This window comes from Mustela nigripes, chromosome 8, assembly GCF_022355385.1.
Source record: "Mustela nigripes isolate SB6536 chromosome 8, MUSNIG.SB6536, whole genome shotgun sequence".
NCBI lineage: Eukaryota > Metazoa > Chordata > Mammalia > Carnivora > Mustelidae > Mustela > Mustela nigripes.
The window spans coordinates 54,937,923-55,009,631 of NC_081564.1; the positions used below are offsets into that span (position 1 = coordinate 54,937,923).

Genomic DNA, 71,709 nt, shown 5'->3' on the forward strand with positions numbered 1-71,709 from the left:
GCTTGCAGACAGCTATCTTCTCACTATGCCCTCACATAGATTTCCCTCCATGTGTATTCTGAGAGAGAGCGAGCTCTCTGGTGTCTGTTTATTGACTGATTGATTGAAAGAGTGCATGTGAGTAGGGGAGGGACAAAGGGAGAAGGAGAATCTCAAATAGGCTCCAGGCCCAGTGCAGGGCCCCACCACTCAGGGCTCGATCTCATGACCCCAAGACCACAATCCAAGACAAAATCAAGAGTTGGACACTCAATTGACAGAACCACCCAGGCACCCTTCTGGTGTCTCCTCATATAAAGGCGGTAATCCTGTGGAATCTGAGCCCCACCCTTGTGACCTCATGTAACCTTACTTACCTCCTCATAGGCCCCATCTCCACATACACTCACATGGGGGCTTAGAGAGAGCTGGACAGGAAGAAGGAATGGACCATGATGCCCTGTATATAGCCCTCTAGCCTGCCTATGAGAAGGCCAGGCCTCCTCTCCCCACCTCCCTCCCCCAGGCAGTGGGGAGAATACAGTGAATGCTGTGCGCCGGCTGGGCTGTGTGGCATTCTCATGAGCTCACACGTGTGGAGCCTTAACAAGTAGAGAGAAGAGCTATCGGGGGCAGGGGCAGGAGATTAATCTCCTCATTTTTTCATGGTGCCCCTGGAAGCCAGCCCCTGAATTAACAGCCCTAGCTGCCATCTCTCTCTGACATGATGCCTCTCTAGTATCTGTTTCTAAACCTAGACTCTGAAAGAGCCACCATGTGCCTGTGGACAAAAATTAGGGACATGCTCCCTTGTGGCTGGTGAATGAAGAACAATCTAGAATGTGGCCTGGAGTGCAGGGCAGCTTGGTGGACCTAGCAGCTGTACAGACCAGAAAGAGAGCTGCCTGCCTGAGGAAAGAGGGTATGTGTGTGTGTGTGTGTGTGGGTGCGCGCACGCGCGCGCGCACACGTGCGAGTGTGTACACACATGTGTGCACACACGTGTGCAAGTCATTGCCGTGAGCCCTAGCAATTAGCTATGACACTGAGAGGCTGGAAACATGACCCAAGCTGACTGCACGATTCAGCACCTTGGGTCACAGGGTTCCCAAAAGCCTGTAGTCCTGGCCTGGCACAAGGACCCGAAGAGACTGGGGAGCCCAGTGGGGGAGACATGCATTATGGCAGATGTTTGAGCAGTGTGTCCTCAGAAACCACGGCCATCTGTAGAAGTGTGTGTGTGAGTATGTGTGAGGGAGGGGTTAGTTGGTGTGTATCACTGATCCCTACTCTTTCCTACCCCCTTGAGAAGAGATAACCCAAGAAGCTGCTGAAGCAGAGATGTGACCCTCACATGGGGTGGGGAGGGCAACTCGGCCCTTCTGCAGCCAGCGCTCTGAGCTGGGTAGCTAGGGACATAGATATCTGTACCCTTGGCAAAAAAGAGGTAAGAGGACCCAAGCTTTTAGAAAAGGTAATGATATTTTAAAAGAAGATTGAAATTACTTAACTGGCAGCCACTAATGGGTGTCAATGGGTGTCAGAATTCTCACATACAGTGTTGACAGCCAGCCCTAACTTGAGTCGTACAGTGTCTGCTAGCCCCTCAGTTACCTGAATTGGTCATGGAATACGTTCCCCTCTATGGGACACCTATGCAGCAGGTTTCTGGCATTCCCCGGGCATTCTAGGCCAGTACAGCTCTAGAGATATAGCAGGCCAGACACAGTCCCATTCCATGGAGCTTGCCCTTAAGCGGGAGGAGACGATGAGCCACAAACAGAGTAAATCAGTAAATTTCACTGTGTACCAGAAGTCAGGTGCCACAGAAAAAGAAAAGTCAGAAAAATAAAAAGAAGAGAGGTGGGTAGTGATAGGGGAGGCAGAAGAGTTACAACTGTGCTCTGAGAAAGGCCTCTAGGGAGGGTGATATTTGAGAAAAGATGGAACAGGAGTGACCCAAGTGGGTATGTGGAGGAAGAACCTTCCAACTAGAAGGAGTCAGTGCAAAAGCCCTGAGGCAAATAAGGGAGAGTTCATGAGTAAGGTTTACATGGGCCCAGTATGGAAGAGTGGAAAGAGGTTGGTGTCCACATAAATCAGGGCCCTCCTCCATGTAAAACTCAAAAAGTCCCCTCACCTCCTGACTCTCTGAGTCACAGCCTTTTCCAGGCCATGAGGCCAGCCCCTCATGAAGAAAGACTTTATCTCACTGAGCACATCCCACAGTCTCGACTTCATTCCAAATTTCTAACTTCAGCCATTGGGACTCCCATTTCCCAGCGGCTCCTTGCCTCACCTTCCCCTGTGTTGGGTGAGCTTTCTTTGTGCCTGCTTTACCTTTCGCTCCTCTGATCATGGTTCATACTCCTCAAGGTACACCCTGCTTGGCTACCTTCAACCCCACTGACTCCTGTCTCAGTCCTGCTCTTGGAATCTTTTACTTCAGAATCTATAAAATACACTCCCACCCCCAGGTTCTCCTGGGCCCAGAGTTATGGTCAGGACCAGTTAGCCCTTACAGGGCATTAGATGAAATGATTCATTAGATCTTTCCTGGATCCCAAGAGAAATCTTAAAAAATGTAATACATTCCTCAATGCCTTAGAAGCCAAGGCAATGAACACATTTCACCCTTCCTGCAACACGCAGTTGTGATTACAGTACTACAGAATCTTAACACATTTAGCTGGCTCCTTGGGAACATTTATTGCCCTCTTCTTTAGATGCAAAGAGAGACACCCCAGGGAAGACCCTGCCACGTACGTGCTTGCAGAAGCACATGCTTTCAGCTGGTTTTCTTCGTTTTTGCTTTTGTTATTGGACTTGCCCTCATCAAAGTAGAATGAAGACCTCAGCTCTGCCCTCTCTGAGAGCAACATTTAGCAAAATTCCTTTCTGATTGAGAGATGCTGTTTTCTGTCAGCAAGTTTCCTCCCTGCAGTAACTCCTGTTCAGCATTACCAGACCCTCTGAGGTATGCTTCATTCTACACCTTATATTCATGTCCGGGCTTCCTGCCTGCACAAGCTCTCCCTCCAATTAGATGGTGCTCTTTCTGAGAGAAGGAGCAGAACATGTAAACCTCTGCAGGTATTGTCTTGGCCACTGAGGAGCCATAACATACCAGGCCCTCAGCAGACCTGCTGAAGTAGCTCTAAACTGCTTCTGAGGTTCCTGTCAGAACAGCCCAATGTCTCATCACTTCTAGGGGCCTGATCTCTCCGGCTCCATGGAGAAGTGTCTTCAGGCCCCACAGCAAAATTGTACACAGTAAAGTTCTTATGTGGGATTTGTACCCCCATGTAGCTGTGCTGTAAAAGCAAACCTTTCCAAAATCGCCATAATTTAAAAGGACAATGTTTTATTTCTTACTCATGCTCCAAGTCCGCCACGGGCAGCCGGTGACTCTGCTCCACTGTGTTGCTCACTCAGGAATGCCCGCTGACAATCTCCACAAAGGGGAGCGCGCTGTTGTTGTGATGGAGTGTATTAGTTTCCTAGTGCTCCTATAATGAATCACCACAAACTTAAGTGCCTTCAGACAACACAGAGATGCTGACTTAGTTATGGAAGTCCAAGTCTAAAACGGAGGAAAATCAAGATGTTGGCAGGGCTGCTTTTCTTCTGGAGGCTCTAGGGGAGAATCTGCTTCCTTCCTTTTCCAACTTCTACAGGCCACCTGCATTTCTTGGCCCATGGCCCTTTTTCCATCTCCCATCAGAGCAAGCAGTGCAGCATTTTCAAATCTCTGTCTCTTTCTCTCTATGACTTCTGCTACCATAGTCACATCTTCTCTCTCTCTGACTCTTCTGCCTACCTCTTAGGAGGATCCTTGTGATTACACTGGGCCCACCTAGAGAATCAATGATAATCTTATCTCAAGACCCTCAGCATAATCACATTTGCAGTATCCTCTCTCTCCAATGAGGTAACATATTTATGGGTTCCAGAGATTAACATGTGGACATTTTGGGGGGCCATTATGCAGCTTACAACACAGAGTGACAGTGTCTAGTCATACACAAGCATATATGCCAGAAGCATTTTCACTTCACACATTTGGTCAGTCAAGTCACATGGCCACATCTAACTTTATGGGCAGGAAATACAATCTTTCTTATATAGAGAATGAAGAGAATAAGAAGAAACACCTCCAGTTCTTCTTCAGGATTAGGATGAAGAAGAATGCAAAAGGCCTTTGTGACCATAACAGCAACAAAATAAATCTAGATGAACTAAGAATCATACATTTCTATTTGGTGAATGACTTGTAGATACAGGGAAGCCCTAATCAACTGAATTTTAGGTGGAGATGAGCTCCTAATCATTAAGTCAACCTAGCCTGGTGCAGGTAGGTAGAAGAACAGGTCTGCTATAGAAGAAGACATTGTTCCTGGGAGGCAGCCAAAATTTAAATGACAGGTTATGATTAAACAAGAGAAAACAAATATAAACCCACAAACCGAAGAAGCTGAGCAAGTCAAAATGAGAATACATATAAAGGAAATCACACTCAGGCACTTTGTAGTCAAAATGTTGCAATAAGTTTAAAGAAAACTGTTAAAAGAAGGAAGAAGAAAATATACATTATATACTTACAAATTAAAGCTGACACCTCATCAGAAACAATGAAGGCCAGGAGATAATGGAACAAACCCTTTTAAATACTATAAGAAAAACACCTGAAACTTAGGATCAGTACACTACCAAAAATATCTTCTAAATTTTAAGGTAAAATAAGGCATTTTTAGATAAGGGCTGAGAATCATCTCTATGAAACTCACTCTACAAGAAATGTAAAGAAGATCTTTGAAGTTGATAGAAGTTGATTTCACTGAGTAAGTCAACAAGGTAGAAAACACAGATTTCAAACATCAGGATTAAGAGGCAGTTTCACTAGCAGTCCTATAGACATAAAGGATTAATAAAGATTAATAGTTTTTTAAACAATTTTATGCTAAAAAATACTAACAAGTTAGATTTTAAAAATTCCTTGAAAAACAATATTTATTAAAACTGACACAGGAAGAAATAGAAAATCTGAAGCTCTCCATGTTGATTTTTAAGATTGAGTGTGCAACTAAAACACTTTTGTGCTTGAAACTTTTCCAGTCACAGATGGTTTCACTGGTAAATTCTATCAAACTTGTGAGGAAGAAATTACCAATTGTACACAGACTGTTTTTAGAGAATAGAGGAGAAACTATTTCCCAATTTTTAAATTTTTTGGCCAGCCCAACCCTAATACCAAAAGCATACTAAGACATTACCAGAAGAGAAAACCACAGACCAATATCCCTCATGAACAAAGACACAAACATCCTTAACAAAATATTAGCAAATTTAGCCCAGCATTCTTTTTAAAAGGATAATACAACATCAACAAAACCAAGGAAATTTCCCCAGGAATGTAAGGTTGTTTTTAATAGCAATCAATATAATTCATCACATTGTCAGAATAAAAGAAAAATCATATGAACATCTCAATAGATATAGGAAAAACATTTTACAAAATTCAATTAGTTCTTTAGGGTAAAAACTCTCAGCACACTAGAAAAAATAAAGAAACTTCCTTAAAAAAAAAGAAAAAGAAAAAGAAGAAGAAGAAACTTCCTTAACCTTATAGAGCAAACTTCAAAAAACCTACAGCTAACAGCATACATAATGATGAAATATTGGAAGTTTCACCTTAAAATGAAGAGCAAGGCAAAGCTGTCTACTTTTACCACTTCTTCAACATCATACTGGAGACCACTATTCACTGGTCCTGGGACAGTAGAGAAAAAAAAAAAAAAAGGCATAAAGATTGGAAAGAAAGAATTGAAACAGTCTAGAACCAGTAAGTGAATTTAGCAAGGTCTCAGAATACAAAATCAGGATTCAAATGTAAACTGTATTTCTCTGCACTTGTAGCAAACAAGTAAAAATTAAATTTAAAAATACCATTTCACAAAAAGGGCCAGAGGGAACACTTTGGGGTATTGAAATCTCGTTTATGATGGTGGTAACGCACAGTCTGAAAATAAAGAAAGCAATCCCATTAGAAAAGCACGAAAGCAACAACATACTTAGGAATAAGAAGGCAAAAGACTCGTATGATGAAAACTACAAAACATTGCTGAAAGAAATGAAAGTAGACCTAAGTAAGTAGAAAGATATACCATTTTTATGTATTGGAAGACTTAATATTGCTACACGGACAGTGTAGTATTACAGAAGCAATATGTAGAGTCAGCAGACTCCCTATCCAAATCCCAATGGCATTTTTTTTATGGAAATAGAAAAAACTAAAATTTAAATGGAAACTTGACTCCAACTGCCAAAATAAATTTGAAAAGAACAAAATTGAAGGACTCATACTTCTTGATTTCAAATGAACAGAAATTTCTCCAACAAAGATATACAAATGGCCAAAAAAAGCACATACAAAGATGCTGAACATCATTAGTCACCAGAGAAATTAACATCAAAATCATAATAAGATATCCCTTCCTACTCACAAAGATAGCTATAATAACTATTTGAAAAAACAGCAATAGAAAATAAACTCTATTGGAGGGGATATGGAAAAATTGGAATTGTCGTGTATCGCTGGTGGGAATATAAATTGTGTAGCCACTGTGGGAAACAGTTTGACAGTTCCTGAAAAAGTTAAACATAGAATTACCAAATGATTCAGCAATTCTACTGAATATACCAAAAAGAATTGGGAAAAGGTATTCAAGCAAAAACATGGACATGAATGTTCATAGCAGCACTATTCATGATAGCTTAAAGGTGAAACGATCCAAAATGTGGTTAATCCACATACTATGGAGTATTACTCAGCCATACAAAGGACTGAAGTAGGGACACTGATTGAAAATATCGAGAATGAGTAAATCCATAGATACAGAAAGCAGTGTCGTGGTTGCCATGGACTAGGGAGAAGAAGAAAGAGATACTGCTGATGAATATGGCTTTGGGTGTGGCATTATGGAAATGTTCTAAAATTAGATAGGGGTGATGGTTGCACACCATTGTGAGTATACTAGAAACCACCAAACTGTACCCTTTTAAAAGGTTTTTATTGTATATAAATTATATCTCAATTCTTCAAATTCTAAGCGAAATGGAACTGCACACCAAAAAGGTGAATATTACCTCTAGCCACCTATTAGAATGGCCAAAATCCAGAACACCGACAACACCAAACATTGGAAAGGATGAGAAGCAAAAGGAACTCTCATTCATTGCATGTGGGAGTGCAAAATGGTACAGTTACTTTGGAAGAAAGTTTGATGTTTCATACAAAACTAAACCTGCTACGAGATCCAGTGATCATGCTCTCTGGGATTTACAAATCCAAAGCAGGTGAAAACTTATGTCCACACACAAACCTGCACGGGCATGTTTATAGTGGCTATATTCACAGTTGCCAAAACTTGGAAACAACCAAGATGACCTTCAGTAGGTGAACAGATAAATAAACTGTGGTGTATCTAGCCAATGGAATATTCTTCATTACTAAAAAGAAATGAGCATGGGAAAAAAAGGGTGATCAAGTCATGGAAAGAATTGGAGGAAATTTAAATGCATATTCCTAAGTGAAAGAAGCCAATCTGAAAAGGCTGTGTGTAATCCCAGCTATATGACATTCTAGAAGATGCAAAGCTATGGAGACAGTAAAAAGACGAGTGGTTACCAGGGGCCAGGGGGAGAGAAGAGATGAATAGACAGAGCACAGAGGATTTTTATGGCACTGAACATATTCTGTATGATACCATAGTGATGGATACATGTCATCATACATTTATACAAGCCTAACGTCATATTCAAAGTAACTCGTTCAAGATGGATAACGAATTTAAATAGAAAAGGAAAACTAGGGCACCTGGGTGGCTCAATTGGTAAAGCGACTGCCTCTGGCTCAGGTCATGATCCTGGAGTTCCGGGACGGAGTCCCACATCTGGCTCCCTGCTCTGTGAGGAGTCTGCTCCCCCTGACCTCTCTCCTCTCATGCTTGCTCGCTCTCTCAAATAAATAAAAGCTTTTTTTTTTTTTTCTTAAAAAAAAAAAAAAAAGGAAAACTAATGGTTCTAAAAGAAAATATGGGAAAATACCTTCATGACCTTGAGGTCAGTAAAGATTTCTTAGAATACAAGAAACACTGATCATACAAGAAAAATAGTGATCAAAAGAGGGCATCAAAATTAAAACTCAGCTCATCAGAAGATAGCATTCAGAGAATGAAAAGAATGCAGAGCCCAGATGACCGCTACAGCCCCAGCCTCCAGCAGGTTTTACTGGCATCTCAGTCTCCTCCTCCAAATGTAAAAAAGACCGTGTCATGTAAAAGACCGTGTCAACCATCTTTTCTCACTTAGAGTGACAGATGGACAGTTTGTAAAGGATATGTCTGGCCCCGGCCAGTTCAAGAGCTTTCCTGTCTAACTTTAGTTTAGGAATGCAACACAGTGAACCGGCATCTCTCTACATCTCGCTGTGCTCACAAGAGGAGCTACCACCTGTCACCATACGATGCTGTTACAATCCCATTAACTACTTTCCCTGTGCTCTATCTTTTACTCCATGACTTACTCATTCCATAACTGAAAGCCTGTATCCCCCACTCTCCTTCACCCATTTTGCCCAGCCCTCCACCACCCTCCCCTCTGGCAACCATCGGTTTGTTCTCTGTATTTATGGGTCTGTTTCTGCTGTTTTTCGTTTTTTTAGATTCTACATATAAGTAGAGCCATATGGTATTTGTCTTTCTCTGACTTACTTCATTTAGCATCTTTAGGTTCATCCATATTGTCTCAAATGACAGATCTCATCCTTATTCATGCTTGAGTAACATAGTCCATTGTGTATAGGCACCACATCTTCCTTGTCTGTTCATCTGTAGATGGACACTCGGGCTGCTCCCGTGTCTTGGCCTGTTGTCAGCAATGCTGCTGTAAACATGAGGGTGCAGATTTTTTTTCAAATTAGTGTTTCGTTTTTGTTTTCTATGGGTAAATACCCAGTAGTAGAATTACTAGATCATATGATATTTCTGTTCTTAATTTTTTGAGGAACCTTCATGCCGTTTTCCACAGTGGTTGCCACCAGTTTATATCCCCACTGACAGGGTATGAGTGTTCCTGTTTCTCTACATCCTTGTCCACAATTTTAACATTTCGTGTCTTTTTTATTTCAGTCATTCTCCACCGTTTTTGTTTTTGTTTTGTTTTGTTTTAATATTCAAATGGTAGCCAAGTTCAAGAGCAAAAGGCCTTAAGACTCACATTTGAGTACCATAATGAACTTGATAGTTCTGAGACTGCCAGCGTCCTACTTCCGCTTGCTCAGGAAGCCTCTTCTGTAAAATTTGTACCGTGACTACTACGGCACCTCAGATGTGGAGCACCTCACAGAATTCTCCATGAAATTTCACATAAGCTGCACAACGTGCCGGGATTATTACCTTCAGGGTCGGATGAGCACAGGGAGATTTCCCAGCGGCCTTGGAACCCACACTCGGAAGTGCAGGCCTGGAGCTTAAACCCAGCCCCTCGGCCTCCAAACCCAGCCCTTCCACCTCACTGCCAGGCCTGGCCGTGAGATGATGGTGAAAATCTTATCACTAATTCTGCTCGTCAGCGCCGGGGGGCGAATCCGTGTGCAGGCCGCACGCAGCAGAATTTTCAGAATAGCGGGGACCGCGGTCGCTCGTTTTGCCCGTCCCGGCGTGACCAGGTGCAGTACGAGCGGCCGTCACAGGGCCGCGGAGCCTCCCCGGAATCCAGGGTGATGTTTCCCGGCAGCGAGCAGCCCGCGGACCTCCAGGAGGCAGCAGACCCGCCAGGTTTGCTTCACGGGGTCCGGGATCCGTAGCGACCGGCGGAGGAGGAGCGAGCAAACCGCCTCGAGAGCATCTCAGCAGGCCGTCCCTGGGGTGTGGGCCTTCGAGACGCCGGGACACGCGGTTGCCGGCAGCTTTGTGGTTGGCTGATTGATCTGAGCCTTCGAGTCCTGGTTCCGCGGCGAAACACCGAAGCTGTTGCTCGCGGACGAAGCAAACTGAGGAGCGTTTGACAGGGAACGGAACATCCAGAGGGATCGTGCCGCGGCCTGCTGACCCCCTCCCGGCTTTCTGTCCGGACTCCTACACCGGGGAAGCGTGTGCGCTGGGCGGGGAAGAACGGGAAACCAGGCGGAATCTGGCAGAGGGTAAAAGGAGGGGGACAGGCCTGAGGTGGGAGCAGCCCGAGAGGCAAGAGCGCTGCGACGACAGCGGACAAAACCAAACGGTGGGTGTTATAGAGGGCACGGATGGCATGGAGCCCTGGGTGTGGTGAAAAAATAATGAATACGGTTTTTCTGAAAATAAATAAATTGAAAAACAAAACAAAACAACAACAACAACAACAAAAAAAACAACAAAAAACAGAAACGGCCAGATGCTAGCATCGTGGCGGGGGGCCGGGGTGCGGGACGGGGTTGGGGGCATATTTCAGGGTTTCAAAGCCATGGGCCCGCCCGTTATTTTCTTTTCAACCAGAAGCCTCCCGTAACTTGATCAAAGCACAACTGTTTGAGATATTCCTACTGAGAACAAGAAAAGCTTCTCCCCACTTCCCCTTGACAATCTCTCTCCCCTTCCCCAACCCTACCACTCCCCGTTAAACAACAGCTCAGGAAACACACGATGGATACAGCCAGAGTAACACATTTGCAGCCGCACAAATTACTCCAGGGGACAGGGAGCCAGGCTTCGCAGACACCCAGTTAGATGAGGCACCTGCTTATTTGGATTTTGTCACGTCTAGCTGTTATTGGAGATTACTGCTTCCTTATCACCATGGTTCCTACAAGGTGGAATGTGCTGGAGCCCCTGAGCATTCGGAGTCATTTCCAAAAATGCTTTTACAGGAAATTGTGCAAATAATACTATTTCTTAAGGGAGAAACAATTTTGACAACAATTTCCTTTTTTCAAGTCACACCAAGTAACATATTACTTTTTGAATTAGAAAATAATTGAACCAGATTTTTTTTTTTTTTTTTTTTAAGATTTATTTGAGAAAGAGAGGCTAGCAGAAGCAATGGGCAGTTAGAGGAGAAGAGACAATCTTTTAAGCACACACCAACCTGACTGCAGAGCCCATCTTGGGGCTTGATCTCATGACCCTGAGATCAAGACCTAAGCTGAAAACAGTAGCAGGACACTTAAACCCACTATGCCACCCAGGCGCCCCCAAACCAGTATTTTTTAAAGTGAAGGGACTGTAGATTGTATAATAGATATTTAAAACAGCAGTAAAGGAGGCTAAAGTGGGCAAGTTTCACTTAGTAAGTAAATGATATTCTATTGTGCTTGTGGCTTGAAAGGCAGCTTTTAGGGGCACCTGGGTGGCGCAGTGGGTTAAAGCCTCTGCCTTCAGCTCGGGTCATGATCTCAGGGTCCTGGGATTGAGCCTTATATCGGGCTCTCTGCTCAGCAAGGAGCCTGTTTCCCCCGCGCCCCACACTCTGCCTGCCTCTCTGCCTACTTTTGACCTCTGTCTGTAAATAAATAAATAAAATCTTTAAGAAAAAAAAAAGGAAAAGAAAAGAAAGGCAGCATTTAGGATCTATGTATGATTAAATTTTCTTCAATGACATGGGATCCGGCAGTTGCTGTTCCACTGGGGGTTTTTGGATGACTTTTTTTTTTTTCAAGATGTACTTATTTATTTGAGAGAGAGTGGGGGAGGGACAGAGGGAGGAAGAGAGAGGGAGAGAAGCAGACTCCCTGCTGAGCATGGAGCCCCACACAGGGCTCAGTCTCACAACCCAGAGGTCATCACCTGAGCCCAAATCAAGTCAGACACTCAACTGACAGAGCCACCCAGATGACCCTAGGATGATGCTTTTAAAAAGCTTTTATTTTTTAAATAAAATTTTAATTCTAAAACAGTTTTAGATTTACAGGAAAGTTGCAAAGAATGCCACGTAACCCCCCCCCCCCACGCAGTTCCCTCAATTATTAACTTCTTATATTAATATGGTATATTTCCTAGAATTAATGAACCAATACTAATATATTATTATTAACTAAAGCCCATACCTTTCTCAGATTTCCTTAGTTTCTGCTTAATGTTCCTTTTCTGTTCTAGGATCCCATTTAGGTTGCCATATTACATTTGGTCATCATGGCTGTGATGAACCCACAGGCTTTCCTCATTTTTGATGACCTTGACAGTTTTGAGGAGCATTGGTAAGTTCTTTTATAGAATATCACTCAATTGGGATTGTCTAAAATTTTTCTCGTAACTGGTCCGAGCTTATTGGATTTTGGAAGGAAGACCATACAGGTGAAGTGTTATTCTCATTATGTCTCATTAAGAGTGGGTGCTATCAACATGACTTACAATGGTAGACATTAATTGGGTGATGTTTTCCTCACTGAGGAAGCCAGGAGCCCCCTGAAGATGGCCAGAAGCCCAGCTCCCAGGAGAGGTTGTAGGGAGAGAGGTCAGAACTCCACACTCCATGATAGAATTTAAAAAGAGAAGAAACCTGATGAGGCAGGCACCTATGCCTCCCAGGAGGCCCCTGTGATTTACTTTGCTGAGTCACAAGATTGCTTCTAAGGGGGGAGAAGTTGTCCTATGCCCCAGGCCCACCTGGATGCCCAGGAAGGGTTTTTACTACACAAGGAAGCCCAGTGACTGGGGGAGGGTGGGGGTGTGGTTCAGGTGGGAGTAATTTATGAATGTAGATATTTATGCAGACCTTTTTAAAGGAGCATCCCAAGTCAGTCGAGGCACAGGCATGACACAGATATGGCACAAACCAGTCTGGTAGGAGAACAGGTCTGAGGTTGGAGTCTGTGTGTTGGAAGCCACAGAGCCTGAAGCAGCCAGGCTACTCTGAAAAGGGTTCCACGCAACTCATGGAAGGCAGGGCTCTAGAAGGCCAGGGCCAGTCAGGCCTGTAATGAAGCTGTCTGCAGAGTGCACTGGCCCTCAGCCCTGCTTCCTTCCCCATCTCTCCTGTGCTGTGGTGGTGCAGTGTTAGCATTTCCATTCATCTCTCCTTGCTCACACTCAAGGACTCTGCCTGGCAGGCCAGAATTCTCTCAGGCTGTGGGTTTCCACATATGTTCCTTCATGGAAAGTCCCCAGGCTGCTCCAGGATGTCCTCTGCAGGCTCCCATCCTGTCCTCCTGATCACAGCTGCAGGCAACTTGTGCCCCATCCCTCCTGCCTGAGTCACTGCCCAGACCACATGCTGTCTTTCCTCCAGTGTGGCCTAGGGAACAGCTGCTGTCCCAGTCCATCCTGTGACTGGTCCCTTTCTTCTTCAAAAATATTACACATTTTTTTTTTTACTGCCTACATAAAATGGCGATTTAGTACCCAAGGAAAATTTTCCATACTTCAGGGATAATCCCCTTTCCTTTCCTACCTCCTGCTTAAGATCTAGCCCATCCCATCCCTGCTGGACTCCACTCCTAGTTACAACATGATTTCTGTACTTACTTTCCCCTAGTTTTCCTTGACAGTTACAACACCACTTTGGTCAAAAGGGCTAGCCCGGGCGCCTGGGTGGCTCAGTGGGTTAAGCCGCTGCCTTCGGCTCAGGTCATGATCTCAGGGTCCTGGGATCGAGTCCCACATCTGGTTCTCTGCTCAGCAGGGGCCTGCTTCCCTCTCTCTCTGCCTGCCTCTCCATCTACTTGTGATTTCTCTCTGTCAAATAAATAAATAAAATCTTTAAAAAAAAAAAAAAAAGGGCTAGCCCGTCCTTTGAGGGATGGTCCACGTACTCCCCAACCAGCAGTCAGTGCACTTCTGACCTTCTCCTCCTTATCAATGTCTTCTCTCCTTGACCACCTTACTACCCCTCCAATAGCAGGAGGCTTCCATTCCCCGTAGGAATGGGTGGATGAATGAAAATGAACAACTGCAATGATGCCAAATGTCTAAACCAAGTGATGTTTAATTTGTTGCATTGACCAGAAATTTTGAGACCAGATGGATCTTATGTATCTTAAATAATTGGCAGGCCCATCTCCTTGTGGAGGTTGTGCAGCTGGCACGTGAACTCCAGTTGTCCATACAGGCCAGCCAGTTTCTTCTGCATGGCCTCGCACTGAGCTGCCCTTCGACACAGGACTCCGTGCAGTCGCAAGGCGTGTTCATCCTGCTCTTCCAGTGGCTTCTGCAGGCTCCACCTCAGCTGCTGAATCTCACGGTCCAGCTGTGCATTATCCTGCTGCAGAGCCACTTCCCAGGTGTGCAGATGGTGGATGTGTCGGGCCAGCTCTGCGATATCTTGCCTTTCTGCCTCCACGCGTGTGGCTCTGTCTTGCGGATCTGCTTCGGGACTTGGAGGGGACACAGGGAAGCCAGCATCCTCGGTGACAGCCTGCAGATCGAGGGCTGCCTGACAGGCGGGGTGGTCGCCATTCCGGGCTCTGCTCGTGTGCGGGACTCGGCAGGTCCCTGCACCGGCGTCATCTGTTGGGAAGTCAGGTGGGGGTCAGCCTGCAGCCCGGGTCCTGCCCTGTACGGTGACTGGTGGGTTTGATGTTTCAGGACCGCTCCAGCCTTTCTTCCTCCTCCTTTTCCTGCCCTCTCTGCCTCCATCTCGAACCCTGTTGGTTGAGCAGTCCTGGTGGTTCTGGAAAAGGAGTGTTGTCACTGCAGTCCCTCTGTCTTTTCATCCCAAGTTGTTCTCGGTTCTTCTCTGGTGTTCTTATGATGGCGTTTTCTCCAGTGACCTGGGGACGTTGAGGGGGCTGGCTTCTCTGGTCCTTCTTCAGGACGTCGGTAGGGTCCCAAAGGACCAGCCTGTTCAGCTTTTGATTCATGGCTGACAAGCACAAGATTTGTAACGAGGGAGGACTGGCCACCACCCCGGGTGGCTCGCGGGCATCCTGGGCTTGTGTGGTTGGGCCCGTATCCTGGTGGCCTGCTCCGCAGACTTCGGGGCAGGCAGAACACCTTTGTCCCAGAGCCTTCTCTCTTCTTGGAGGGAGTCGTCTCTTCAGCAGGAAAAGCAGCAGCACGGTCCCTAGCAGCACCGCCCAGGGCCACCCGGGGATACGTGTCCAGCTTCTGGAAATCAGCAGCGCATCCCACACGTCCTCTAGGACTACCTGGCAAGTGGATCCGCTGGCCGAAGGAGGGCCCTCCATGGCTGCCTCGGGCTCCACAGCTACACCTCCGAGTGCCAGCATCCTGGGGCCCCAACTGACCACTCAGAACCCTGTGGAGAGTTCCGTGTCTGAGGTCAACCTGTGCATGGCAACTGGGGCAGAGCAGTTGGGCATGGGGGAGGGGAGGCCAGCCAGGTTCTAGGAAACAGTTCCTCCTGACTTTGCTGTCCAGTACAAAGTTGTGTCAACCACACAAGCCCTGGGGGAGGTGGGAAGGACTCATGGCCACCTGGAGCTCAGCACCTCCAGGCCCACCTCGCCCTCCAGTCAACCTAGGCGCTCAAGGCAGGGCTGGGTCCTGTTAGGGTCCGTGATCAAAGGAATGAGACTGATGCAAAGTGAAAGTCAAGCAAAGCTTTATTTCGTGCCAAGCATCGAAAATCTAACTGACTGTAGGGGCCATCTCTTACGAAGAGACGACGACGGCGATGACCCCGACAAGGCCACCCCCAAGGAGGCCGCTCTGGACGAGGCCACTCTGGATGGGGCCGCTCTGCAGACAAGGCCACTCTGGACGATGCCACTCCCAGGACGAGGCCTCTCGCTGACAAGGCCGCTCCCCAGATGAGGCCACTTGAAGAGGTGACTACGATGACCGCGACAAGGCTGCTCCCAAGAAGGCCGCTCTGGACAAGGCCACTCTGGACGAGGCTGCTCCACAGACGAGGCTGCTCCGGACAAGGCTGCTCTGGATGAGGCCGCTCTGGACAAGGCCGCTTCACAGATGAGGCCACTCCGGACAAGGCCACTCCCAGGACGAGGCCGCTCCCCAGACGAGGCCACTCAAAGAGGCCATGATGATGACCCCGACAAGGCCACTCTGGACAAGTCTGCTCGCCCACGGGGCCACTCTGGATGAGCCCGCTCCCAAGACCAGGCCGCTGCCGATAAGGCTGCTCCCCGGAATGAGGCTGCTCCGGGGAGGCCGCTCCCCAGAGGGGGCCGCTCCCTGGACAGGGCCGCTCCCCAGAATGATGCCGCTCTGGTGAGGCCGCTCAAGGCAGCGCCGTGGCTCGGGGCAGTGAGGCTGCTCGTTGGCGAGGCTGCTGGTGGCGAGGCTGTTCGCTGCGGCACCACTGCCTACGACTACGATGACCAGGATGACCACGACGTTCCCAACAACCATGATGACCCCAATGCTCTGACTCTCCCAAAGACTACCCTAACGGCTATCCCAATGGCTATTCTAACTGCTATCCTAACTGATATCCTAACGGCTATTCTAACTCCTCCTACTACTCCAACTACCCCCCAGTCTCACAGACTAACGTTTATATAGGTGATTGAGCCCGGCCCACACACAGGTGGCCAATGAGCCACAATAAATATATGCGCACAGTAAATATATGTGCGCCCCACTGATTGGATGTCTCCATCCGGCCTGGCCTGCCCCTATATCCAGGGTTTACAACTAAGTTTCTCTGGCTAACTAGGCCCTTACAGTTCCCTTTGCTCTGTGCCCACAAGAGAAGTCAGGGCAGACAGAGTGTGAAGGCCTCCTCACTGGCCAAAGCCAGTTCTCCTTGTAAGGGCCTACTTAGCCAGAGGGAGCCATTTTGTTGTTTATGCAGTAAACTTAGATTGACTCTATATAGTAAACTTAGATTGACCCTGCCCCTCCCAGAGGAACTTACTTGCCAAGTCCAGATACAAGGGCGGGTCAGGCCAGGTGGAGACATCCAATCAGTGGGGCGCGCATACTGTCTCCCTAGCTACCAAGGAGAGTGGCCCATGCCTTATGCTAGTTCTGACCAAGGTGATAGGCTAGTTCAAATATCTACTAGGGTGAATTGTAATTCAATTGGCCACCCATGTGTGACCTAGCATGACTGTGCAGTTTTCTCTGTGTATTGTAATCTCATTGGCCACTTGTGTGTAGCCAGGCTCAACCACATGGCCTTTACTCTATAAAAGTTAGTCTGTGAGGCTGAGAGGGGTCGCCTGTTTGTAAGAGTCGGCCCTGACTGGTCAGTTTGATTCTTGATGCTTGGCACAAAATAAAGCTTTGCTTGACCTTCAAAAAAACTAAAATAAAATAATTGGCAGGCCCCTGGAATTGTGTCATATAGCATTTCAAGTTTAAATTACTTATAATACTAAATTTGAGGCTACATTTTGTGCAAATTACTAGATTCTGGAGAAGGAAAAAGAATCCCAGTGGTTTTTAGAAAATTTATGGCAGGAAAACTTAAAAACATTCTCAAAAATAAAAAAATTAAAACATCACATGTACTGTAAGGAATTTCTTTGTGGCCATTGACATTTTACCCAGATATGATGGCAATAGTACCTCAAATGCCCACAGCATTACTTAGGTCAGGGGGTATTTATTCTAAGCACTCTTAAGAACTATCCTATAAATATGGAATGCCCATTATGTATCAGGCAAGAGTACTAGTAATTTCTAGTCATTTTCCCCTATGAAAAGGAAATATTCCCTGGCTTACTCACTTTTACTGGATCTACTGGGGGCCAGACACTACTCAGTGTCAGTATCCCTGGCCTCAAGGATCTCAGCCCAGTGACCATGCCAGGCAACAAACATGGAGCCTGTGCACTGTGGACTTGGGGGAATTCTGGGGCAGGGAAGACAGAGGAAGCCTTGTGAAGGAGGTGACCACTCTGCTAAGTGCTGAGGGGTGAGGGAACTCTCCAAGTGATAGCAGGCCGGGAATGAACTGGCCACGTTGTGGGAAATGAATGTTGCTTCAAACATGACTTATGTGAAAGAACACATAAAGTCAAAAAGTAACTGGGAATGAAGAAGCACTCCTCTAAATCCAGGGGTTGGCCCTGGGGAGAGTGAAGCCAGATGTGAAGCCTCAGTCCCTTCATCAGGATCTGCTCTCCAGGAAGTGGGGACGCTTAGTGAACCCGGATTCTAGAGCAGTGAGGCACACCCTCCCTGATACCTTTCTTCCTCCTGGCTGCCTCGTGACCAGCCTGGACCATGACTCCTGTGCAGCCTTGCATACACTGCCCAACATCCCTGTGCCTCAGCATCCTTTCTGGTTGAAGTGGGAGCAGTGGAGCTGCCCTCCAGGAAGCTGTTTCCCTGGTTCTTCTCCCAGCTCTTGTAAAATGCAAACACTGCTGGGCAAACATGTGAATGAGTTCATGCTGGCCTCAGCAGCATGTCTGGTAGCAAGAGAATGTTTGCCTGTGGGGGTGGGGGGAGTGTGGACAGAATGGGATTGGGCACATCCTTGCAGAAAGGATAGTCCAGGGCCCCTAGGGAGAAGGTGAGAGGCAACTTGAGCTCTTCTTCTGGCCCTGCCAGTCCCCATTTACTCTGATTTAAAAGACAAAAAACAAAATGAACAAACAAACAAAAAACTAGTTTTTGGAATGATGGGTCACAGAATCTTCAGAAAAGGAAGACATCTTACCTCATTGCTCCCACCCTCCCGCCTCTAATCAAGACAATATTTGTTCCTTTCCTTTAGAGTGACTATAAGGGAATAAAATAATAGTTTAAATAAAAATCACATCTGGCAAAGCCATAGGTGGGTGAGTACTCCCAACCCAGAGCAACTAAATGGACTTTTTTACTCTTTTAAATTGACTAAGTGCTCTTCCCCCAAATTCCACAATTTCAGAGAAAAAGTTTAAGTTCCCCTTCTTCATAACTCCTACCCTAAATCCACTCCCCTCTCCAGAGGAGACAATTCACTCCTTGGCATGAATCCTTTCACATCCTTTCTTACTGATGTTTTCATTACTATAAAAATGGGGTTCACCTATGATTTTGTGATTTTTCTCATGCACTTAGCAATATGCCATTCATGGTTTCCGTGTCTGACTCTGACTTTTCATATATCCTGTTTTTTTTTTTTCTATTAAATTAGAGGAAAAAGATGAGGAAAATAAATAAGAACTTCTTATAATTAAAGAAAAACCTTGCCGGAGGCCTGAGAGAGTGTCCACACTGCACAGCCCCCTTCCTTTGAGGAGGGTCCTGGCCCAGGCAGTGTGACTACGAGGGCCTAGAACCAGCATGCACTGGACCTCCCATGGACACGTTCCAGTCCTTGCCTCTCCCTTCTGTTCCTGTGGGCATGTTTGTCTCTGAGCAAAGCTGATGCCCCCCGCCACTCTAGCAGCAGAGACGGCAGTGTCAGATTTGAGGGAAGATAGTACTGAGTGGCACAGATACTTGGGTTATTATTTCTTTGCAAAACCTTCCAGACAGGCAAGCAAGGAGTTTAGGGGGAAGAATGCTCATGTGTACTTCAGGGACACCTTGTTTACACGGTCAGATTGTCTCTAAAGGGACTTTTTCTTTGAAAAGACCAGAAACTCTGTCATCTTTATCTCTAGTTAGCAGCTTCCTCCCCAGTTGTTATGAGGGGAGGTATCAGTCACCAAGGCCTTGGTTAGATCTCTGAAAAAAGCCCTTGCCCTGCCCTTCTGCGGTCATGCTGGAAAGATCCAAGGCTCCAAGTCCCCGGGCTGGTGGAGGTGACTCATCTCTCTGACCCTGAGTGGAAGAGAGTGGCGTGTTTGGGGTGCACGGGACGCCTGTCAGCAGTCAGCAGTCAGCATCCTGTTGGCCAGGAAAGCACTATCTCTTCCCAGGAAAGGCTTTGTCTGCTGCGGAGACAGAAGCCCCACTGAGTCAGAGAAGAAAACCTGGCTGAACCCTGGGCTTCAGCATCTGCAGTGGGAAGAAACCTGCCCCATTTTCACCCAATACCCTGCCACCCAAACAGGGAGGCAACTTGCCCCTTTTCTGTGTTTAAGGATTTGATGGTCCATTATTACAGGGAAACAAATGATGGGAGCCTCCATGATGAATAATACGAAGGGAGGCGTAAAGCAGCAGTGATTTTTCTTTTTTTTGTACGATTTTATTTGTCAGAGAGAAAGAGCACAAGCAGGGGAGTGACAGGCAGAGAGAGAAGCAGACTTCTGCTGAGCAGGAAGCCTGATGCAGGTCTGGATCCCAGAACCCTGGGGTCATGACCTGAGCCGAAGGCAGCCGCTTAACAACTGAGCCTCCCAGGCGCCCCAAGCAGCAATGATTTTGAAGAGGCCCAGTGAGTTGTATCTTTTGGCCCCTCCTCTCCCTGTTATTCCAGGGGCGCTCATTGATCAGAGTCCCCTCCTTCTACCCCTGTGACTCCTTTCTTCCGCTGGCCTCTGTCACAGGTGGCTTATTTATTTAGCTAGGTGTTTACTCCTTCCCTTGCACTGTCAAAAAAAAAAAAAAGAATTGAACCAGCTTATAAAGACACACAGAACAGAAAATGGAATAAATGTCCAAGGTAAGCCATAAAGAAGACAAGGAAACCAGTTGATAGAGCCAGTAGTAAGATGAGCACACAGAAACATCTATCCTATGATGATGTTCTGTTACTACAGGTGGGCTGCAAACATGGATCTAAGAGTCCTAGAAGCCCAAGAAAAGAGAACAAAGAATAAATTTAAAAACAAACAACAGAAAAAAGTTGGGCAGAAGGAGTACATTGGTGAGTTAGGAGAAGAACTGCCGTTCTAAAGCAGAGTCCAGAGGGAGGTGAGTGGTCACAGCTCACGCTTGCCGGCACATGGGCCAGACTCTGAGTTAACTGCTCTTGTGACATTTCCTCATCCGATCCTGGCAATCTTGTGGGGTAGATACAGTTATGATGATCATTTCACAGATTAGAAAACTTGATAGTTTGAGAGTTAGCAATTTGCCCAAGACCTGAGAGTTAGTAAATTACAGAAATGAGATTCAGGCCCAGGCTATCAGGCTCCAAGTATGGGTGCCTCAACAGGAAGTTCACCCTGCAGGTCAGTGGGGTCCCCCAGGGGTATCCCTGCATCACACGCAGTAGCCACTTTTGTAGGCCCGTGTCTCCGGGCCCAAGATCAACTGGTATTTTCTCAGACCATAGTGAGTCATTCTAATGCATCCCAAGCCTGCTCTAGTACCAAATTCTACACAAGAGAAACCTGAAGCTGAGGTCTTCAGTTTCTCCACTCCCTTGCCTACATCAGGAACTACTCTTACAGGGCTCTCGGATCACAGAGCACACTAAAGGACAACTTCACCTGCCCTGTGGCTCTTTTCCTCCCACGCATTTGTGCCAGGCTTTAGGAATTAGGTATTCCCTTTCTTCAAGACCTCATGCCGTTCAGGCAGCAGTTCTCAAACTGCCAGCACCTACAACGCCAAGCTAAAGCAGACCACCAATTTTAGGTAAAAATGTATTTAAATATTTAGTATTAAAAATATCATCTTTTTTCTTTTTTTAAAAAAAGTAGGCTCCATTTCCAACATGGAGCCCAATATGAGGTTTGAACTCAAAACCCTGAGATCAAGACCCGAGCTGAGGTCAAGAGTCAGACACTGAATCATCTGAGCCACCCAGGTGTCCCAAAACATTATATTCTTTAAAAAAGCATTTTATTATGGAGAAAGCAGAATAGTATAAGGAACCTCCGCACACCCATCACTCAGCTTCAACAGTTACTGACTCATGGCCAATCTTATTTCAACACTGCTCCCCTCCACTTCCTCTCTCCTATACATTTCCACAGCAAATCCCAGAGATCATATCCTTCCATCCATAAATATTTCAGTATGCGTCTCTAAAAGACACCAGTCCTTCCTTTTAACATTATAAGACCATTATCACAGCTAACAATATTCATAAGGGTTCCTAAGAATCATCAAATATCAAATGTCCAATTGTCTCAAAAATATTTTTTTTAAAGATTTATTTATTTGACGGAGATCACAGGTAGGCGGAGAGGCAGGCAGAAAGAGAGGAGGAAGCAGGCTCCCTGCTGAGCAGAGAGCCAGATGTGGGGCTCCATCCCAGGATCCTGGGGTCATGACCTGAGCCAAAGGCAGAGGCTTTAACCCACTGAGCCACCCAGGCACCCCAATGTCTCAAAAATATTTTAAGTCTTTTTTGTTTGAATCAGTATCCAAATAAGACCTACACATTCCTATCAGAGAGAACATTATTTTTTTAAAAGATTTTATTTATTTATTTCACAGAGAGATCACAAGTAGGCAGAGAGGCAGGCAGAGAGAGAGAGGGAAGCAGGCTCCCCGCTGAGCAGAGAGCCTGATGTGGGGCTCGATCCCAGGACCCCGAGATCATGATCTGAGCCGAAGGCAGCGGTTTAACCCCCCGAGTCACCCAGGTGCCCCCAGAGAGAACATTATTTTATTTTATTTTTAATATTTTATTTATTTATTTGACAGAGATCACAAGTAGGCAGAGAGGCAGGCAGAGAGAGAGGAGGAAGCAGGCTCCCCACTGAACAGGGAGCCCGATGTGGGGCTCGATTCCAGGACCCTGGGATCATGACCTGAGCCGAAGGCAGAGGCTTTAACCGACTGAGCCACCCAGGCACCCCTATTATTTTAAGTAATAGTATTTCACGCTTTTGGAAGAGGACATCATTCTCAGTCTTTTCCCATGGCACCTGACCTATTTGGGCAAGTTCTTTACTCCCTACTCCAACCATTTCTTTTGTTACCCTTTATTTTTACTAAGTTAAGCACTCCCCACTGAGTTACAGGTCACTGATAGCAGCATTCAGAGTCTGATATCTTTTTAATGGCCATGGATTCAGAAATGAGAGATTTCTCACTGAAGACACTTTGGGGCCAATTATAAAATAAAATTTAAAATCCAAATGGATGTATGCTGTAGCTTGGGAGATAGGAGCAAAATGGGTCCCTCTCATCCACATGAGCCCTGGAGGGCATTTGTCCCAACATTATAAGAGATTCTAATATATATGCAATAAGAGATTCTTCTTAAAGTATCAGACAGACACTGGGAAAGAGTCAAACTCCACTCAGAGCAGACCGGACCTCAGTTTGGTTTTATGAAAACAATCTGATTTCTTAGCTAAACTCTTCTTTTTTAAGGGGCTGAGTGTCTCCTTTGGATACTATAGGCCAAAGCCAGAATTGATAAGTTATATGAGACAAATCAGCTGTGGACATGCCGTGAGGTCAAGTTCTCATCCGAAGTTGAGGAAGGACCCTCTGCCAGCAGAGGGGATAGTGGAGTGATGGGGATCAGACCATTTGAAAGGGCAGTTAGGAGGACACTGAAAATGTCCAGGTAGGAGGTGATATGCTCCTGGAGTCAGGTGGGAATGAGACCAGACAGAGGGGAAGGATCAGTACAGCACAAGAAGGGATATGAGGACGGATGGAGTGGGCAGTAAAGAGGCAGGAGGGAGGAATCTCCAGTGCTGGGTTGGTGTGTGAAATGGAGTCCTACACGCACACGTGTGCACACACATGCACACACATGCACACAGAATCCCCTTCCAAATTGCCCATGGCCCTGCAATGGAAAGAGCCAGCTGATCTGTGGCTTAGAAAACACCCCATGTGAAATATCCACTCTGTAGTTAGAGCAACAAGGGCCCTCAACTCTGGCTGCACATTAGAATCGCCTGGGGTGTTTGAAAATACTGTGCCCAGGCCCCAGCTCAAGGCAGCTGAGCCAGAATCCCTGGGTATTTTTACACCTCTCCCCACCAGCACCCCCATCAGCAACAGAGAAGTGCTGATGTGCAGCCCAGGCTGAGAGGTTCTGGGCCAGGCATGAATAGCATCGGCTCTTTCAGCACAAAATTACCTGCCTGGACCCCTTGTTGGAGGTATCCACAGCTTGAAGCTTAGCTTGGCTCAGTCTGGTTCCCTGTGGCTTGGACTGAACCGACCTGACCTTTGGAACTCAGCCCTCTGTGCAGAGGCCGGCAAGGAAAGCCTGTCAGGGGAACAGGAAAGAAGGGAGCCAGGTGTCTGCACATGTGCTTTCCTCTGCCTGTGGTGGGTGGCGGTTCTCACACTCTGACATGTCACGTTCACAAGGGGATGCCTTGTCCAATGCAGATGCCTGGGTCCTGCTCCCTCATAGGGTCTGAAGTCTAGGGTGTGGCCCAGGAATCTGCTTTTTAATGGGTCCCAGGTAACCCTGACAGAGGGCTCTCAGCACGCATGCGCAGGCCTGCACACACCCCAGAAGGCCCGAGAGGTCTGCGGGACCGATGGTCTGTGGGCCCCCGTGAGGGATGCACACGGGCCAGGGATTCTTCTTCATCCTGGACCCTGGCCAGGACAGTCTGAACAGTTAGGACTGAGGTAGCGCCCAGCAGTAAGTGTTAGGAACGATCACGACTTCCATTTCTAGGAATGGTTGAAGTTGGATAGTGGAGCACTATCCAACTGGGGGCCTTCATGGAAAAGAGGTGGACCTGCTCCCAGTTTTCTTTGTATAATAGGAGGTGGAAGTGAAACAGGAAGGGCCCTTGGCTCACTTACTCCTTATTTCCACCAAAAGGGAAACTGGGGGATTTTCCGAGGCTGACTGTTGGCAGCCAGTGCAGGAGTCAGTGTGGGAGCCCAAGAAGCAGACTCTGGGGTCTCAGGAAACTTCGGTTTCAGGCTTGAGGATTCCTGCACCAGAGCCTCAGATGTTCAGTGTGCATGGGCTTAAGAAAGGTACCCCCCAACCCCGGTCCTCCCTTAGTCCTTTTCCGTGGGAGCGCAGCCACCCTGCACTCCTCCCGCCCTCACCTCCGGTGACTGGGGTGACACAGGGGCGGCCAGGTTCCAGGCAGCTGCCACCTGCTCAGCGGGCTGCTGTCCCAGCTTTTTCTTTCTTCTAAGCCAGGAGAGGTTGCATGAGGGGCGTTCCCTGACCACCTAATCCCCTAAAGCAGAAGCAGCTCAGGCCCACTGCCCTCCCTAGAGAAATACGGGAGTGGGCTCAGAAAGGCCCAGGCCTATCTCCACACTCTCCCCCGCTCTCCCGCTATGAGAAGGGGAAGCCAACACTGCTGTTCCCGAGCAGGCTTCGGTCAAAGGGGCAGCAGCCTATACCAGGACAAGAGCCCTTCTCGGAACAGGTGTCCGTGTTCGCACCCCACACTCCAGAAGTGGGGCTAGGGCTGCTGTTTCAGCCAGCCAAAGCAGCCATACAAAATGCCAGACTGGGCAGCTTATATAACAGACACATATTTCTCTCTGGAGAGTTCTGGAGGCTGGGGAGAGGCTGGCCCGGTGCAGCAGGGAGAGTACTCTGCTCTTTCTTTGCCAGTCCCCAATTTTGGACCTCCTCCAAGTATACTGATAAAAAAAAAAAAAAAATCTAATCTGCTCTAAAGTGGGAGTCACCAGGACCAGGAATAATCTAGCCCTGATGTCAAGATTCATTATAGAGTCTTGAAATGTGTTATAGGAGCATTTATAACATTGAAGCAAAAACTACATGGGTTAAGTTAAAAGCACAATTTTATATTTTCTTGTCAAACAACTTTACTTGAGGCAACAACTGAAATATAATTTAATTCAACAGGAAATATCACAGTTGGAGGGAAAACATAGAAAAGAAAAGAAAAAAAAACCCTGAAATTTAAGCCAAACATTCTTTCCAAGGCACAGCACTGACATTTCCAGATTGACAGCAGAATGAGTTTGTTTCCATGAAACAAAATCATGAGTCCAAAGTTTGCCTTTGAAACAGCTTTCCACCGCCTCCCCATTTCTCCAGGCTCAGGGAACGATGCTTGTGGCCTTCCTCAGGGCCAGGTAGCCAGTGACGACGTCGGAGGGCAGCCTCCGGATGTAGGAAAACTCTTCGATGGTGCTGAACCGCAGCTTGCTCTGGGGGTCAGTGTAGTTGGCCTGGGTGGGAAGCCGGCACAGGGAAAGGCAGAACACTGGTGGTCATGGTGAATGTTTGAAGTTCAAGTTTACAAATTTTTTCTATTTTACCTAAAGTGAAATATCTGCATTTTGTCTTACTCTGTCACGAAGAACACAAACTGCCTACTTTGGCAATGACTTGTTAATCTTCCCAGACTTGAGAAATACTTCAGGGTAGAGATGGGAGGAAGAGGAGTAACCACATCAGACACCAGGACAGGTCAGAACGGTGGACACTGCAAGGGCTCCGAGCAACAGGTCCAAAATGGAATTCCTGATGATCGTCCCTCCCTGGCCCCTGCCTTCAGACTCCCACCTGCTTCCAAGAGAGGTTTTGGCTCTGTCCCCCAAGGCAGGAACAGGGGCTGCCCAGGCACACCCACCCCTCCCTGTTACACCCCTACACCCCACCTGCTCCAAGTGCTCTCTCCGGCTCTATGCCTTCCCCACGCCACTCCGAGGCTCCCTGGGCTACACCGCAGTACTATGGGCCACCCACTCCCACCCTCCCACTGGAAGGGACCGCTGCCCCACAACGGCAACCAAGGTCATTTCCACAACTTGCACTTCTGATTGCGTCTTCCCTTGGCTTGAAAACTCCCAGGAGCTCAAGTCCTCAGCATGGCTTCTCAGACCCCGCAAGCCAGCCCGGGCCCTCCACCTTCCCAAGCCTCTTCCTCAGCCACATGTCCCCACCCTGGTTCCAACTGCCCTGGCTCTCAGTCCCTCCTGGCATTCATGCCCCACTCGCCCTTCCCTGGGGAGGGGCCGCTCTGCTCCCCAGTCGTGGGCTCATCCTTCAGACTCAGCCCCCAGGCATCTCATCAGGGAAGTCTTATCTGCTCCCCCGCTCTCCCACATCTGTCTCCTGTAGAATGCTTCTCTCTCTTGCTTTTCCATTTATTATTGGCCTGACTCTGAGTAAGGTCTAGGCTGTGTGGCTCCACGGGGCAGGAACCCCATGGTTTGCTTATCACGCATCCCTGCTCCGAGTGCAGTGCAGAGTGTGCCCTGGCCTTCAGGGAATGTTTGTGCAATGAGTGAGGAATGAGTAAACGCACAAATGAATGAACCCATGGATAATCAAGACCATCACGGAAAAGAGAACTCACTTCTCACTGACATCAAAATTCTCTTTTGGTCTGGGTTCCCCACGTGCAAAATGGAGAAAATAAACTCATTTACTGTATACCTCAAGTCACATGGCTTCTACAGACTTTGAAACAGAAAACATGAGGGTGAGTCATTTGGAACTCCTTTAAAAAATTATACAAGATGCCATTAAAGTCTAGACGGATAACGTCCAGTTACTGCCTTGCCGACGGCCTGTGTGCGGACCCCGCCTGGTGGCAGTGCTGTGTCACCGAGGAAGGGCGGGGAGGCTGAAGAAGCAACCTTGGAGGGGAACTTAGTTACAGGGTTCTCACACTCTCCAAAGTCCCAATTCTGCCTCAGGGGATCTCCCTACCGTAGTTAACATCTGCCTGGCAGGAAAAGGAGATTAGTCCTCCAGATTAATTAAAACTCTCCATAAAAGGGACGCCTGGGTGGCTCAGTTGGTTGAGCAGCTGCCTTCGGCTCAGGTCATGATCCCAGAGTCCTGGGATCGAGTCCCACATCAGGCTCCTTGCTCAGCGGGGAGCCTGCTTCTCCCTCTGCCTCTGCCTACCATTCTGCCTGCCTGTGCTTGCTCTCTCCCCACCTCTCTCTGATAAATAAATAAAACCTTTAAAAAAAAAAAAAAACTCTCCATAAAATAAAACCTTGATCCTTTGGCTTCATCTAGATCTTGCCTTTCTGTCCACATTTTAATGACAGTAATATTGAGGAAGGCTTCCACAGAAAAATAGCAAGAAGCCCCTCTGGAGGACTGGCCAGGAGGCAGGCAGAGGCATGGACGGGAGGAGAGGCTCCCCTGTGGCCGCAGGGGGAGTGTGAGGGGGCAGGCCGGCGCAGCTGGCTTCCATCATCTGGCCTCTAGAGAAGCACCAGCTCCGGCCTGGCTCCATTTCTGCAGCCACTTCACTCCTACCACCGAACTGCGTGCGCCGAGCCGGCCAGCCCAACTTCGGACCTCCCTGCCAAGAAGGCCGCTGAGTAAATAAGGCACGATACAGAGATGCCCTGGCACCCACAGGAAGGTCACCAACGAAAGCTTGCACAGACCGGACCTGCCCTAGTATTCTGAACAAAAGGAAGGGTGCTAAGGGACAGCCCAGGGTTGAACAAGTGAGAAATTGCACTCCTCCGGTTTGCTCTCCTCTGGCTTCAGTCCCCAGAGCCTGAATGGAACAGAAGCCCCCGTCCAGTAGGGTGGCAGTAAGTGGCTATAAGGCCTCCCCTGCCGCAAGATGACAGGCAGCGCTCACTGCTCTGCCCATCTCACCCAGAGCCACGGCTCTTTCCAGAGCTTTGGAACAAGGACTGCCCACAGGTGTGAACCCTTCCTGCCTTGCCCACGCACAGCGGACAGCTGTTTGGCGCGAACAGGTGTGTCCATGTAAACATGAGTGGGGCTATATTTTTTAATGACGCAACTTTAATTTACCCAAGTCAACAAATGGATATATTCTCCTCTTAAAAAAAAAAAAGAAAGAAAGAAAACATAAGACTCAAGTCCTCTTTTCCAAGCATCTACCATCCCAAAGTCCCTGCCTTTCCCTGAGGAAACCACTGTCCCTGGGCACCCTTCCAGTCCTTGTTTGTATCCACCCTTATATATATAAACACACCAGGGAAATTACCCACTATTTTTTTGTGTGTTGGTTTTTGCTTAAATGGTAGCATGCTGCTTACGCGGCTTTGCACCTTTGAGTAAACGACACATCTAGAAGTTTATTCCTGTTGTTACAAACACATCAAGCTCACAGACCAGTATTAAATCATCTCCACCCCCAAGCCCTGGTTGACTGACCTTTATTGTGTTCCCAATACTGGCTCACAACCCCATTTTCTCATAATTATTTCTGCACGAAACTCCGTGTACACACACCTTCTCTAGGGAGCTGCCTGGAAGGCAAACTGCTAAGTCATAAGCTTTAGCTTTTCTGTCTCAACAGGTGCTGCCAAATATCCTCCCAAGAATCCAGACTAATGTATTCCCACCTCAAAAGGGCCGTGTATTGAGAAGATTTACTTCTCTGTGTTGGTGATGTTTATAATCAAACATCATTTCTCCCCTGCTGGTGAGCCCTTTCCCTAATTATCAGGGAGACTGAATATCTACTGATTGTCTGTATGTCCTCCTTGTAACTGTCTTCACATCCTTCTAGCCAGTCCTGTGGGTCTGCCTTTCCATGATCTGGTAGGGTTCTTTGCAGATCCAAGCAGCCAGAGATTTTAAGTTATGTATGACATGACAAGGCCTTGCCTGTAGCATAAAGGGCCTGGAACAATGCTTCTCAAAGTGATTCTCATGCCTCCAATGTGTGTGAGCCACCGCACTAACAAATGAGCTGCCGAGCGGTGAGGACAAAGCGACCTTCTAAGGGACCACCCACTAGGTCTGCCCCTAAACGCTGGCCTCTCCATGGAGAAATGCCCATCTGGGGCTGGAAAGGAACAGCTGCTCCCACACTAGCTCTCCTGCCATAAACAGTTATTAAAATGGGTCAAATTGATGAGGTGACTATTTTCAGGCAGGAAACAAGAGATCGTGTAAGACCACAACATTGCTCGTGCAGGTGAAGTACCCTCCGAGGTTAGGAGATACGTGCCCTGAATGGATGGCAGAAGAACCCACCACGCATGCACACACACGCGGGCACACACACACACACACACACACATGCACACACATGCCATGTTCCAGCACCTCTATTCTGCCTGTTGTTTTTTACGATCACTGTACTTAAGAGTCTGTGTTAAGAAGTTTGTAGTACGGAGCACCTGGCTGGCTCAGTCGGCTAAGTGTCCGACTCTCAATCTCAGCTCAGGTCTTCATTGCAGGGTCATGGGTTCAAGCCCCATGCTGAGCTCCACACTGGGCATGGAGCCTACTTAAAAAAAAAAAAAAAAAAAGGTTTGTAGTACACGGAGGAATGTGTGCTCTGCGGAGAAGCTACAACATACAACTGATTCAGAGAGAGTAACTAACAGTATTTTCAAAAGTATAAAAGAACTCAACCTCTTTCCCAGCAAAAAACACATATCATTGGTTTAGTCTGTTTGGCATGGAAGTTTGGAGTCATCCATTTTCATAAAAATGTAAAGCATTTAAATGGCATGTATGAGTTTTAAAAAGTGAAGTGCCCTATTTTAGTTTAACTACATTTTTAAAAGTACAATCATCTCCAAAATATGAGAAATTTTTTAAATTTCAGCAGTTAAAAAAGAAATTGTTTCTTTCATGTTATCTCATGTGTTAACAAGCAGAGGAAGGGGAGGGGAGAGCCGGGTCTCCAGCTTTCTGGAGCAGTCTTCCCTCCTGCATGGAGGCCCCAGGCTGCAGCCACTCGGAGATCAGTGTGTGAGCTCTACAGCACAAACCCAGGACCTGTCGAAGTGCGCAGGCTCTTGGCAGGGTCAGGGGCAGCCCCATCAACACTTCCTTCGACAGTATTATGAAATCTCCCGTCCAGCTCAATGCTATGAGACCCCGAGATGGATTTATACTCACAAGAAGACCTGAAACATCAGAATACTTCTTAGCTGGTTTAAAGGAGGGAGGAGCATCAATACTGAAGTCTGGGGGGGAAAAAAAAGAAAGAAGATAACTAAGCTGGCTTTAAGATATTCAGATCCCTCTCCTTCTTTCTCTGAAAGTGCTGTCTCATGATATTTCTGAAATTTTGATGCGGTAATTAAGTCCTCAGACACTTCTCCGGGGGAGTGATGCACTACGTCACAGACCAGGCACAGGCTCTGGATCGAGCTCTACCCTGTCCCTGGGGCCCCTCTGCTCTGGCGGAACCCCCGGAATGCTCCTCTGCCCACAGGCCACTCTCACCGTCACAGGCTACACAGGCTGTGGGCGAAACCCAACAACCCTCTAATGGGATCAGAGCATCCGGACACTGGAGTGTCCACACCCAGACCCTGACTAGCTCACTGGTCACCCATCTGAGTCACCCCATGAAAGATGTGCTGTGGGACAGGAGGTGAGGGAAACTTTGACTGTACTTTGCAGGGAGGACGAACAGAACACAGAACAGTGCTTTACACAGATGTGAAAACACCGCAGCAGAAAGCACTCACTCTAACAATGGCACAGAGTAAAATAGAGTTAGCCTTTAAGATGGTGGTTAGAAACCCTCTGAAATCTTGGGAAACACTGTTCTAGAAACACATTTTAAGAGCAGATTCCTGAAAAGAAGTTTGTCTGACACAAACACCAGGATTAGCACATCAGGACCGACTTCTCCAGACTGAAATGTCACAGCACCACGAACAAGCACACACCCCTGTTGCACAGAAGGGCTCAGCGACCAGCTCCATGCACGGCGTCTCCCGAGGCTGACGCACCTCGCCAACCCCGGAGCTACGGGTCGCTTCCTATACTAACATAAACACGCAGGTTTGTTACACGTTCCTACTCTGAGCATCATCGACACACAGAGGCTCTAGACAGCTCACAGTTGGGATCGTTCAGTTGCCACGGCAATGCCCTTTCAGAGGCGAGGATCTGTTTCAGGTTCTTCCAGGTTCTGTTCTTCTTGCCGGCGACTGCGCCACCGTGGCCAGAGTGCTGGAGTGAAGATGGGGGTGGAAGCGACAGGAATCAGCAGAGGCCATCATTTCAGGATCAGAATGACGCGCATCCCTAACAGTAACACGCCCCTCGTTCTGTCAGCTCATTTGTACCCCGAAGGGCTGGGTTGGTTTGTTTTTAAGTATTATACTGTACACGTTAATCTTACTGATAAAAACACAAAGCTTTTGGATTATCAAAACCCATGAAGTAGTTGGTCATGGAGTAGAAATTTTAAATGAGTTTTTTTGTTGTCATTGTCTGTTTTTATATGCTCATAGAAAAATCACATCCTTTTGGGGACTAACTTTAGAGAATTCACTCATGAATCCTCCCTTACTTTAAAATAAATTTATTACAAAGTCAGCTTTAAACTCATGACCACATCTCTCAACTCCCTTCTGAGGGCAGGTCACTCACTGCCTGGCAAGTCACTGGAGATGCTGGAAAACCCAAGAAAGCCTCAATCATGGCATGGCAAGCCCTCTGGAAATTTGTTTTCTTTCTTGTTCTATAAATATGATAAAATAAAATGGAAAAAAAAAAACCAAAATCTGCTGTAGGCACTGGTAATACTGTATTTTTTTTTAAAGATTTTATTTATTTATTTGACAGAGATCACAGTAGGCAGAGAGGCAGGCAGAGAGAGAAGGAAGGGAAGCAGGGCCCCTGCTGAGCAGAGAGCCCGATGCGGGACTCGATCCCAGGACCCTGAGATCATGACCTGAGCTGAAGGCAGCGGCTTAACCCACTGAGCCACCCAGGCACCCTATACTGTATTTTTAAAACTAATGAAAAACAGGGATGCCTGGGTGGCTCAGTTGGTTAAGCAGCTACCTTCGGCTCAGGTCATGATCCCAGCATCCTGGGATCTAGTCCCACATCGGGCTCCTTGCTCAGCAGGAAGCCTGCTTCTCCCTCTGCCTCTGCCTGCCACTCTGTCTGCCTATGCTCACTGTCTCTGACCAAAAAAAAAAAAAAATAAAAAATAAAAAAAATCTACTGAAAAACAAACTTATAATGATATCATCTCAATTTCTGCAATTATAGCTCTCAAGAATCAAAGGAAGAGTAGACTATTCCTACTTTACAGCAACATAAGTTAGATTTACTTAAACTAACAAGGAGAACTCCTCTTTTAGTTAGTTGTTTTCAACGAAAACTTATATAAGCCCAGTGAAAAGGGATGGTGAACAATCATGGAAATGACCCACCCTCAGAAGAGTACCCTTTAATCAGTTCCACGAGGAGCACCTAAATCCTGGGGAACCAGCCCACAGGTTGAGGAATGGGTAGGGTCTTCCTCCTGCCACCACCCTCTCCTAAGAGCCCCTGGCAAAGAAGGTGGTGACTTGAACTGATGGAGAAAGGGCCACCAGGGCCACCCGGACAGCTGGCCTAGCAGGATCAGAGGCTGGCATGTGGCTGTTTGTTTTTGCTTTATGCTTTTGGTTTTTTTTTTTTTTTTTTTTCATTTCTAAAATACCTTAGAAGCTTACCACAAAGTTTGGATCCTTAAATGGCAATGGCTTGGCAGCTTTTTCCATAGGTCCCGTGCTGAAGTCAGAGGGCACCATCTTATTCTCGCTCATGGCTTCCATGCTGATACCCTTAAAACATAATGATAGACTGAGGTCCGTTTTTTTCTTGGTGAGATCCCTAACTCTGCTCCTAACAAGACCAAAGATGACGCCACGGGGATGTGAAGGAAGACAGTGCCCCAGAGCCCTAGCAGGTGGCCTGCACCAGAGAAGAGCATGCCAGATTGGGAGCAACACCTGTTGTGTGGAAGCCATGGGAAGGAGAGCCAGGACCCCAGCTGCCAGGCTTCCTGGATCCCCCATGTGCCAAGTAGGAGGGATGGTTGTCCCCCATGAGCCGGCTCACTGAACTCTGACAACTGCTGTTATCCCCAGTTTTCAGAAGAGAAAACTGAGGCTCAGGGGTATGGGTTCAAGACCACACAGTGATTACCTCTGGATCCAAACCCAGGTGGAGCCGATTCCAAAGCCCTCACCATCTCCACAACACCACAGTGTCCCTACTCCTATTGATCTTGTCACACTGTGCCTTAAAACATTGAGACAAAAAAGGGCCAGCCCCTGTAAGGGTGTCATCAGTCAGAGAACCCAGGCTACAACTCTTCTGCGCCAGCCGAGCAAGGGGATAACAGACATTCTGAAGGAGGAGAGCAGAGGAAGAGGGGGCTGGGTAGCCACAGGTCAGCTGCCTGCCGCCAGAACGCCCCCAATAGCAGGCTAAACTCTTTAAAACAAAATAACCTTTCAAGCTCACCATCACCAAGAAAAAACAAGCCAAAGTAAGAAATGGCTTCTGATGTTTAACGCAATTTCCAGTATTCCCAAACTGCAATTAATTATTTTTAATTGATATATAATTTACATACAGTGAAATGCACAGATCTTAAGTATAGATTTCGTGAGTTTTGCCAAATCTTTACACTTGTTTACTCCATGTCCCTATGGATTACAGAACATTTCCATCATCCCAGAAAGTTCCCTCATTCCCTTCCTAGGTAGTACCTTCCACCTTCGGGGCAGTCGCTATTGTGGTTACTCCCACCCCACTTTTGCCCCTTTTACAACTTCATATAAAGGGAATCTGACAACATGTACTCATGTTTGGCTTCTTTAGTGCAGCAGAGTTTTGAAGACCTCTCCGTGTTGCCGTAGAGGTCAGTAATTCGTTTCGCTGTATCTGTGTATGTTCAGCAGAGCGGCATCCCCCGTATGGATGTACCACAATGTGTTTATCCACTCGCTGCTGATGAACGTGAGGGCCATTTTCAGGCTTCAGCTAGTATAAATAACGCTGCTGTGAACAGTCCATACCAGGCTTTGGGTGGACCTGCGTTTACACTTCTCTAGGGTAAACACCTAGGAGCGGAATGGCTGCATGACAGGGTAAGTGTATTTAACACTGAAAGAAGCTGCCAATTCATTTTCCTCAACAGTGGCCCGATTTGACACTCCCAGCAGCAGTGTATGAGCGTGCTGGATGTGTGTGTGTGTGTGTGTGTGTGTGTGTGCGCGTGTGGTCTATCACCCCCATCCCCAACCCTGCAGTGACATTTGTTGGGGGCGCAGGGGGCACCCACTCTGATGCGTAGTTCTCCAAATGGTCTCCTCTCAGACACCTTCCCAGAGGCTTTGCCAGTCTCTGCACATGGCCTGGGCGCCTCCTTGGTCCACACCACCTCTTTTGTCTGACATGCCCCTCAACTCACCGCCCCCATGATCTTTACAAAGCCCAGCTCGATGCTGACCCTGTAAGAAGTAAGAGGCCTCCAGTTTCTCAACCTTTTCCCACCAGCCACAGCCACAGTGTTCTTGCGTCTCTCTCTCCTCTCGCACTCCTCCCCCAGCCATCCTTCCCACAGTCCTCCCTTACCTGGCACCTTCCTCAGCCTGCCCCTCAGAGGAGGGGCTCTGCGGTGCACACCTTGCCCACTCCCTTCTCTCCAGCACAGTCAGTGAGGCCCTCTTAAATGCAAGCTTGATGGGGCTCCCCTCCTCTCCAGCAGGCCGGTGGGCCCCACGGACTTTGGGGTGAGAAACACATCTGGCCTCCTCTCCAGCCTTACCTTTCATTATCCCTCCTTACCGCACTTCGTATTTTCTGGTACAAATCCACTGAGTCATTTTCTATATGGCACAAATAGTTTCCAATTTTCCCATTTTTATTTATACTTTCCTAAGATTATTTTCATCAGGATTAATTCATGTCAGCTTTAATTTTATAACAAAGATTAGATCTAGCATTTTGTACATAACTAACTTTTACTGCCCTTGTAATTTTTCCTTCCTGGCATGGCATTTCTGCCAGGTACATGTATCCTAGAAGGCCCAATTTGATGAGGGAAATTTGATTTTCCCATCACATTTAATCAATAGCCAACATTACCGTGTATAGTTTTAGTCAGCTGTCAATGTTTTTTTTTTTAAAGATTTTATTTATTTTATTTGACAGACAGAGATTACAAGTAGGCAGAGAGGCAGGCAGAGAGAGAGAGAGAGAGGAGGAAGCAGGCTCCCTGCTGAGCAGAGAGCCTGATACGGGACTCGATCCCAGGACCCTGAGATCATGACCCGAGCCGAAGGCAGTGGCTTAACCCACTGAGCCACCCAGGCACCCCCTGTCAATGTTATTTTGGGTTGACTAGTACCTATTATAAATTAGATATATGATGGATAGTTTATATTTATGTCTTAGTCAAGGAAAAAAAACAGCAGCTTTATGAAACAGGGAACCACAGACCAGAAGAAGGAGAGATGACCAGACAAGCAAAGAGAGCATCTCCAAGCAGGTGCACACTCTGCCCCACAGTGTGGCTCAGCCTTCTGTTCCCCACATTTAACTGGATCAGAAATAGTGTATATGTGTCCTGAAGAGGGGCTTGGAAGGACCAAGGGGAGGCTAGAGCGAAGCCTGTGCTACTGGACTGAAATCGAAGGTCCGCAGTGTGTACTCAAGGCTTTAATAAAGCTCAGGCAGAGAAACAGAGAAACCGATGCAGAGCGTATGGGAAGGGTGGTACACACCCCCCATCTTTCCTAGCTCTCTCCACAGAGGCAGCTGGAAACAACAGGTACACCTGGGCTCAGATCCTGGTTTCTAAATGTGATTCTCCAAGAACACTGATCCTTAAAAAAGTAACTGGTTCCAGGGCTGGGGCAGAAAAGTACAGGATGAGCCTTGTGGTTCAGAAAGTAAGAAAATAGCTGTATTGGTTGGCTAGGGCTGTCCAGACAAAACACCACAGACTGGGTGGGTTAAACAACAGACACGCATTTTCTCACAGCTCTGGAAACTACAAGTCCAGATCAAGTTATCAGCGGGGTTGGTTTCTCCTGATGCCTGGGTCATTGGCTTGTAGATGGCTGTCGTCTTGCTGTGTCCTCACAGGGCCTCTCCTCTGTACACTCCCCTCCTTGATGTCTCTTCCTCTCACATGAATAACAGTCCTATTGGATTAGGGCTCCACCTTTATTGACCTCCTTTAACCCTAATTACCTCTGTAACAGCCCTATCTCCAAACACAGTAATGTTCTGAGGTGTAGGGGGCGGTGGGCGGGGGGGGGGGGGGCACACTAGGACTTCATATGGATCTTGAAAAGAAACAATTCAGTTCACCACAGTACGCAATAGCACTGAGAAAATGACGGGGGTCTATTAAAACACAAAGAAGCGGTTTGAAGAGGTTCCAACTAGCAGAGGACAATTTGAGCATCAAAATAAATAACACTACTCCAGAACATATAAAGGATTGTTATCACTCAACAACAACAACAACACAAATTCCACTGTAAAAAGGGCAAAGGATGCCAATCAACATTTCCTTTTTTATGGCCAGCAGAAAAGCTGTTCGGCATCCTCAAAACTGCACTGAGCTATCATGTCACAGCCACGGGGATGGCCACGATTGAAGACACTGACTAAAGCGCCAGGGAGGGTGCAGAGCGACTGCAACCCTCACGCATGGCTGGTAAGAAAGGAAAAGAGTGTGGTCACTTCGAAAAACAGTTGGTGTTTCCTCAAAATGTTAAACGGAATTATCTTGTGACCCAATAATTCGACTCCTAATATATACCCAAGAGAATTAAAAAAAAAAAAAAAAAACAACCGGTCTGTAAAAACATGTGCATACTCATAGAAGTATTTCCCATGAAAGCTAAGATGTACAAACAGCCTACATGGCCATCAACTGAAGAATACACAGATGTGGTATATCCGTACAATGGAGTGGCATTCAACGACAGAAGGGAATAAAGTATAATCCATGCAACCACATGGATAAGCCTTGAAAATACTACGCTAACCAACAGGCACCTGGGTGGCGCAGTCAGTTAAGCGTCCAGCTCTTGTTTTCAGCTCAGGTCATGATCTCAGGGTCATGAGATCAAGCCCCTGCACTGGACTCCATGCTCAGAGCAGAGTCAACTTGAGTTTCTCTCCCTTTCCTCCTGCTCCTCCTCACGCGCTCTCTCTCTCTCAAATAAATAAGTCTTTTTAAGAAAGGAAAGAAAATATTATGGTAATTGAATGCAGACAGAAAAGGCCACATATTCTATGATTCCATTCACATGAGGTAACTACAGCAGTCAAAGATCAGAGGCGTCACAGGCTCAGAGGAAGGGTTAATGGGAGTAACTGCTAATAGGTAGAGGGTTTCTTTTTGGGATCATGGAAATATTCTAAAATTAGATGGTAGGGGTGGTTACACAACTCAGAATATATTACAAACCACAGAAGCGCACATTTTAAGAGGGTGGATTTTACGAGATGTGAATTATAACTCAATAAAGCAGTTCCAAACAAACACATTTATGGATGAATGAATAAAGATAGTCTTAAAGTATCCCCCCACAGGATTCTTTAATACGAACAGGAAAATAATAACTTCACAGTGGAGAGACCTGGCAGACACCACCTTACTAAGTGCTCAAAGGGAACACTGTTGGTAGCAGAACACAGGCCACCAAGTGCTATGATATGACACACAGAGAAGGGGACAGCATCACTTCTGTCCTCTTGCCAAGAATGTATTACCCATATCTGATCATAGGAAATATCAGACAAGCCCAAGTTCAGGAACACTCTATAAAATAAGGGACCAGTACTCTTCAAGAGCGTCTGGTCGTGAAAGATAAAGATCAGAGAACTGTCCTATAGAAAAGGAAGCTAAAGACATATGATAAAACAAACCTGTGATCCTGGCCTGAATCCTGGGCTCGACCAAAGATAAGAACGACATCTGTGGTTAGGGGTCAGTGCTGGTTCAGTGTTAATCCCTAAATCTGACGGCTGTACTGTTGTTATGTAGGAGAATGACTTTGATTTTAGGAAATTCACACTGAAATGTTTAGAGCATTAAAAAAATAAATAACAGTGGCCAAGAGAAACCTCTCCCCTAGGGTTCGCCCAGCTGCTAACCTGCTAACCAGGTTGCTCCACGGCCCCCAAGAGGCAGGCAGGTCAGGAAGAGTGACCGCCACCTGCTCTCCCGAGAGGCTGTAGTTCAGGGGTGGAGGAGGAAGCCTTGCTCACTGGCTGGAAGGCACACGAGATGAACAGGTCCAAGGAAACTGGCCAGTGTAAGAGGCAGCAAAGTGGTCTCTTCCCCAAGGAATCTAGGGATTCGTCAGGGCGGCCCTGGGACTACTCCGCGAGGACGGGCCCATGGGCAAAGGCAGTGGGAAGGCTGGCCTACGTATGTGGCCTCCAGTACATGAGAGAGAGAAAAGAGCCTGAGAACTACACAGGGAGCACCGTGTTGGGACAGAAAAGCCAGACCGCTAGGGACAGCTCAGGGGAAATAGGCAGAAAGGGAGAGGTTTCCCAGGGCCACACACATTTAAGTGGCAACTTCACTGTTGCAGCTTTTTATAAAGAAAATGACTGCTTATGTAATGTTCCCATCTGGGAGAAAATAAGCAAACGAAACTGCTAACAACGCAAGGGGAAGATCCCAGCGGGGAATGGGGGAAGCAGGCCTCCAGGCCCAACAGCACGTAGGGGATGCACCCCACTGGCAGCCACCATCCTCAAATGAGGGTCTCAGCTTTTCTTCTTGTGCAGGAAGGCCAGAGAGACTGCATCTCTCCCCTTCTCCAGAGGCCCCGTCCCTGATGCCTAGTGGGTGAGCTCCCAGTGCGCACAGTGAAATCCTGGGAAGGAACCCGGGTGCTCTTTGATGTAGGCCGTTCCCAGGCCCCAGGAAGACATGGGAAAACCCTGGCAGGTGGCAAGGGCTGGCGGAGACTGGGGAGGCGGTGCTGCCCCAGAGGCTGCCGAAAGAAGCAGGTACCTCGGCCAGTGTGTGTGGGCTGGGAGGTCTAGGCCCTCTGCCAGGGGAGAGGACGCACTGTCAGACAGGTGCATCTGCTGGGAGGAAGGGGAAGGTGTGGGAGAGAGTGCCAGAAGTCTGCACCGCCACTCCTGGCAGCGTGCCAGAGAAGAGGCAGCAAGGGGACGGAGAGGATGTGCTCCAGCACTGAGATTCAAAGCGGACCCCTCCTGCTCATTTGGTCCCTCCATCCTCTGTCCTTCCCCTGTCAGCAGGGCCGGTGAGGAGCCATGCTTGCTAAAGAAGGGGCAGAGGAAGGAAGGCATCCCAACAAGGACTGAGCCCCATCATTCCAGAGCTGCCTCCTGCCTGTGAAAACACTGAGGACTCTCTTCCCTCCCAGACCAGGATCCAAGATCCTGGGCCCAGAACCGGGTGTTGTGCCATTCCTTCCTCCTGAACCCTACCCTGCATGATCCCGCACCCTGGGCTTCAGCCATGCTGAGACTCTGCTGCCTATTAGCGACGGGATGAGAGGGAGCGGCTCTCAGTGAAAGGGAGGATCAAGTCTGTGAGGCTGGAACGCAAGAAAATAAAATTGTAAATGACGTACAGTTTCCACATTACTCAGCCACTGTTAACATTGAGACGTTCCGAGATGAACCAGCCCATCCCTGAGACACGAATACCCTATGAAGAGGAGAAAAGTAATGCTCAGCATTCAGGGCTGTCCTCTCTTTGCAGCTCGAGAAGAGACGACACAAGTCCCAGGGAGCAGAAACCTGGCCCTATCAAAGCAGCCCGGGCCTGCCTCTAACAGAGACTGCTGTCAGCAAGACCTCCACCCGCCAAATAGCTTCGCATCTCCAGACGGCAACCTGCACAACTGACTCAGACGTGAGGACAGTGGGGTCACGAAGAAGGGAGACAAAGTCTTTGTCTCATCACTGGAAAACCGAATGCCCAGTTACATCGATCTGACAGTATTCTAGGATAAAGTCGCTGAGCCTGATCTAGAACTGCAGTGTTGTAGTAGGGTGACTTAAGATAGAATTGCGAGAAGCAAAATATTCGATAAAGTCAATTAAATAAGAGCACTCAATTTCTTGGGAAGCCAGTCAACATAGGGAGATCCATGAAATGACGCTGAGTGAAAAGCAGTGCACACAATGTGTGCATCAAGGACAGTAATGAGGGGCGCCTGGGTGGCTCAGTGGGTTAAGCCGCTGCCTTCGGCTCAGGTCATGATCTCAGGGTCCTGGGATCGAGTCCCACATCGGGCTCTCTGCTCAGCGGGGAGCCTGCTTCCTTCTCTCTCTCTCTCTGCCTGCCTCTCACTGTACTTGTAATTTCTCTCTGTCAAATAAATAAATAAAATCTTTAAAAAAAAAAAAAAGGACAGTAATGAAAAACTATCTCCACATGGAAAAGACAAATCATAACACTTGTGGGGGGAGAAGTGGATGATTCTTATGTCCATTTTAAAAATAGAAAAAAGGTGGGGAGCACCTGGGTGGCTCAGTTTGGTTGAGTCAGACTCTTGATTTCAGCTCAGGTCACGATTCCAGGGTCATGAGAATGAGCCCCCCATCAGCTGTGTGCTCAGAGGGGAGTCAGCTTGAGATTCTTTCCCTCTGCCCCTCCCCCACTCTCTCTCTCAAAATAAATTTTCTTTTGAAAAACAGAACAAAGGAACTTCTAAAACTAACATTATCATATTTTTTTTAAAAGCTAGGGTAGGGACACCTGGGTAGCTCAGTCGATTAAGGATCTGACTCTTGATTTTCCCTGAGGTCCTGATCCCGGGGTCCTGGTACCAAGTCCTGCAACCAGCTCTGCACTCATTCTCTCTCTCTCTCCTTTTGCCCCTCCCCCCACTTGTGTGTGCTCTTTCTCTCTCTCTCTCAATCAAATAAATCTTTAAAAACAAAGCAAAACACAGAGGTTTATTTTAAGAATTAAATGACATAAGGGTGGGACACCTGGGAGGCTCAGTGCTTTAAGCCTCTGCCTTCAGCTGGAGTCATGATCGCAGGGTTCTGCGATCCAGCCCTGCCTAGGGCTCCCTGCTTAGCAGGGAGCCTGCCTCTCCCTTTTCTTCTGCCCCTCCCACTCATGCTCTTTCAGTCTCTCACTAATAAATAAATAAAATCTTAAAAATAAATAATGAATGGAGGTGCCTGGGTGGCTCAGTGGGTTTGGCTCAGGTCATGATCTCAGGGTCCTGGGATCAAGCCCCACATCGGGCTCTCTGCCCTGCTGAGCAGAGAGCCTGCTTCTTCCTCTCTCTCTGCCTGCCTCTCTGCCTACTTGTGATCTTTGTCTGTTAAATAAAAAGAAAAGAAAAGAAAAGAAAAAAGAAAAAGAAATAATGAATGAATGAGAAAGGGGTACCTGGTTTTCTCCTTCATTGGGGCTGGCGACTCTAGATCTTGGGGTTGTAATTTCGAGCCCCCTGTTAGTTATATAGATAACTTAAATCTTTTTTAAAAAAAGAATTAAAGGAGATAGTATTTAGAAAGTGCTTAGAACAGTGCTCTCTAATTGCGTGAAATAAAATGCAGGAGCCAAGAGAAACACTAATCTAACCAAATCACTCCTCTGCAGAAAATCTTTTGCTGGAATTGTGGAGCCATGAGATCTGTGCCAGGTACTGTGCTCAGTGCCTTCCCACCATGATCTCACGGAATCCTTTCACCAACGCCATGGAGTAAGACCAAACCACTTTGGGATGGGGAGACCGAGTGTCCACAAAGTACTTTTCTGAGAATGAGGGACGCCATCGGTATCAATGCATCTTGGGATTTCTCCATTTTCAACATTGGGGCGCTCTGCACCTCACGGACACTCGGTACAGATCTGCCGAAAGGACCAACGTGAGACACGCGGACTTGTGCTTGACTGAAACTTACAGAAATGTCCCGAGCCTCAACCTAAACGCGACGGGAAGGGACGATCCCTGCACTAAGTCCGTAATAACATCCCCACCTCTCCCGCTCTCAAGGACAATGCAAGGCGGGTGGTGCCTGAACCCAAGCCCACTCGTCCACACTTGGGAAAAAAAAATGTTTCATTTGCGCCAGCGAAGTGAACCCCCCGCCCCCACTCAAGCGGGACTTCAAGGCCCGGCACCTTCGCCCTGCCCCGCCCTGCCCTGCGCACGCGCCCTCGCTCCGCCCCGCACGGCCCCGCGCACGCGCAGACTAGACGAGCCTAAGCATACCTGCGTAAAGCTGGCGGCGGACACTTTTTTCTTTTTACTGGCACTGTAACCGCCAGCGCTGCTGCCGTTGTGGGAAGGACTGGCTGGCCTCTTCTTGCTGTTCCGAACTATCCCCGGAGTGGAAGTAGTGGCCACAATTGGAATTTGAGCCGCCATTCCTACCCTGAGTCTTCCTCCTCCCCCGCCCCCACTTTCTCGGTACAGGCTTTGGAACTTCCGGCTCTCCCCTACTTCCGCCTTCAGGCGCGAAAATCCGGCCTGGACTCCCAGCGGGTTCGCGGACTCCTTTCGGCCAATTCTAAAAGGCGGAGATCGGAGCAGCCCAATCCGCGGAGGCGGGAGGGTGTCCGCCAGGTTGTGTCCCGCTGTCAGCCTGGGCACGTGCTGGGAAATCCGCCGTGGTTGAGGAACAGAACACCTCGTGACCTTTTGTCAAACACTGGGTTCTTTTAAAAATCAATAACCATGTTGCCATTCTCACATTAAGTTGGAAAACGGATCACTTTCAATGTCTGAGTAAAGTTAGTGTTGTTCTGAGTGGATTGAACAGACTGTCAAGCTGCTGGCTTTCCCTTGGTCGCTGCCTTCGCGTGCGGAGCAAGTTTGTGTATATTGGCTGGGAGTCCAAATGGGCTTGAAGAGTGGTTCTTAACCCTTTAGGAGTCCCAGACCCCTTGGAGCATGTAAGCCCCTCCTCTGCCCCCATCAAATGTATGCAGGTACAGACAGAATTTTACGTGTGGATTTCGGGGAATTCACAGATCTGCTAAAACCTAATTACAAACTTCGATGGGACACCCTCTCCCGCCACCCCTCGTTATGTGCCACATACTGCGTGGATTGTAAATCGGTTAATGTCTTTTTTGGCCCCTGTTAGAACGTGAGTTCCATAAGGGGGAGGCTGGTAATGTTTTGTTCACTTACCTTTTCTGGGTGATACTACCTTGCAAGTCTTTGGAACAAATTTTCCTTGGTTCTTAATGAAATAATTCACAAATGATCAAGTCCCCTGCAGTAACTGCTTGAAGCTACTGTGTTCTAAAACAGGAAAGGTGCCTATATGAATCTGGATATGTGAAGGAAACTGGCTGCAGAAAGACTTCGAGGTGAGAGAGAATAAATAGGGAAACTAGCAGTAATGTTATACCTCTTTTCTCCTTTGGAGAAAGGAATGACCAACCAGTGTTGAAATGTCCTCTCCCATGCCCCAGTAGCCACTCAATCTTCATCTAAATCGAGTCTTCCTTGTTCTTTTTCTCAGGGACTGACACCTCAAACCAATGGGTCACCTAAGCCAGAAACTAGGTGTTGACCCAAGGTACCCCTCTCTAGTACCCCACCCCCTCAGCTCACTTCTCTCCTTCACTACTACCCTGGGGATTCCGCCCCCCTTCATCTGGATCCCTGCAACAGCCTCCTGATGAGAGTTTGGGATTCCATCTTTTCCTAATCCTCCCTGACCCCAAGCCATCCTTCACACTGGCTGCCACAGGTGGGCTTCTGAATCTCAAATCTAACTATGCTTCTACCTTGAAATCCAAAGAATTTTTACCTTGGCGTATAACTGGGCTCTGCACTCCCCCTACCTCCCTTCTCTTGCTTCCTTCCCAACACTTAATCTGCTGTGCGCCAGTCAGGGACTAAGTCTGTTTCCTAAACTGGAGGTAGTTCTAATTCATCATACTTTCACTTTCATTATTTCCTCTCCCAGGACTCCTCAGCCCCTTTGCTGGTTCAAATGCTACTTCCAGCGCAAAGCTTTCTGCCATCTGGTGCACCCTCCTCTCCTCTTATTCCCCTGCTCCCACCCTTTGCACCCTTCTCTGAGAGCTTTGAGCACCAGAAGCTCTGCTGCGCTCCTTCCTGTAATACCTGGGTAAATGTTGGTGGAGTTCAAGCACCAGTTCCCTACTTCTAAGGAGTCAGGCCGGTGGATGCACCACCATCTGGCTTCCTGTTGGTAAACTCAGTCCTGATCTTGTCTGAGCCCTTCTTTCTGAAGCCCTTCCCTTGGGATCTGGAAGGCTACCCTTCCTTTATTCTCCTCTTTCCTAACCACCTATGCCCTTTTACAGTCATCGTCTTCTACCAAGTGGGTTCTAAGCCTATGGCAGGTTTTTCAAAATATCAGTTATATGGTCCCACTCCCTCAGCAGATACCAATTCCTAAAGCTTCCCAGATGATTCTGATGATGAACCAGGGTCTCCCTGCTCACTCCTTACACACTGAGAGTTCTCAGTGCTTGGTCAGAGTCTCTCTGCCCTCCTCAGTCTATACTTTCCCCAGCTGTTTCACCAACTTATGGAGCCTCAGGTACCATCCAAATGCAGACCACTTTCAGAATGGCTTCTTTTACCTGGATCTTCTTCCAAAGATGCATACCCAGATATAAAATCCCCTGCCCAGATATAAACTCAGGATGCTTGCAGAATCTCACACCCAGCATGGCAGAAAGAGAATTCATCATCCTCCCTGATCCTCTAAAATGTGCTCTTCCTCCATCTTTCCTATCAGCAAATGCCACCATTATACACTAGTTGTGCAAACCTGAAACCTGGGAGTCATCTTGGCCTCCCCTCCTTCGTCCACCTCCAGGCGGTAACCCATGACAGCCTTCCTCTGCCTCTCAGATTCCCACATCACCTTATTTGTCTCCCCGCTTCCACCTCCCGTCCATCCAGTCACCCTTCGTGCTTCCTGGTGGCCTCATAGACAATACAGATACGCACTTTGAGATCACATCCTCTACTTGAACCCTTTCAGTGGCTTCTTATGTCTCCTAGAATGAAATCCAGTGTCCATAACATGGTTCCAGGTCTTTGGAGACCCGCCCATCCATCTCTCCAGCCTTGCCTCTGACCCAGCAGTCCACATTCCAGTTCAGTGTTCACTTCAGTCGGTTCCACAGGCCAGCTGTGTTCCCTTTTCCCTCACGGCCTTGACACAGATTGCTCCTGCTGGGGCCTAGAAGCTGCTTTTCTCCCCTAGCAGCCCACCTCTGTCTGATTTACTTCTACCCACCCTTCCTAACTTGGCTGACATGCTATTTTTTTCAGCTTCTCCTACCCCCTTGGTTCTGATTAAAGCCATTTGTTCCATGTTTCTTTCAGCGTTGGTCCTCTAGGACCTGTTGATTGTGCATTATGTGCTGAGCTCTGAGGACAGAGACAAGGTCATACATAGGAAGAGAGACATTCGATTTCTTTCTTTATTTATTTATTTTCTTTTTTTTTTTTAAGATTTTATTTATTTGACAGAGAACATGCAGGGGGAGCAGCAGAGGGAGAGGGAGAAGCAGGCTTCCCACTAAGCAGGGAGCCCTGTGTGGGGCTTGATCCCATGACCCTGGGATCATGACCTGAACCAAAGGCAGATGTTTTTGACTGAACCACCGAGGTGCCCCTTGATTTGTCTTCTGGGCTCAACATAAACCCCCTGTGGGCCATTACCAGAGTCATGGAGCACTGAGTGGCAGAACACCGACAGAGGATACTGGCAAGGAGAGAGGAAGGCGGGAGGATGGCCACTCATGGGAGCAGAAGCTGTGGCCTGGGGAGAATCCTCTTCTGTGTCCACCTAGGCAGCACCTGGCGGGGCAGCGTGAACACGTGTAGGGACTCCGTGCATGGCCGCATGTGCAACCCACGCTCCCGTGCCTATTGTGGAAGGTAAATGAACACTGACCAGCCACCCTATTCTGGGTTGCCCGCTGAGGCAGAGCCTTCCCGAGTCCCCTCCCCTGAGATTCCTGAGATCCTGCAGGGTGTGTCTCACCTCTGCTCTGGGACCCCTCTCAGGTGCTTCCTCTCCTGCCTCCTTGCTGCCCCCTGCTGCTCCTGCACCTCACCCCACCACACCACCAGGGCCACACTTCCGTGGGCAAAAGCTGCTGGAGCCTGGCGCGCGCGGGGTGGGGGGGGGCACATAAGCAGCCTCAGCCAGAGTCCTGATCCCAGTTAAGACTTCCTGATTGAAAAAGAACAATATACTTGTTAAGCTCTCCTCTGTTGTTTGATACACAAACATTACCATCTTGAGTCTTGAAAATCTCCAGGAACAAGGTGGATATCTGGGGCCACGCTACTGAATGGAAGACACACTGCCCACTTTCCCTGGGTAGCTTGGGTCCGGTGTGATAGTCCCTGCTCACCGTACAGAGGATGGCTACTCCAGTTGATACGGGCCTCCCTGGTGACATGGAGAAACCCTGAAGCACCAGTCAAGACCCTAAAGTTCCTGGCCTCACAGCCGCCGCAGGACACAGCTGAGTGTGGGGTGTGTTTTCTGAACCGTGGGGACCCGTCTCCTCCGTCCCACATCCGTGGACATGGTGTGGTTGTAGACACACTGGAGCAGAGACAGTTTCTTCTTCCTCACTGTATTTTGAGCATCAGGCCCTCAGGGTTGATCTGCTGAGTGCGGTGTTATTTAACCAGTCATTGTCTGGAAGGAGAGAGCCAGGGCAGTGGGGGCTGGGAGGGAGGGAGCTTTGTTCACAGAGTTATCTGTGCATTTCTCCCCTGACAGTTGCATGGAAATATATCAAAGCAGGAAAAAACGAGTGATTGAGAATAGGCCTGATCCTAACCTTTGTGGGGTCTGGGACAAGAATACACACGGAGGCCTATATAATGTATATTTTGAGATTTCAGTGTACAAATCAAGCTACTAGACTATAAAGCAGAGTGTGTTCCACCCTTCTGTCTCGGCAAACGTGCCTTCTCAACTCAGAATGAATCCTTACGTATTCTGGATGTAGTATTCTCAGAGTGCTTCGAGTTCTCCTCTGGATGTGGTCACAAGAGGAGCCCCATTCCAGGGGCTGACCTGCTCCCTTTCAGCCCTCACTCCACAGGCACCCCGAGGTATCCGGCGTGCCCCTGTGGAAACCCCAATCCAGGCATCCCATCATCCATCTTCTCCCCTGCCCTCGTGAACACCTTCCTCTTTACCATACCTCAGGCCTGGGGGTATACACATTGGGCCCAGGGAAAAGGCCCACAGGGCCATCTGGAAAGGACATAATGGGATCCCCTGCACCCAGAGCATGTCCTACAAGAGGCATGGCATGGACCCAGGGGGCCACATATCCCTGTCTGCATAGACTCCTTACTCAGTGCTCAAGTGCAGTCTAGGGATGAACCTATACTGAGGCCCCAGTCTCAAGAAGCTATCATAAGGAGCTTGAGTGACGAGAAGAGAGATGGGACTGGAAAGGCCGATGAGGAGGTAGCAACCCATTTCTGGAGGAGGTAGCAGGAAGTTGCTGTGATTTCCATCTCTCAGCCTGGGTTTTCTCAGTGAAGGGGAGGTAGCGTCACCTTATAGGTGAAGGGACAGGGACAGAGGTTTGGGGAGAATCATAGTTGATTGGAGAAGCCAGTGCCTACCAGTTTTGTGAGGAACTTGGTGACAGTGCTGAGGGCCTGCCATGGCTGCCTGGGTTCACGGGGGCAGGTAGAGTACAGTCCCCCACCGCCCCACCAGGATGCACTGTTAACATCACCACTGGGAAGGGCAACCTTTGACTCAGGTTTGACTCAGGTTTCAGGCCTCTTGCACAGCCACACCTGGGGGACCGAAGGCTCACAGTCTCCTCTCTGAAGTGTGACCTCATCAGTTAATACCACTTTGCAGAGTTTGAATGAGGGAAAATAGTTTCACAGGTCCTTATGGTTGCTGGAATTGCTTCTTAAGTCCAGGCCTGTTCAATGTAAACACTAATTTAACATTACAGATATGGCCTCAAAAGGCTGACAAAGGTTTTCTTAAATAGTGGGGCGCTTACCTTTAATTCAGAGTCCCAGGATCACACTCCCAGGATAGTATTTTCCTTGTCCGAGTAACCCACCCTGGTGAACATGGTCCCCCTGAGCACTGGTCCTTCCCTCCTCTCTCAACAGAGCTCCTACCCATTACTTAAAATGAATTATTATTTTAACACTCTGTGCATACCATTGAGAAAGAAAACAATTGTAATTACTATAATTCTCCCATCTCTGAGATTCCCTCCCTATTTTGCTCTCCCTAAACCTCAAATTTGCTAATCCCCATGCTATGACAACGCCTGCCTGCTTAAATTGCCAGCCTGCTTCGATTTTTCCTCCCCGTGCCATGTTTCCTCACTCTGCTGCCATGTTGTTGATTTTTGTTTGTTCTTATTCACCCGTGACATTGTGTTTCCACCAGCAATACTTGCACTTTGAGAAAGTGCTGGAAAAAGTCAGTCCGAAAAGCCCTGGGGACAGTTGCTTTGTGGAATAAGACAGAGAAGGAATGGAGGCTCAGAGATGTTCATTTTCTAAGCTCAAAAAGAAACTGTCCAAAGATTCCGAGAAGCTGAGACTTCCTCCATGGGGCCCTTTACTCCATGTCCTCACAAGACGTTGCTCCTCCCCAGGGCAGGTGGACCAACCAGTCCGGCTCCCAGAGTGTGCCTCAGCGGTGCAGATGGGGGCAGGGCCAGAAGAGGGCCTGGTCACCCAAGGTAGGGACACATTTCCTGAGCAAAAGGATAGTGTCAGACACCTTTTCCCCTGGTAGTACAGTGGAGAAGACCAGAGGCCTGTGGGCGCAGGAGACTCCTCTATCCCTCATCCCCCACTCCCCGCTATGCCTTGTCCCGGGAAGCTAGGCTTGCTGATGAGTGTTCTGCCTGCTATTGTTTCAAAGAGCAAGAAATGGAACCCATGATTGTGCTCTCAGGATCTTAGAAAACCATTCATTCTGTAAAGTCTCAAACTATATATGGGGCGCCTGGTGATTTAGTTGGCTAAGCATCTGCCTTTGGCTTGGGTCCTAATCCTGGGGTCCTGGGGTCGAGCCCCGCATCAGGCTGCTTGTTCAGTGGAGAGTCTGCTTGTCCCTCCCTCTGCCCCTCCCTCTGCTAGTTCTCTCTCTTCTCTCTCTCTTTCTCAAATAAATACATAAAAATCTTTTTAAAAAAGTCTCCAACTACTTCTGATGTACTATGACTGATCTGCATCTTTCCCTTAACTCTAACTCACACTGGGGCACTTAGATGGGTTCTGACCAAGCCCAGATGCCCTGCCCTTCATCCCACATCTCTTGGGGCAGTTGGGGAGCCGCTCCCACCACCCCAGTCTGACTTCATTCCTGCCGTGGCTCCTTTGAGCCCAATCCCTTGACCTGTGTGCAGAGATGGCTTCTGGCCTCTTGCCTCAGCAAATTCCAGACTCTTGTGGGGCTCTTTCTGAAATACTCTATTTGGTTCTACCCACATGCACTAAGGATCTGAACCTTTCATAAAGATTGGAAATCATCAGTGAATTCAACTTCTGAATATTTGTACTCTGCTCTAATACAAGCAAGTTCTCATGAGTTACAACTGGTGTGTGAGTCAGTGAAGCATCTCACTCTTGATTTCAGCTCAGGTTATGATCTCAGGGTCTTGAGACCCTCACGCTGAGTGTGTAGCCTGCTTGAGATTCTGTCTCTCCTTCTGCGCCTTCACCCACCACACCCTTTCTCTCTCCATCTCTCTCAAATAAACAAATCTTTAACAGAAACCCCAAGCTGGTGTATGAGGCATTTTCCCTATACTAAATGGCCCTGCACCAATGTGCAGTTAGAGCTCTTGCCTTCTGATTCTCATTTCCACCGTTAGAAAGTTGGCATTAGACACCTGTCCTAGCACATCATAAACTTAGAAGATTTCCTATTTCTAATATGCTGTGGACTAAAGTCATGGAGCCACAAAGGTATTAGAAGTATGTCTAAAATCGTTACAGGTGTCTGTGAGTGTGGCCCTGGTGGAGCCAGAGTGGGCGTCCAGGGCTTGTGCTTCTGTGTGTGGACTGTGGGAGATTCATTCTGACCGACTGAAGACTTTATCTTTAGGTCTTGTACCTTTGGGGCCTTAGTTTCCTTATATGTAAAATAAATTCACTTATCTTATTTATCTAAGTCTTCAGGCATTTTAAAAATATTAAAGCAGGGCGCCTGGGTGGCTCAGTGGGTTAAAGCCGCTGCCTTCGGCTCAGGTCATGGTCTCAGGGTCCTGGGATCGAGTCCCACATCCGGCTCTCTGCTCAGCAGGGAGCCTGCTTCTCTCTCTCTCTCTCTCTGCCTGCCTCTCCATCTACTTGTGATCAATCTCTGTCAAATAAATAAATAAAATCTTTAAAAAAATAAAAATAAAAATATTAAAGCATAACTCACACAAAAAAGGTATTAAGAATCATAAGTATACAGTCAGATGGATTTTTACAAAGTAAACACATTGGTAATCCAGGACAAGGGACGGAACAGAATTGACATCTGAAAAGCTCCTATTTGACAAACGATGTTTGTCAAATAAACATCCTGAGTGAGGGGAGGAGCAGTGGAGCATGGCAGCAATCACACCCTAGTGAGACCTCGGGTGAAGGGCACAAGCGTTCTGGTCCGTGACGTCCTCGTTATGGGTCTGAGACCCATCGCTAAGCCCTTCTATTCCCCCGTGGTTACCCATATCCTGGCTTCTAACACCAGAGATGCATCCCGAAGTTCTTTTTTTTTTTTAAGATTTTATTTATTTGCTTGACAGACAGAGATTACAAGTAGGTAGAGAGGCAGGCAGAGACAGAGAGAGGGGGAAGCAGGCTCCCCAATGAGCAGAGAGCCCGATGCAGGGCTCGATCCCAGCACCCTGAGATCATGACCTGAGCCAAAGACAAAGGCTTTAACTCACTGAGCCACCCGGGAGCCCCATGTCCCGAAGTTCATATAAATGCCATCATGCACATTCTATTTCTGTCGGATCTCTCTTCTTTGGTGACACTCAGCTTTGTGTCCTGTAGCCGTGCTTTGTCTTCATGCTGTCTAGTTTTCCATGGTGAGAACCGACCGCCCATGTTCATTCTGCTGGTAGACCTTCAGCTTGTCTCCGGGGCCCTTTGAAGCTGCTGCGAACCTTGTGCATATCTTTTGGTGCACGTATGTGCACATTTCTATTGGCTCACACCAGGAGGGGGATTGCTGGGTCCTAGGCTATGGCTTAGTAGGTACTGCCGAGTAGTTTGGATAAGTGATGGTACCAGTTTACTTTCCCACCAGCAGCAAATGAGAGTTCTGGTTATTTCAAACGATCAAGAGATTTTTTTATTGAACTTGATAATATAACGATGTTTGTCAAATAAACATCCTGAGTGAGGGGAGGAGCAGTGGAGCATGGCAGCAATCACACCCTAGTGAGACCTCGGGTGAAGGGCACAAGCGTTCTGGTCCGTGACGTCCTCGTTATGAAGCACCGCTGATTTTAAGATGACTTTCGGTTATAAAATCTTGGCCATTTTATGAAATTCCATGGCTTGAGATTGGACCTATGCCATTTAAAAATGTGTGTATGATATTTCATATTTCATTGTGTTCGTGTGCCCATCGCCACACTGCTATTTGAGGAGAAGTGCTTTGCTCCCGTGCTTTCTGGCATCTTCCTGGGCCAGGCCTAGGCCCAGCTGGGGATGGAGGCTAAACCACAGACTTATTTGTGTGTGCCGTGGGCACACCGCTTCAAATACAGGGCTTGAATTGGAGCAAGGACGTTGACCAGTTGAAAGCTTAGGAAGGGCAGGTAGGAAATGACCGAGAGAAACTGGCAAGAGGATTTCTTGCCCCGGAGTGACATTACTTCATTCAGGCAGCAGGGCTGAACTGGCAGAGTCCAGAAGGAACCAAAGGCAAGGCAGTGCTTGGGGCACTGTGGGCCAGCCCCCCACCGCTCAGCAGCACACAGCCCTGTCTCCTCTCTGGCTGGGCAGGGCAGGTGACTGACACCACACCCCCCCCCCCCAGCCACCCCCACCACCTGCCTGCAATGCCCTCCTGCTTCAGAATCTGGGCTGGGCCTTTGGGTGGATGAAACTTATGACCTAGGCTCAGGCCCTAGCAGCAAAGGGGAGACTTGGAGAACAAGGATCTGGCATTTTCAGCTATTGTAGAGGGACGGGGTTCCCAAACTCAGGAAGGGGTTTGGAAATGGGCTCACTAGGGATAAAGTTACTAAGGAGCTCAGTCAATTACCAGTTGTTCATTCTTTTTGGATTTTTTTCTTTTTTAAATCACAACCAAAGAATATCAAAACATATTTCATTAGTTTTGTAGTTAAATTTCCCAAGATCCACAACTTAGACCAACTCCACCCCCAAAGGGCACAACTATCCTTTGTTTAGAAGTGACACAGCTTCTCAAAACCATACAAGGTATGCAGGAGAAGGGGCCAAACCAAGGGGTGCTGGGAATAAACCACTGTAGTTCCCCATCATCTCCAGGGCTGAGTGGAGTAGGAGGCCTGAGAGCAGATGTGCTGTCTCACTCCTGATCATAGCGGCAGAGGGATCATCTCCAGCCGTTTGAGCGTGATGTCAAATGTGGCTTTCTCATAGTTGCCATTCATCAATTGAGGAAGTTCCCTTCTATTCCGAGCTTGCTGAGAGTTTTTAGTCAGGAATGGAGGTAAGGTTTTTATCAAATTTTCGTTCTACGTCTATTAAGGACATCATACAGGGTTTTCTCATCTTTTAATATGGATACTTAGATTGAGTGGTTTTGAATATTTCATCAACCCTGAATTCTTGGGTTAAATTCCACTTGGTTATGATGCAATATCCTTTCAGCATATTGTTGGATTCAATTTGCTAAATGCTGTTAAGAATTTTTACATCTATGCTCATGAGGGGTATCGGTCTGTAGTTTCTTTTCTTGTCGTGTCCTTGTCTGGTTTTGGTATTAGGGTAATGCTGGCCTCATTGATTGGGTTTGGAATATTCCGTTCACTTCGTTTCCGGGAAGACCTGTGTATTGTTTCTTCCAATATTTTGATGAATTCACCTGCGAAGAAGCTATCTATAGCCGTTTTAAGGCTCTTTGGTAGTGATTTTTTAAAAGTTATAATCAAAAAAATTGTAATCCAAGAAATTTCAGTGACTGACAATCCTACTTGCTATTGTCAGCATCGACATCCTCTCCAGCAACAGGGCTGTGTCATGATTGTTGACCGTCCTCTCTAGCTTCTGGGAAGAATGGGGCCGGCATCTGAATCATGCTCAGGGGGTACCTCATGGGGCCGGAATTCACAAAGACTGTCTTTCTTGTGTGACCCAAATATTTCAGAAACCAGTGGCTTCTGAGTATTAGTACTAACTATTCCAGATGGCTTATTGGTGTTTCCAGATCCCTCAGACCCTGACCCCTCAGCCCCCTTGCTCAGGACCCTCAGCCAGGTCTGTGCTCTGGCCTGGTTTTCATTCCTTCCTTTGAGTCTGTGGTCCCACTGCCCGCACTCCCCAAATGGCACATTCTCTCTCTCGCACTGTTGGCATTCTCTCTGTCCTTCCAGGCCCGGCTGGCATCTTTCCCAACTTCTTGAGAACCTGTCGACACCACACGGGCCTTTCTCTGAATTCGTGTCACGCTGACAGCCAGAACTACACAGTTAAGCCTTTTATTAAATTCCACCTTGTGTTATTTTCTCATCCCTCCATGTTGCTCTCTAACTAGATTATAAACTACTTGTCTTCGATAGCCTCAGAACATGTGATAAGAGGTTGGCTGTTTTAAGCCTAGACATTGTAGCATTTGGCACAAGAATTTCTAATTTCATAATTGCCTGCTTATTTAGCAATCACTCCCCTAGAAAACAAACTACAGGAACCATATCTTCTCAAATACAACTTTCTTTCATAAATGATTGCCTATATTCTATCTCAGATCTGCCCACTTCTACACTTTGCTTGGTTTTCCTCTTGGCAAATTAACTGACCTGACTTTTTAATAAAAACTCTTGGCCCATCTTGTATGACACAAGATTGTACCCTCCCAAACCTGAAGCATTTTTTTAAAAGATTTTATTTATTTATTTGACAGAGAGATACAGCGAAAAAGGGAACACAAGCAAGGGCAGTAGGAGAGGGAGAAGCAGGCTTCCCGCTGAGCGGGGAGCCCAATGAGGGGCTTGATCTCAGGACGCTGGGATCATGACCTGAGTCAAAGGCAGACGCTTAACGACTGAGCCCTCCAGGCACCCTACCTGAAGCATTTTTGCCGACACTTCATCACACTCACCCTGAAGTGGAGGGAACAAGTCTTGTGTTCACCTGACCCAGGGCCCATTTTTCCAGCCTAGGTGCTGTCACACTTCCTCGGTGCTTGGTCTCACCACTCACTCCTTGCGTCCCCATGACCTTAGCCTGGAAATCCACTGGGGTCCAATTCAGATATACTTTCAAGTGAATTCTATCCACTTCCACTCCTAAGCAGAATTAAATGCTTAAAGGTTGTTTCTAAAACCATACTTTTCTTTGCTTCATCACGTATTATTTTTTTAAAAATCTTTAGAACTCATTAATAAAATATACCTTCCTTTCAAAAATAAAGAAGTGGAAAGTCGTTTCTTTCGTTGGAGAGTTGGTCAGGATTTCAAAGGGCAGTGAGCGTTTGTTCTGATGGCCGAAAACCAACCTATCAGCAGTTGTTAAAATAATCACATTTACTACCCAAACCCACAGTCTCAAAATATCATCTCCCTGTGTTCTAGTTCCCCATTTTTCTGGCCCCTGCTTCTCTCTATAGATAGTCTTGATGTCTTCTTTGAATTTGCTCATGGTCCCATCTTGGCGCAGGTCTCCTGGCTTTTTGGTTTCTCTTCCCTTATCCGGTCTTTCTCTGTGGCCTTCCTCGCCCTTTGGCTGTTGCCAGACTTGAGCTGGCTCAGCATTAGGTCAGACCGCATTCCGGCCATCAGGAGTCAAAAGGAGAGTAAGTCTCACAAGCCTTCCTGGTCACAGAGCCCAGCTCTAGTAAGACACTGGGGAAGACTCCATGTTTTCACTTCTCGCCCCAGAGAAAGCTGGCTCAATCATGTGCCTTCAGTTTCCCCTTCTTTTCTAATCTGCAGACCAACTGTTAACCTAGGACTGAGTAACAGACTGCAAGTGTCTTGAATCCCCCTCATCCTGCATGTCAGAAGCGCTTAGCTTATACATACCCCCAGCTCCGGTGCATACCCAGATCAACGGACAGGTTAACTGACGTTATGATCATGTGGATTTTATGTGATTATATTTTTGTTTCTGTTACAAAGGATTTGGGGGGATAAAACAACACTTTGGACTTTAAAGTCCAATGTTGTGTTTTTTGCATTTTTTACAACTCTTCAGCTTACCGTATATTCATGTGTTTTTTTCGTACATTCATGTTTTAATTCCTCTTTAGATGTCATTTTATATATATTTTATGCACCTGAAGAGAGGTCACTCAATTCTCTACTCCAGATCCTTCCTTTGACAAATGATCTTCCAGACCTATCTCCTGCTCTTGCTCCTGCTTTCTACCCGAGCTCTGACCCCGATGGACATTCCAAGTTCTCTCTCATCCTCTGGTGCTCGTGTGGGTTCCCCCAATGGGGGGCTTCGGCAGGAAATGGGTGAGGAAGAGTGGATTAGGGTATTTAGGGGGATATTTGGGCAAGGTCACTTTGAGTAAGCTGGAACTTGCAACTGGAGGATCCAGGTCCTCTGCAGGAAGCCATCTCTACGCCTCTTCTCTTCGCCTTCCAGGTTTCCATAACAGTTCCCGGGAGCCACAATCCTCTTTGTGGTTTCCTGACACCCCACCACCCCTTTCTAAACTCTTCCTGCCTCAATCTCCTGCTGATAGATTTTGAAAAGTGTTTGAAATTCCCATGTAGAACTAATGACAGATTGAAAAAAAATCACACCACATTTGAGTGTGTGCACCTTGAAGTTATCTTGTAACAAAGGAAAGCAATCAACTCAGATGGGAGCATGATTGGAAAAATCCTTTGATTTTACTCAAGGCAGTTGCATCTCAAATATATCACCTATTTAATGCAGCGGGCCCAAAATGATCATGACCCAGTGTCCCACAACTGCACATCCTGTATTGGTATTGATTAAAGTAGTTTTTTCTCTTTTCTCTTTTATTTTTTTCTTGAGGTGTAATTGGATATAACATCACATTAGTTTTAAGTGTATAACATAATGACTTGATATTTGAATGTATTGTGAAATGATCACTCCTGTAAGTCTAGTGAACATCTGTCACCATTTACAGTTAGAAAACTTCTTTTCTCATGGTGAAAACTTTCAAGATCTTTCAAGATCTTTTAAGATCTACTCTCTCAGCGATTTTCAAACATGCTATACAGTATTATTAACTATAGTCCTCATGCATTACATCCCCATGACTTTTTTTTTTTTTAAGATTTTATTTATTTGCTTGACAGAGAGCACAAGGGCACAGAATGTCAGTCACAGGGAGAGGGAGAAGTAGGTTCTCTGCTGAGGAGAGAGCCTGATGTGGGGCTTGATCCCAGGATGCTGGGATCATGACCAAGGCAGATGTTTAATTGACTGAGCCACCCAGGCGCCCCTGCCCCCGTGACTTATTTTATAACTGGAACTTTATACCTTTTGACTCCCTTTACCCATTTTGTCTAAACCCCACCCTCTGGTAACCCTCTGTCTATTCTCTGGATCTACAAGTTCAGTTTTGGGTGTTTTGTGGTTGGGGGGCTTGTTTTGGTTTGGTTGGTTTTAGATTCAACAAGTGATATCATTACGGTATTTGCTTTTCTCTGTCTGACTTATTTCACTTGGCACAATGTCTTCAAGGTCCATCCGTGTTATCAAAAATGACATTTCCTCCTTTTTATGGTGGAATAATATCCTTGTGTGTGTTTGTGTGTACACACAACATTTTCTTTTCCCATTCACCCATTGATAGATGGATTGTTTCATATCTTGGCTATTGTAAATAATGCTAAAATAAATGTGGGGATGTATGTGGCTTTTCAAGATAGTGTTTTTGTTTTCTTCAGATAAACACTCAGAAGTAGAATCACTGGATCATAGGGTAGTTCTATGCTTTCATTTTTTAAGGACCGTCCAGACTGTTTTCCACAGTGGCTGCACCAGTTTACATCACTACCAGCAGTGAACGATGGTTCCGGTCTCTCCACATCCTCACCAACACTTGTCTTTTCCATCTTTTTGTAATAGCCATTCTGACAGGTGTAAAGGGAGGACTCATGGTTTTGATTTGAATTTCCCTGATGCTGAGTCATGCTGAGCACCTTTTCATATACCTGTTTGCCATCTGTATGTCTTCTTTGAAAAAATGTCTATTGAGATCCTCTACCCATTTTTTAATTGGATTATATGTTATGAAAGTTCTTTGTGTATTTGGGATATTAACCCCATATCAGATATATATGATTTACAAACATTTTCTCCTATTCTATAGGCTGTTTTTTCATTTTGTTGATGTGGTTGTGAGGGCAGTCTGGCTGGGATATCTGTCACCCACTGGTCACTGGGGTTGATTTGGCTGATCTGGCTGGATGGACAGAGGTTCCTTTCCTCCCTCACCACTCCATGTGTGTCCCTCCTGAAGCACATGACCTTCCCTGATAGAGGAGGGTCATTCTTGGGTCAAGGGCACACGCGTAGTGGCGATCCTCTGTTATAACCTCCAAACAAGCCACAAGGTCCATTTCGTTGATGGCTTCCTTTGCTGTGCAGGAGCTTTTTAGTTTGATGTGGTCCTACTTGTTCCTTTTTGCTTTTATGGCCCTTGCTTTTACTGTCAAATCAAAAAAATTATTGTCAAGACCAGTGTCAAGGAGCATATCACCTATATTTTCTTCTAGGAGTTTTATGGTCAGGTCCTATGCTCAAGTCTTTCATTCATTTTGAGTTTATTTTTGTGTATGGTGTGAGATAGTGGTCCAGTTTCATTCTTTTGCATGTGGCTGTCCAGTTTTCCCAGCACCATTTATTGAAGACACTTCCCTTTCCCAATTGTGTATTCTTGCCTCCTTTGTCCTAAGTTAATTGACTATATATGCGTGGGTTTATTTCTGGGCTGTCCTGTTTCATTGACCTATGTGTCTGTTTTTACGTCAACACCATACAGTTTAGATTACTGTAGCTTTATAATATAGTTTGAAATCAGGAGACGTGACGCCTTCTTCTTGTGTCTCAAGACTGCTTTGGCTATTCAGCATCTTTTAATTAAACCCTTAAGATGGCACAATTACTATAAAAGGAGTAAATACTGTCAAAGTTGTTTTAAAATGTGTTTTAAATGGCACCTGAAATTTGGAAAGGGAGTCTTAAAAATTGGAATCTTAAACCCTTTCCCTCTGTCTCCAAGAAGGGCAAAGGGAAGTTGAGCTGTGATTTTGTGCTACCAGTATAAACAACTCCATTCCACTCTGCTCAGCCAGTTGGTGTGTAGGGAAGGGCAAGGTTCAGCCTGAGAACCAAGCCTGCAAAAGTCCTTAGACATTCAACGCACTAGGAATATCCTGCAGGGCAAGGCCTACGCCCAACATATCATGTGCACTTTCATTCATCTTTTGCTCTGTCTTTTGGAGGAGACTTAAAACCCCGTGTAGCCACTAGGTCTCTCCCCTCACCTGTCCCTGGATCTGCTCTGTTTTGTGCTCCTTAACTTCATGATGTCCCTGAAGACTACAAAGGCAAAGAGACAACCTCTCCCTTGGAAGAAGACATGAAGGGGATGCCATTAATGACTCACACGGGCCTTCCCTCAGGTCACCTCACCTGACCGAGGCCACCACATCATGAGCCAGGACTGCCCCGTGACAGTGGGGTGATTCACTTCCTCCCCATTCCATGATATGGCTTGCAGGAACCAGATGCTGCATTTGTTTTGTCCCATGGAGGGAAAACAGTCTCTGTAAGGACGTGTGCTCCTATCTCCCTTCCCACAGAGTGACGTGTGACAGTTCAGGGAGCAAACAGGAAGTAGAATCTTACTGTCGCCCATAGACACAGGCTTTGGGGTAGCTCTGGGGCTCTCACAGAAAACCATGGTGCTCCCACACAAGTGCCTGTGAGGAACTGAGCTCCTTGCCTCTCAGGCCACCTGCCCACTCTACCCACCCCAGCCGCTGCCAGGCCAGGGTGTCTGAGGACATGGTAACCCCTCCCCCAAGCCAGGAAAGCACAGGCCATGAATCTCAGCCAGGTTGGATCGTTGTCAGTCAGCTGTACAGGCCACTCTGACTACATGGTTATTTCCTTGTAACTTGACCCTATATTCTACAACACTGCATTCTGGAGAGCCCTGCCCACCCCCATAGCATTATGGCAGATGCTATTGTGTAAACATTAGCTTTGAGGCAGGCAGTTTCAGACAGTATCCCAATGAACAGGGAGCAAAGTTGAAGGTCCCAGCAGCCCCAGTGTTCCTTTTCCCCAGTGGGTGGCAGCCTTTGGAGGTCTGCAAGTGATTTCAGACACTTCTTTTCCTGCCCTGGGTTCATGACCCCTTGCACACAAGATTCTCCATCTGGCCCCTGGAGCAGGCAGCCCTTCTCAGCCAACCCTCCCTCCCAGCCAGGTTCCCTGATGCACTTTGTTGCGGGGGGGGGGGGGGGCATTGCAGGAACGCTGGGAGCTGCACATTGGCCCCTCCAGGACACTCAGTGCATAGAGAGAAGTAATCATGTTCTTAGAGGCCACCATGTCTAATCCACAGAAAAAAGAGACAATGCTGCTCTTACTGGTGTGGGTCCCGTCTTCGCTAATTCTGTAACACCCCCACGGCCCCGCCCCAGGCTGTATTTGTGTGAATCCCGATAGAGAAGCATTCTGCTCTCCACCACCCACCTCTTCCCAGGGCTTGGCATCTTAACTTACACACACACACACACACACACACAATTCATGCACACATACACATCCATGCACAAAATACATGCCACTCTATACCTACATATCACACATGCATTCATACATAAATACACACACATTACATATAACATGCACGTACTTACTCGTACACCTGTGCATACGTAACACAGAGACACACACACCCTCACATGCGCATACGTATCTCTATGCACACAAAACCAGCCTTTTGGAGGGGCTCTCTCTGTTGCCCAGGCAGGATGGTACCAGTTCTGATTTAATGCTTTCCATCCCCTACCTTCCTCTGCTGAGAAGCTGGGGGTGCAGGGATAGCAGCCACTGGCCAGTTCACCCCTGTCACACGGAGGTGCTGTTCAGTTAACAACCTCCAGATCAAGCAGCAGATTGGCCAGGATTTAGGGTGTGTCTGCTTGTGGCCCAGGTGTGTTTCTGAGAATCGCATGTTTTCCTCCCTCTGGCTTTGGATGCATCCAGGACAAGAGAGGCTTTTGATTTTTATTTTTATCTAACTTTTGTGTTTTAGAGAGGAAGAGAGTGCGGGGGGGGGGGGCGGGGGCAGGACAGAGGAAGAGGGAGGACGAGAGAATCTCCAGCAGATTCCCCGCTGAGCACGGAGCCCAATGTGGGGCTCCATCTCACAACCCCGAGATCATGACCTGAGCTGAAATCAAGAGCTGGACGCTCAACCGACTGAGCCACGCAGGCGCCCATTATTTTTATTTTTTGATGATTTGTTTGGTTTTTGTCCTAAGTCCCAATCACAGGCAGGTGGCAGGTGCCTGATTTTAATAAATGGATAAACAAATCCATTCATTAAAAACAAGGACTGTCAATAATGGTGAAGATGATACAAAAATAGATATATGAAAGGATGGATGGAAGATAATATGAGAAATAAGATAACTTGATAAATTGTTACTTTCACCTTTTCACTATTTTCTCTGAGCCACTCAAGTACACAAAGAAAAGACACTGATTTTTTTTTAAAGATTTTATTTATTTATTTGACAGAGAAAGATCACAAGTAGGCAGAGAGGCAGGCAGAGAGAGAGAGGAGGAAGCAGGCTCCCGCCAAGCAGAGAGCCGGATGCGGGGCTCGATCCCAAGACCCTGAGATCATGACCTGAGCTGAAGGCAGAGGCTTAACCCACTGAGCCACCCAGGTGCCCTGATTTTTTTCTTTTTATAAGAAATAAATTAATTGCTGGCTCCCAGCCGCAGCTCTTCCTGGCTGGTGAAGAACATGAGCTCTCCCCGATGGACTGTCCTCCTCCTTCCCAGGTTACAAAGCACCAGGTATATATGCGGTGGGGCGAACCAGTTCTTGTCCTCTGCGCCCAGATGGCCTCTTCAGGACTGGGTCTCTTCGCAGCATCTGCTCCAAGGGCAACTTGGGGAGTGGCCATGTGGGTCAAGACAGACTGTGGTTCAGGTTTCTAAGCAGGGTCACAGGATCTGGGCATCCGGGATCCAGACGGGGCGTGGACATGAGTGGGGCCCTCGAGGGCCAGGCACTAGAGGGCATCGGGGTGACAGCAAACTGGAGTGATGTTCAGATTGTTTACAGCACCGAGCTCAACAAGATACGGTACCTACCACCAGGTCTGGCTTGTGGCTTCCAGTGGCCAGCCTTGCCTCTCTAGCAAAGGACTCAAGCCCCGAGAAGACTGGGTATTTTTGTAATTCTCCTAAGGACAGATTTAGGACAGAGGATGCAGGAAGCCAAGCAGTTTGGAGCACCTGTGCATGGGCATCTCTCTTTATATCTCCCGCCTTCCCTTCCACATGCTCATCCTCAACGGCATCCAACTAAGAGAGGGCTAAACCAGCCCTGCACCTTCAGTCCACATCCAGATGAAAGAGGACAGACATTCAGCGAGTGAGCTCACTGAGAATTCTTGTCCGTGACTCAAGAGGCGGCCTTTCCTAGCCACCAAGGCAGACAGATGTGGGGGCCACAGGAGAGGAGCAAAGCAATTGACCATACCCCTTCCTCCTTGCCACGCTTCCATCTGAGGAGGGGAGAGATTTGGAATGAAATCTGGGAGGGGTTGACATTTTTTAAAAAGATTTATTTATTTATTTGAGAAAGAGAGAGCACGAACGGGAGGGGCAGAGGGGGAGGGAGAGAATCCCAAGAAGGCTCCATGCCCAGCGTGGACCACAATGTGGGGCTCGACCCCAGGACCCCAAGATCACCACCTGAGCCGAAATCAAGAGTCCAGCACTCAACTGACCAAGCCACCCAGACATTCCCAGGGTTGAAATTTTAGAATAAAGGTGTAGGATGTTTCCAATCCTCAAAGTGAAAGTAAGTCTAAGATGGCAAGGAGTCAGGAATGGAAATTCAGGTGAGTATGTTTAAAGACAGAAGGCAAAATAAAGCCATTTCTTGTCTGTGCCCTTGCAGGTTCAGCCTAAATAGGTCAGTTTCCTCCACGCCCAGGAGATGCTGTAGTCCCCACTGGGGAAATCCTTCTTGCTTTCGGTTTGTTCTAGACTATCTGGATCTGACTTGGAGCATAGACTTTAGGAAGATAGAGTCAATCTGGCTTAGAGGCCATGCTACTCACCTGCCTGCTGACTGTTTTCCAAGGGAAAGTGAGGACAGGGCTGATCCCAGCTCAGACAAGAAGCTGGGCAAAGGGAAAATATAAGAAGGAAAAAAATGTGTAGAGATTACTTTCAGAAGCCCTCAGTCAGGACACATCAGTAAAAACAAAATGAGCAAATGAAAACAGAGATTGGGGCGCCTAGGTGGCTCAGTCAGTTAAGCATCTGCCTTCAACTCCGGTCATGATCCCAGAGTCCTGGGATGGAGCCCCACAATGGGCTCCCTGCTCAGTGGGGAGTCTGCTTCTCTTTCTCCCTCTGCCTGCCACTCCCCATTATATTCTCTCTCTGTCAAATAAATAAACAAAATCTTTAAAAGAGAAAGAAAAAAGAAAAGGAAAGAAAAAAGAAAAGGAAAGAAAAGAAACCTAGATCAGTATAGTGTATAAGAGGGCTCCCCACGCAAGGAAGCATCCTCAGCTTCCCAAAGTGACAGGGAACACCATGGCTCCTTCCCCTCACACACACCCTTGGCCATTAGACCAGCCAGGGAATCTCTATCTGGGGCTCGGTTTTCCCTACCATCCAAATAGACACCAGGGCTGGTTCCAGCAGCCTCACACAGATGGCATGGAGTCAAATACAATTTCGTGGCCTTAAATGATAAAAACACTCTGAAAACTGCATCAGGCCCCCCCTACCAAAAATGTCCCCTGTCGTCATCCTTGTCAATGACAGAGGCCCCAATGGAGCCAGGTTACCTCTGTGATTCTCCTAAAGATAAATTTAGGGTGTGCTTGCTTTGTGACTCTCTTTGGAACTTTGCAATAATACAGCGCTCTGCTAATTTTAAACACACGCAGGCCCAGCTTACAAACAAGTTGTGTTCCAAAAGCAGACATGCAGGTTGGTTTGTCAGCTCTCAGAATTCAGTTGCACACAGAAACCAGGCGAAAACCGATCTGTGATAGCATGTGCTGTCAAGCAGGTACAAAACAATACTGTCACGATCTGATAATGAAGCCAAGCAGACAAAACAAAACAAAACAAAACAAAAAAAAACCCTTGCTTATTCAAAATGACCGAGGACTAGTACACCGACTCGCTCAAACCCAGGTACTTAAAATTATGTCTCCACGAACACTTGAATGTTGCTGTCACCTGTGTCTTGAAGCCTTGCACTGGATAGAAAGATGAAACAAGGGGAGGTGTGGAAAATTGTGATGGAATTCTTGGCAAGTCAGAGCAACCCACACATTTCCCCTCCTGGACTTCCAGAGCCAGCCTCCCTGACCGTCTCGATCCACTGACCACTTCCTGGCCCCACCCCACCCCACGACACAGGGCTCCTTTTCCTCCTCTACCTTTAGCATGAAGGACAGCCACCTACAAGGTGTTCGGGGTTTCTGGGGAGAGAGGTGGTCACTTCTATTTTTTCCACTTACTGAGCTAACTGCAAAAAAAAAAAAAAAAAGGAAAGAAAGTCACAGGCCCTCAGTTGCCAGCTTCTATCCTAGCCTGATCCGAAATGGCTAAAGGTGCTTTGGCGGCCCCACATTTGGAGCGAGGGGATTTACGGGTCCAGCCTAAATCAGCCTCTCCCGGCGTCTAGCGTGGGCTTCCCCACGTACGGCTACAGACCATGTGGTCAGGACAGGCTATGTCATTTGTGGGACCCAGTACAAAATAAAAACCTGAGGCCTCTTGTTTAAAAGCTGTTAAGAGGGGCGCTTGGGTGGCGCAGTGGTCAGGCATCTGCCTTTGGCTCAAGTCATGATCCCAGGGTCCTGGGATTAGAGTCCCACATCAGGCTCCCTGCTCCGCAGAGAGCCTGCTTCTCCCTTTCCCATTCCCCCTGCTTGTGTCCCCTCTCTCACTGTCTTTCTCTCTGTCAAATAAATAAATAAAATTTTTTAAAAAAAGAAAAGAAAAGCTGTTAAGAATTTCAAGACCATGACCACAGAAGTCTGTCTTCAGTCCCAGGGCGTCTATGCCGTGTTACTGTCCAGGCTGCCTATATCCGGAGTGTGGCTCCTACCTGCTGATGGTTCTTGACTCTGCTAGGTCATGACCAGGTCCTGTCCAGATTTCCCAGGTGCCTTTCTTTAGCCTCCTCCCATTGCGTGGACTATTTATGCAAAGAACCCCTAAGAGAGGCACCCCTGGCTCCTGGCCTTATAGACTCCCTTTGCCTCCAAAGCCCCAAGTCTATCTGGCTGAGTAGGTGGAGCACCAACCCAGCATGTTCCTTCCTTCATTCCATCTCTCATGGGAGCTCTGTAGCAAACTTCCCCTAAGACAAGCTTCCAAAAATTGGAACACAGTGCTCTGGGGCAAGGGCAACAGGCGTGTGGCCTCAGGGGTCACTGAGTCACTGGGTCCTTCCTATTTCAGCCCCCATTTGTTCACCTGTAGCATGCTGGCTGTACCCAGGCCTTTCTTCAGTCCTTCAGCCAACCTTAAACCCCAGTGCGATCGTTAATGTTATGTGTCAGCTGGACCAGGCTGTGGGGATGCCCAGATACTCGGTCAGACGTTATTCTGTGAGGGTGTTTTTGACCAAGATGAACATTTGACTCAGCAGAGCGCTGTCTCTCCATGGGTGGGCACCATCCAATCAGCTAAAGGCCTAAAGAGAACAAAAAGGCTGACTGACCCTCATGTGACTAAGGGAAGAAACTTCTCCTGCCTGATTGCCTTGGGCTGAGATGTTGGTCTTTGGCCACCTGATTCAAACTGAAACATTAGATCCTCTTGGGTATCCGGCTGCTGGCTTCTGGACTACATTTCCACCGTCAGATCTCCTGCGGCTTCGGCTTACTAACTACAGAGGTTGGGACCTGTTTGCTTCTATAGTCATGTGAGCCAGTTCCTTATAATAAATCTCTATCCAGGGGCGCCTGGGTGGCTCAGTGGGTTAAGCCTCTGCCTTTGGCTCAGGTCATGATCCCAGGATCCTGGGATTGAGCCCCACATCGGGCTCTCTGCTCAGCAGGGAGCCTGCTCCCCAGCCCCTGGCCTGCCTCTCTGCCTACTTGTGATCTCTGTCTGCCAAATAAATAAATAAAATCTTTAAAATAAATAAATAAATAAATCTCTATCCACCTACTATCTATCAACCTACTATTTATCTATCCTATCTATAAAATAAATACTTGTGTTTATATGTCAAGAGGATATGAATATGTATGTATTTATCTTGTTGCTTCTGTTTCTCTGGAGAGCTCTGACTTCTAGACCCAGCTTTTCCCAAAAGTGTAGTTTGGGTTGAAATTGCTCATAAGGACAAGCAAGTGGCCAAACGCCACTAGGAAACACCTCTGCAGTTGATCTTGTGTGGGTTTAATACTCATCACACTGGAGAGAATGTTCACCATGGGGAACTATGGGGCATCTACATAGGAGGGTGTTAGAAAGAACTGCAGTAGAATTTGGGCTTTGGTGGGTATTTGAGCAGGATCCTGGATTGCTCAAAAAGGTGAGGATGGAAAGTGAGACAGTTCTGTGACTGGTATCTCAACAAAACTTTTCTAGAGGAAGGACTCACTAGAGCGGGGATAAAGCTTGGTAAAGAGCCAACAGTTGTGGGGCCCCTGGAGGACTCACTCGGTTAAGTGTCTGCCTTTGGCCCAGGCCATGATCTCAAGATCCTGGGACCGAGTCCCTCAACAGGGAGCAGCCTTCTCTGTCTCCTTCTGCCCCTCCTCCCAGCTTGTGCTCTTTCGCGCCCTCGCTCTCTCTCTCAAATAAATAAAATCTTTAAAAAACAATAATAAATGCTTGTTTTTGTAAGCCAGTACATTTGGGTCATGGTTTGTTACACATCAGAACACCAACACCTCGGGCGCCTGGGTGGCTCAGTGGGTTAAGCCGCTGCCTTCGGCTCAGGTCATGATCTCAGAGTCCTGGGATCGAGTCCCGCATCGGGCTCTCTGCTCAGCGGAGAGCCTGCTTCCCTCCCTCTCTCTGCCTGCCTCTCCATCTACTTGTGATTTCTCTCTGTCAAATAAATAAATAAAATCTTTAAAAAAAAAAAAAAAAAAGAACACCAACACCTCAAACTGTGCGGTCGAGGAACAGAAGGCCGTGTGCCCAGTGCCCTCCATAGGTTCGGTGACGTTCTGCTTGATCGCCAGGGGCCCGATAGTGGCTCCGCAGATAGACTGTAATAATAACATACCCCATCATGAATTATCCAGCATGGAGTGCTTATAACCTAAGGGCTAATAGTTTTAAACACTTTATATCCTTTTTAAGCCTCTCAGCAGCCCCCTGAGATGGGAACAACTCTTAATTCTTTGCAGATTGGAAAAGTAAAGCCCTAAGAAGTCAAATAATTGGCCCAAGGTCACACAGAGGATGAGCAGCAGTTCTGTGGCTTGAACCCAAATGTTTTTGTTTTTGTCTTTCCAAAAGCCTGTGCCCTTTTCGACCTGGCCTCCTAGTAGCTGTTAAGACACTGTTGGGCCTCCTTTCCTTTCCTCTTCCTCCTCTAAAGCTTCAGGGGCCCTGTGGCCTGGCAGTTACTTGGGCGGTAACTGGTCTCATGCTATTTTAGCTCTTAGAGGATTGGAAGTGCTTCTTACTCATCTCTTTATTTCTTGTTTGCTTTATCTTCTCTAAAGCTCAAAACAAACGGGAAAGAGCACGACCCGTTCCCTCCAGGCGGCTTCTGAATGAGAGCTTTCCAGAAGTGTCAGCCAGCATTTAGCCAATGCCGGCCCAGCTCCAGACTGCAAGGGACTTAGAGCAGAATCGAGAGGTTAGCTGGCCCTCCTGTCCCAGAGGGCAGGCGGCAGGTCTGGTGTGCCCCAACCGTGACTGCCGGCTGAGTGAGTGAGGTAGCCCATCCGAGATGCAGAACAGCCTCCCTTGTGGGTCCAGGACCAATCTTTCCTACTTGTAGTTACAGGATTTTTTTTTTTTTTTTTAAAGAAAAGTCTGAAGCAATCCCTCCCTCCCCTCCCTTCTAGATAAGGTCCCCAGCGCCTCTCCCCGCCCCCTTCCTCCCTCCTCTTCTTTTTCCTTACTGCTTCCCCCTCCTTCCCCCCCTCCTAGCCTTACACTCTCTGCCCTTTCTCCCTCTCCCTCTTCACTTGCAAGATTACCCGCTCCTTCTGGTAAAGCCCAACCTATAGTAACTGCGCCTAATTCAGATCAGTGTTCCCGTGTTACCATGGCAACCCGCCGCTAGGAAGGCTTTTCAGCAGTCACTTCTCCCCTATATTTTAAATAGAAAATCTGCATGCTACATCTTGTCCTTCCCCACTTGCCACTGCCAGTTTCAGCAGAACTCCAGCCCCAGATTCTCTAATGTCTTTCATGTTTTTAAACAGCCATATCTCCTTTACGTTATTTTTGATGCACTTTTGGGTAACTTTAGATATAATGTCATCAGTTTACTTAATTCCAAGTACATCAGTCCACTTTTCTCCGTGGAGTGTACCTGGCTGACTGAGTGAGGGTGGACAAGTTGAGTTTGTCCTTGTGCGGAGGCGTTGGAAGGAGCTGAATTGTGCACACGGAGCAGGACCGGTTCGGATGGGACCACTGGTGCGTCCGAGGGAAGGCAGGAACAAACCAGAAGACTGCTCCTAGGCAATTGTCCAGCCCATCTGGAGCAGGCAAGAGCTTGTGAAAACAGTCCCCCAAACACTCAGGACTCAGTATCCCCTCCAGGCCCTTGCTGAGCAGAAGGTCAAAATCTGTTGCAGAGGAAATAATATGTCCTTTGAAATCAAGTGGAACTGAGTGTTATTCTCAACTTTGTTATTGAACTACCTGTGCTGTGTGAGCTTGGGCAGGTTCCTTACCCTCCCCGCATCATCCCAGTGGTCCATCTTTCACGTTATAGGGAGAAATAAATGGGCTGAATATGTAGAAGGACCTAGAATAGTTCTCAGCACACTTGGAAGAGACCAGCTGCCACTATGACGGTCCCTACCCTGAGCAGAGTTCCCCAAGGTAGCATGGAGGCACAAAGCCAGAGCAGGAGCACAAGAAGCCAACACCAAGGTTATGGAATAATCAGGCTAGCTCCGTAGCTGGGAATCCAACCAGAAATCATGGTCTGAGCACATTGATGTTCAGCATGTGAGCTGTCCTGAGACGCTAAGCCACAGAGTCCCCTCAAGTCCTCTTACAAGAGCAACATCCCAGAGTTGTCAGGAGGAGGAAGCCAGCCCAGCAAAGGAACCATACATTGACTGCTTTCAGGGTTCTCCCCCACTTCTCCTTGGAGCCGAGTCCCTGCTCAGGCCCAGAAAAGAAGACTGAGCACACACAGAAGGGGCCGGTCACCTGGGCATGAACTGGGTTTAGTTCCCAGGCTTGAATCTTCAACTTGAAAAAGATGGCATGCAGAAGAGTCTTCAACTGAGTACAGAACATGATGGTCAGTGAGACATTTCCCGAGGCCAGGAATAGCAGGGGCCAGATCAGCAGGGCTGTCTATACTGAGACTGTACTTAAAAAAGCAACCACTCACCCAAGACGCCCTTCTAGGCTATATAAGAAGGGCTGGGAGAAGATTAGGTAAAACGAGTGATGGCTCTTTCTTTGGAAGTTGTTTCCCCAGGCGGAGGGAGCAGGGAGCAGGACAGAGAATTTGACACATGTTGTTGGAAGGTGGTGGATGAATGTTTTAGAAAAATCTAAGTGATGGGGCGCCTGGGTGGCTCAGTTGGTTGGATGACTGCCTTCACCTCAGGTCATGATCCTGGAGTCCTGAGATCTAGTCCCGCATCGGGCTTCCAGCTCCATGGGGAGTCTGCTTCTCCCTCTGACCTTCTCCTCACTCATGCTCTCTCTTACTGTCTCTCTCTCAAATAAATAAATAGAATCTTTAAAAAAAAAAAAAAAAAAGGACAATCTAAGTGAGAAATTGCAGTGAAAGCTTCTCCTGATGGCAGAAGAAGAAGAAGGGGAACCGGCTGTACTTCCAGAGGCAAAGGCAGGCAGATCTCATGAGTCAGCCTTGAACTCCCCGAGACGGAACCGATTATAGAGTTACACTCCAGGCATTGCTGATGCAAAAAGTATGCAAAAAGTACAAATCCGTGGAAAGGACTGGGAAACTGGACTGTTTAGAAAAAGAACATAGACATTACCACTTTATTACATAATTACTCACCCACTCTTTACCCGCCTGCTTCTCTTAAAATTTCATCCTAAAAAAGTCATTTCTTCCAAGAGACTCCCCTTGCCTTCTCCAGCTGACGGAGAAGTTGCCGTACCCTGTCACCTCTATTCTGTCAGCCTGTTCATTCTCTGCTTCAATTTATTTTAAGTCAAATGTCTCTCATTCATCTTTCATGTTCACTCGTTTGTCTTCCCTCTCAAAAGTAAGTTCATTCTAAAATACTAAGGGAAAAAAGACCAGTGACCCAGTGGAAAAGATGGGCTCAGTAAGAGGGCATTTCCCAAAAAGAGAAACGCGTGGTCCTTCAACATTTGGGAAAATGTTCCATCTTTCTCACAGGAACCGAATTATTCATTAGAACCATGATATCCTTTCTCCTGGCCAGATTGACCAAAAAAAATCCAAAAGTTGGAAAAGGTATTTTGTTCTTGAGGCAATGGAAGAGCTAAGATATTCACGCATTCTGGTTGGAAAGCACAAAAAGGTATAACGGCCAAGAAAGGGATTGGGAATCTGGAATATCCAGCAAAAGTACATGTACTTTGACCTTGAACACCTTTGACACAGCAATCCCTCTTCTAAGAATTGTTCACACAGATATACTGACAAAAATGGGCTGTATCCCAAGCATAAAGCTATGAATGATTGCACTGTTCGTCATAAGTAGCCAGAGCCTGGAAACAGCCCAGTCTTCTATAAAGAGGGAACCGGAATGCAGAAAATATAGTACATCCTGTGCCCTGGAGCACAATACAGCTGTGCAAAGGAATGAGGAGGATTTTGATAAACTTCCAACGTGATCTCGAGGGTATGGTATTGAGTGAACAAAGTCAAGGGGCGGAGCAGTGTGTGTTTGTGCATGGTTCCAAAGTCAAAACCCGAAGACAACTCAACTTCAGTCACATCTAGTTTCCCCCTCCTGCCCCTCTCCGTCCCATTTCCTCCCGTGCCCATAAGCAATCACGGCAATAGTAAGTGTATATATAGAATCAGCTATGCACACACTTAGTTTCCTATTAGTGCTGCAATAAATCACCACAAATTTAGTAACTTAAAACCACATAAATTTGTTCTAGAAGCCACAATTCCAAAAGGAGTCTTGTGGGGCTCAAATCAAGGTGCTTGTAGGACTGGTTCCTTCTGGAGGGGAGAATTCAGTTCCTTGCCTTTTTCAGCTCCTAGTGGCTGCCCGCGTTCCGTGGCACGTGACCCTTCCTTCACCTTCAGAGCGCATCTCTCCACTCTCTCCTTTCATCCTCATTCCGCCTTCTTTTCTGTGTGTATCAAGAATCCCTCTGCAGCCTCGCTATAAGATCCTTGTGATTACACTTAGAGCCCACCTGGGTGATCATGCAGGCTAATCTCCCCATCTCAAAAGCCTTAACATAACCACATCTGCAATGTTAATTTTCACCATGGCAGGTAACATTGATTACAGGTTCCGAAGGATCTGGATATCTTTGAGGCCCATTTTCAGTTTTCACATTTTTGCATAAAATTTTAAAAATAAATGATAAAGAAAATCAATTGCAAAGTATTACTTATGGGGGAAGGAGGAAATAAAGAGACATGAAAAGTATCTTTGACTGAATGTGTCTTGTTTTAAGCCTTTGACTTTGGAACTATATAAACGTTTTGTGCAACTATAAAACAAAATGAAAAAGTTAATAAAAGTAAAAATGAACCAAATCTAATGATACATCCGATTGATGGTTTAACCATATAATCTAACAGGTAGTGTTGTGACTTTAAAACACAGTG

General features: G+C 47.4%; 1 protein-coding gene across 2 annotated transcripts; it reads right to left on the reverse strand.

Annotated features, from left to right (window-relative positions):
* Positions 1-25,400: 25,400 nt before the first annotated feature.
* Positions 25,401-42,788, reverse strand: INO80C (INO80 complex subunit C). Of its 2 annotated transcripts, none has more exons than XM_059409473.1 (5): positions 42,552-42,788; positions 33,021-33,131; positions 31,407-31,518; positions 30,451-30,518; positions 25,401-25,811 (listed from the first exon to the last, which is right to left on the reverse strand). In XM_059409473.1, exons 1-5 carry the CDS (start codon positions 42,705-42,707, stop codon positions 25,680-25,682), a joined length of 579 nt encoding a protein of 192 aa, XP_059265456.1. In that variant the 5' UTR covers positions 42,708-42,788; the 3' UTR covers positions 25,401-25,679. The 2 variants fall into 2 exon arrangements, with proteins under 2 accessions (XP_059265456.1, XP_059265457.1); XM_059409474.1 differs by having other exon boundaries at positions 33,021-33,123; positions 42,552-42,635.
* Positions 42,789-71,709: the final 28,921 nt, after the last annotated feature.

Bases quoted from the DNA above. Each gene is read 5' to 3' on its own strand.
- INO80C (XM_059409473.1), bottom strand. From the start codon at position 42,707: ATGGCGGCTCAAATTCCAATTGTGGCCACTACTTCCACTCCGGGGATA. The intron at 30,519-31,406 runs GTGAGCTGTCTA...TTTCCCCCCCAG, and splicing joins GCAACTGAACGATCCCAACT to ACTTCAGTATTGATGCTCCT. The intron at 25,812-30,450 runs GTGAGTATAAAT...CTTCCCACCCAG, and splicing joins CTGATGTTTCAGGTCTTCTT to GCCAACTACACTGACCCCCA.